This window comes from Heterocephalus glaber, unplaced genomic scaffold, assembly GCF_053883595.1.
Source record: "Heterocephalus glaber isolate CG9 unplaced genomic scaffold, H.glaber_assembly_v1.0 deba00001428, whole genome shotgun sequence".
Classification (NCBI taxonomy): Eukaryota; Metazoa; Chordata; class Mammalia; order Rodentia; family Bathyergidae; genus Heterocephalus; species Heterocephalus glaber.
Window position 1 is genome coordinate 25,531,007 of NW_028258293.1, and position 72,089 is coordinate 25,603,095.

Sequence of the window (72,089 nt, forward strand, 5' to 3'; positions counted from 1 at the left end):
GGACTTGGGAGAAGAGACCTACAGTGGTACTCTGAGCTTTGTCATTGTGTGTGATTGTGTAAAAGTCATGTTCAGCCATTTCATTCCTATCAATTCTCATCTATAAAATTGGAATTGCAATCTCTACCTTTCTTACCTTAAACTGGTATCACAATTTAAATACTAAAGCAGATTTAACAGCGTTTTGAAACACTCAGGAACTATTCTAATATAAAGTTATGGTTGTCCTTGGAAGAAATTGTACAGATCATTTTCAACACAAACATTAGTACCAATAAGCACCTTTGTATGTAATTATGTGAAGAATACAAGTCACAGGGAGTCAGAATGTCAACAGGATCATTTTGTAGTCCACCTCTTAGTCTCTGTCATGGACCCTAGAGCAGTATTCCTTTTTTCTAATAAGTCAGAAATAAACAGAGGATTTAGGGCATATCATATAATCTAGTGGAAGAATTAGCTGATTCTTCTCTGATCCACTGATCTGGAGCTGTGTGACATGAGAAGGAAATGTAGATGAGTTGACTGAAAATTATTCAGTTAATTCCCTATTTCATTTCATCTCTTTTCTCATGCATTTGTTTATAAATATATTCAGCAAATTTTATCAGGTTTCACTCCATGCCAGGGTTCTAAGCTTTAGTGATGCAACTGATTAATCTCTCTGGTGCTGATCATAACTTGCTTTTATATTTTTGATTGTTTTTTTCCTCATACCTTGCACATTTGTCTCTTCATATAACACCCAAGAAATATATTTGGAAAGTGAGATAGTAGCTGTAAGAGAATACTGGATGCAAATTCTCACTCAACAGACAGAATAACCCTTCCCCATCTGAAAATATAGGGGTGATACAGATAACTGCTCACTATTTTTTCTATTTCTCAAAGTCAGTGAAATGACTCAGAGTAAGATGGATGGAAACCCTGAGTACTGGCTGAAAATTTACATAGATACTTAAACTTTGGTTTGCAAGTTCCCTTAATGTATAGGAATTTTCCATATGTTTATTGTTTTTCCTTTTAAAATTCTATTGCCATTCTCTCTCGGTTAATGTTCTCAGCCCAGAACAAACATTCATGGCTTTAACTTCCATGGCAAGCTCTACAAATCCATGATATTCACTTTCTTGTTCTTTGCTCATCTCCTCTCCAAGTATCCAGTTCTCACCCCCATTTCTTCATCTTTCTTTCCTATTCCTTTTGCTATTTGTATTGCTTTCTTGGTTCTCTTTCGGAATGAAGAAACAAGAAGAGTTATATTTTCAAATCAATCGTTATATTATTATTTTCATTCTGAAGTATTAGTACTTAGTACAGACTCCCTCTTCCTCTGTCTTAACCTTTCAATGTCTAACTTAATAAGAACATGGAAATCTTTTTGGAAGAATATCCCCAATTCCTACCTTTTTTCTTTTAAAAATCCTGCTATTGTCCTCCATCAATAGATTTTCTTAGAGTAAAATTATATAAATATATACCTTTAACTTATCACTTCTCATGTACCTATAATTAAGTCCACAAGTTTTCTTCAGTATATTAAATCATTTTCTGAAAAATCAGCAATAACCTCACCATTATAAATACAATATCTTTTTAAAAATATTTACTTTGCTTCATCATTTTTGTAGTCAACAATGGTAATTTGATTTTATTGACATAAATGCCTTGTCATCTTGTTTTTCTTATTCACCATTTTCTGTCTCTTTTCTAATTCTAATAATTTGCATTATTTTAATTCAAACTATTTCCAATGTTGTGATCTAACCCCATGTCTCTCTTTTCCACATTACATCTCTTAATTTTTTCCCCACTCATGGCAGATGTCCTTTAACTCAACCTCTCACTCAAACCAAAGATGAGTACATAAAACCATAATAATATGCTCTAGTCACTCTCCCCAGGAGTTTCTTTTTATTTGCATTCAGCCTGTCCCAACACCTTTCCTTCTTATTGCTATCCATTTTCATTGATTTAATGTTATTCATAGAATAGAAATAGCTGTCCACAGACTTGTCCAAGATAGGAAACTCATTGAGATTTTAAATATATTTTCAATTGGCTAACTCTTAAGACAGCTAATTGGCTATGCAATAGAAATAAAAAACATGGTGGAAAAACAATAATTTAGACTCTACCATCAAGGTTAAAATTTCATTCTCACCCCTTACTAGCTCTGGAACCATGCCCAGGTCACTTTTCCTTTTTATACCACAATTTCCTCACCTGTGCTATGATCCTGGGAATAGAGCCTATCTGATAGCATTGGTGTGAGTTGAACGACATAATACATATTAGACATTTAGAAAAATAACAGGCAGATAATATATTTAGCAAATTAACCTTTTTATCCATGTGATAACACAGTAGTGACACCACACTTGTACACATAGAACACAATAGAGCATTTTGCAATTGAAAGTCTTAAAGTGAGAGCAAAGCACAACCCAGTTCAGGAACCCACACCTGGATCTCATAGCAATCCAAGTCCCAGAGGCACAGCTCACACTGATTTCCTTCAGGCTTAGTTTCCTGATTCCAAGTTAAAGATCAGAGGGTTTTCCCAGTTGTTTCTTATTTCTCTTCTTCTTGTGCTTCAGACTTGACGCATGCCTCTTCAGCATTCCCACCATTACATGGAGGTCTGGCTTATCTTCTCTGATACTGGAGACCCACATCTCTCCTGGTGTTTCCCTGGACTCAGCTTGAAAGCCCACTTTCCTCTGATCATGTGTTTTCTGGAGGCTGGGTTTCTTCTGGTACTCAATTCCAGGCTTCAGATTTCTATACCACCATTTGCCTCCTCACTCACCAAAAGCTGTTATGTAAATTAAGGAAATGCATGATGCTGGTTACAACCTCCATGTTTGAGGGGTTTAGCTAAACATTTTCTGTGATCTTTCCTACACCATAAAAAAAAGTACATAGGCAAAGAAAGATTAAAAGAAAGTACATAGGCAAATTATAAATGCATTTGAAGACACTGCCTATATGCCTGATTCTAGTAGGCAATAATGCAAAGCCATGTGCAGTATCAATTTCTCACATATATAATATATATTCTGAGTGCTTTAGTTATTACTTGGATACTTTTTTAGGGGGAAATAAATGAAAAAAGTGGCCATGTAAAGTGACCTCATTAATCCTCTGAGAAGTCAACACAGGTGGACATACCACCCTAAAGCTAAATCTCATGGCATTCATGGGCTATAATAATTCACTATGAAAGACCCCTCCAAGACCTTCTGGCGGAGCTAATCAATCAGGTCCCTCTATCTTCTCCCATGCTATCTGCAGATCCAGGACTCATTAGTCCTAGCTAAGTTATAGAGAATTCAGCCCTGTCACTCTTCTGGAATCTCATTCCATATCACAGGTTGGTGAGTCCAAGATTGTAAAGCCATGGCCATCCCTTATAACAGCAGCCTCCAGAAAGCTACTTTCTTTCTGACTGGCTTTCAAGGTCTAGAAAATCTCCATGGCTGGATCTCTATTCCTTTCTGCTGCATCTACTTGACAGTTATTTTCGGGAACCTTACCATCGTCCATGTCATCCATACTGATGCCACTCTCCATGAACCCATGTACTATTTCTTGGCCATGCTCGCCCTCACAGACCTGGGCCTTTGCCTTTCCACACTGCCCACTGTGCTGGGCATCTTCTGGTTCAATGCCAGAGAGATTGGCATCCCTGCTTGCTTCACTCAGCTCTTCTTCATCCATACCTTGTCTCTAGTGGAGTCTTCAGTTCTGCTGTCCATGTCCATCGACCGCTATGTGGCCATTTGCAACCCACTGCGTTACTCCACCATCCTGACACCTGCACGCATTGTAAAGATGGGGCTAAGCTCCCTGCTCAGAAGTGCCCTCCTCATCCTCCCCTTACCATTCCTCCTTAAGCGCTTCCAGTACTGCCGCTCCCATGTGCTGGCCCATGCCTACTGTCTGCACCTAGAGATCATGAAGCTGGCCTGCTCTAGCATCATTGTCAATCATGTCTATGGGCTCTTTGTTGTGGCCTGCACTGTGGGTGTGGACTCCCTGCTCATCTTCCTCTCCTATGCCCTTATCCTGCGTACGGTGCTCAGCATTGCCTCCCGCCAGGAGCGTTTCAGGGCCCTCAACACCTGTGTCTCCCACATCTGTGCGGTGCTGCTCTTCTATATCCCCATGATTGGCTTGTCACTTGTGCACCGCTTTGGTGAGCATCTGCCACATATTGTACACCTTCTGATGTCTTATGTGTACCTGCTGGTACCACCGCTTATGAACCCCATCGTCTACAGCATCAAGACCAAGCAAATCCGCCAAAGGATAGCCAAGAAATTTGAGTTTGTAAAGTCACTTAGTTATTTTCAGCAGGACTAGGTTGGTATAAAAGGAGGAAAGTTAAGACATGAAATCCACACTTTTTGTTTGTTTGTAGCTATGCTTTGGAAAAATAGCATAGTCTCAATTATCAACAAAAAGTAATCAGCTGTAGAACATTCAGGCTGTGTGGCCTTGGGAAAGTAGTTACCTGACTGTCCTTTAGTTTCCTCAAATGAAGAATGAGTGTGAAAGAAATTATGACACCTTCCTTTCTCATAGAGATGTTGTAAAGATTAAATAAATAATCATGTAAATCCCTCATAATTCTCAGGAATATGACGAATATGAGGAATATGCAATTCTCAATACATATTAAAGATTATTATTTGAGAAAATCCTAATGTGTACACAGATTTCATCTTTCACTTCCCTGGACAGTAATTAAATTGATGATTTATATTTTCCTATTTTATATTTTAGTTCATATTGTGTATTATAATCATAATTTTTATTTATGTGTAACACATATTTGCATATATTCATACCCACCTCCCAGGTAGTGCCTTCTCATGAGGCTGCTTGCTAATTATGCAAAATTAAGAAAATTAAGAATGAAAGAGGAGCAAAAGTCCTGGGACTTTGAAAAAAGATATAAAATTGAAACAATATGGACAATATTCACTCATAATCTACAAAAAAGATAACTTAGACTGAGGGTTATCATTCACCAATTCAGTAGATAATCAAAGGATTTGGTTTCTTCCATATATATATATTTATGTGCATATATATATATATATGTGTGTGTGTGTGTGTGTGTGTGTGTGTGCGTGTGTGTGTGTATGTTCGTGCCATGGGTGGAAAAGCAGAAAAAATGCTTTATTTTGTTTATTTAGCAAGATGTTTTGTTCATCTCTCTGTTTAGTCATATAATGTTACAGAAATCTCGGAAAGAAATACACAGAGACAAAGAATTCGGATAAAATAATAAAATTTCTTCTCCCAAGCAGGCAGGTATGGCAGAAACCAGTCTGGTCAGTATCCCTGCGCCCTTTGTTCAGCGTTTCCCTTTTTATATCCTTTTGGCCATTATCTCCTCCCTAGTGGTCTTTGATGTGTAAATACAATTCCAGTTCCTATTTACAAGTCACAGACACAAGATAGGCACATAGACATTGTAAATTCACCCTGGCACGGTAACTTTGTTAGGTTAATGAAGTTACTGGTTAGAGTCAGATAATCGTCACCTTAAACAAGGAGTTAGGGGAAAAGCAAATCTTAAAAGAACACATTACTTATTTTCTTCTATAACTACCTTAATATTCAATCTATTAAGTTATCTAAAATTTTTCCATATCAATAACACAATTGTTGCACACACACGCGCACACACACACACACAGAGTACTATTGTTCTTCCTTGTTTATTTAATGTTCCCATGTGTCTATGTTTGATATGCCAAACTTGCTTGTGTCAGTACGCACGTCCCATTTGGCTAGTGTGGTGGGTTTACTAATGGTCAACTTGGAATGGCCAGTTGAACTGAATCAGCATGGTCTGGGTGTGAAAGACCCACCTGAGGATTGTTTCCAATGTCATAAAAAGAGAACTGAAGCGGAAGATCATTGGGTGTTGATTTTCTTGGAGAAGCTTGCCATGGGTGATTTTCCTGATGCAAACTTAGCTGTTCTCATCAGAGGAGGCTGGGTCCTCTCTGTCACTGGCAATGGCTGCTTTTCTCGTCAGGGGAGCTCTAATCTTTACCATGAGCATTGTGAGGGCTGAGTGACTCCATTTTAAAATTTGGTCCCATCTTAGAGCGAGGTGGCCTGGACATAAACTCTAGTTCCAAGAAAAACCAGAAGATGTACTTTGGCCACCTGCCTGTGATAATGTTCAGCAGTCCCCTAGCAACTCGCCTAGCAACAGCTAATCAGTAGCTACCCCAATGTCCCAGATGCTCTTCTCGATGGCTTGCAACAGCTAATCAGTAGTTACCCCAATACCCCAGTATCCCAGATGTTCTTTTCAATGACTTGAGCAACCGTTTGCAGTCCAGCACGCAAGGCACAGCCAATCAGGTTTAAACTTTCAAAACTTGCTAAATGCTAGCCAATTGTGTGATTTGCGTGTGATTTGAAACCCCGCGCCTTTTTGAAAACCCTGAGCCTTGCTGTAACCTCTATAAAAACCCCTGGTGTTTTAGAGTCTGGGCTCTCGATCTTGACCTGCTGCGTCGGTGTCTGATGAGAGTCCCTGCTCGAGCTTGAACAAACGACCCTCGTGTGTTTGCATCAGAATCGGCTCCTTGGTGGTCTTTGGGGACCTCGCAATCTGGGCACAACAAGCATCACTTTCCGGTTCCAGTGCAGATCCCTCAGCCTGGTGGCACAAATCCTTCACCCCACCAACGCAGCCTTTCTAGCTTCCACCACTGGCCTCTGGGCTTTCCTGATGCAAATCCTCCATATGGACAAGCATGAGACATTGCCATGGGCTCTAGGCCACTGGCTGGACTCACAGAGGACATTACCTTGGACTGTAGGCCTTCAGCTGGACTTGTGGGAGACATTGCTGTAGGTTCCAGGCCCTTGGATGGATTCCTCAGGTTTCTAGTGTGTGGCTAGATCTCTTGCATTCCTCTGCATTTGACTTCTTGGGTGAATAGTATAAAATAATCTTATAAATTAGATGTCCTGTATTAAATCTATTCCCTTGAAAATCCTGACCACAACAGCTAGTTTGTGTAAATTCATTTCTGTTCTTTATCACGTATGTGTAGACACATAAGGAGTGACGTCTAACACTCTATATATTCATGTAGACAAATATGTCATCTAGGACTTTCCCTGAAATCATGAGAAGGAGAAAGTTTTGGTTCTGTAATTTCTTCCCTTTCTAATTTACCTTGGCCTAACTCCAGACACCAGAAAGGAGCCATTGTAAGAGAAACACTAAGATGTAAAATTTCAACATGAAGAAGAAACAACTAGAACTAGAAAAGCTACAAGAATATTGACTACAACGAAACATCATCAGTTTCTGATATCTGACTTTCCCAGTAAGGAAGGCAACAATAAAGAAAAGTTCAAGATTACTTTTGCATAATTTTACATAGGCACCTATGGATATAAATACATACAAATGTATCCATATATTTACATACCAACTCACATATTTCAAATATGTAAATTAATATAAGGACAAATTCTAATGGAATTCTACCCTTCCTAGCACTCTGGCTGAGTTCTGCTTTAATCTTCATAGGATTGTTCCAGATGCCCGCTTCACTCATCTCTTCTTTATCCACATTCCTCCTTCTTAGCATCTCCAGTTCTTCTCATTATGCCCATCTTTCTACCACTGTGAAGTCACTGACCACCCTTTAAGATATTCTTTACTCTTCACTGTTTCCAGAGTCTCACTGGCAGGACTATATTTGTCCAGAAGCCTGACACTTATCCTGTCCCTCCCTGTTCTTCAAAGATAATTCCTTTATTCCAGGCAGAGCACTCTGACTTATCCCTCTGTCTACACAAAGAAAACATGAATGTGGTCTGCTCTGGGATAGCTGTCAACTACATTCACTGTCCAGTAGCACTTTCTGCATGTTCACGAATGGAAAGAACCCTCATCCTTACCTTCCACACTCTGTATACAGTGGCTGGCCTGACAGTATATGAGCGCTGGCCGTACATCAATTCTCACCTGTGCTCTGCTTTTGCAGTACAGAAGGATTTTCACTGAAGAATCTCTTCTCATTCTTCGAATTATTTGATTTATTATTACCTTCACTATGGCACATGCTAATTTGCTTTATTTTCACCTTTAAATATTATTTTATTTATATCCATACATTAAAACATGGCTATGCTATCACATTTATACATATGCTGATATTGGAAACAGAATTCAATCATGAGTTTCTGTTTAAACTTTATAAAGAGCACATAGATATTAAAATTCATTGGTTACAGAATTCAAAGTATGGAGAAAAAAATGAGGTTTTTATTAAAAAGCAGCACCCTCTGATTTGTAATATTAATGTAATATTAATGTAATGTAATAAATTTATAATATTCATCTATACCACACAATAATATCATACAGAAAAATTAGTAATTTCACTGATTTTATTACTTTTACTAAACCAATTTATCAGCCTTACATTCAATCCAAAGACATAAAACAATCTGAGGAAAAACATATTCTCACTATTATTCACAGTAAGAGTCTACTGCATTTCTGCAGGCCTAGGAGTGCTATACAAGAGGGAGCACTTAATGGCTCAGGTGAATTAAAATAACGTGTTTATTCTGCCCACTGAATTCATATCTGGTGACTGGACTGACTCCCTGGGAGCTATGAAATATCCATTTTTGTGGCTTCCTCAGATCTCACTAAATAAGAAAAGACCTTACCTTGTAAAGACACTCACGAAAGAGGACTTCCAGAGCTGCTTCAGAAAGTGACAAGAACAATGGAGTAAGTGTTTTTTGAAGTGTGGAAAAGTATTTTGAGAGAGATTCATGGCAATATATCTTTCACTAATAAAAGTAATAAAGTTTTCTTAAATTTAAACATTCACCTTCTATATTGATCATATTGCATAGCATCTGTGAGCCAACAAGGGAGACCTCAGGAGAAATAAAATCTGTCGGCACTTTAATCTTGAATTTTACTGGCCTCCAAAAATGTGGAAAACATAGTTTCCCATTATAAAGCTACCCTGTCTATGATATTTTATAAGCCCTATTAAATTAATATAACAGTTAATTGTGTTTGGGAATAATTCCAGTCTAAAAGTGAAGATGTACATCTAATTATGAGGCCAACAGAAAATTCTGCAATCATAAAGATGAGGATACATGAAAATTCCTAAACTCTGTGGTTGTCAAAAATGTCAAAATTTGTGATTCCATCTGGGAAGGATTAAGTCCAGAAATCTGGATTTTAATAAGCATCATAAAAGATTCTGATACAGATCCCCGAGGACTGTGATTTGTCAAACTTATTTGTATGAAGAGTGCTGAACCAAAGACTACTGAAATGCGGCCCCAAGTAGAAGGCTGCTGAATTCCAAGGGGATCCACCAGGTCAATGACTGGAATAAACCTGTGATTGCTTTAGAGACACTAGTACATTCCTTAATATATATGAGCTATGACAAAAATATTCCATGAATATTTAAAAAATTATCCCACTGAATGACACATTGCTATTAATCCTCCTCAAAACACAGTACTCCCCTTGGCTTTTTTTTTTTTTTTGGTACTGTACTGGGGATTAAACTCAGGACCTTGCGTTTGCAGAGCAAGCATGGTGCCACTGAGCTAAATCCCTGGCCCTCCCCTTCACTTTTAATACATTTACTTATGTTCTTCCCATTTTCAAGAGTGGTTTGGAAAGCCCTCTTTCACGAGTGTCTTTACAAAATTTGATAAAAAATATATGGCATGGGCCAGGGATTTAGCTCTGTGGTTCCAGCGCCTGCCTTGCAAGCGCAAGGTCCCAAGTTTGATCCCCAGTACCAAAAAAAAAAATGACAAATACTGCTGCCAAGTGTCAATCAATAGAAAAGCCGGCTCATAAAAACATTATGGTGTGTCCTCACCCAACTTATTCATAAAATCAGGCAGCATGTGAAATCTGTTCTTCCCATAAGTCAAAATGACCATGGAAGTTAAATGTTTTGAATCAATTCAGGACAATGAGGGAGCCAGGACAGTGCAATTTTAGACCAAAACAAGACTTCCAAAACTTTTTCAGAAAGTAGCAAGAAAGATGGGTTAAGTTTCTTTGAAGCAAGGGTGAGTATTTTGAGGGGGACTAATGGCAATGTGACTTTTACTGTAATAAATTTGTTTTAAATTTAAATTTTTAGTGTATGTTTCAATCACATGTCCTATGCCTTTATACTTCTGAGAGAGAACCAATAAGATGGGTACTAATTATCTAAGCAATGAAAACATTAAAATGGTCTTCCTCTCCTTTCTCTAAAGGGTCTTCTCCATCAGTTTTCATCGAGTTAAAAAACGGATGATTCATATCCCTGTATCAACATATAAAACTCCTTTTGGGGTTTTCACAGGGTGGGGAGGAGTGTTTGGGGATTGAATCCAGGGCCTTGAGCATGCTAGGTAGTATAGCACCGAACTGCACTTGCAATCCTTCTTTTTCAGTTTTCGGTTAGTAACTTTACTGTGCAGTAGAACCCCAGAACTTATTTCCCCCATCTAATTATAACTCAGCAGCCATTAAACAAACTTTCTTCATCCATCCCTGTTTTCTACTGTCACTTTCTACAACATCAACTTTTTTGGCTTCCACATATCAGTGAGACCATGCAGTATTTGCCTCTCTGTGACCACCTGTATTGGTTACTTTTCTTCTTATTGGGACAATATACCTGACGCTCACAACTCAAAAGAGAAAAGCTTTATTTTGGCTCATGTTTCAGTCCCTAGTCAGCTGGCCCCATTGCAGAATGGCATTGCACAGGACATGGTAAAGGACAGCTAAACATGGCAATGTGGACAGAAAGCCAAGAGAGAGAGAAAGAGAGAGAGGGAGCGAGAGAGCACCAGAGAGGGAGGTAAAGCCTTCTAGGCCATGCCTACAGTGGCACATTTCCTCTGACCAGACCCTGAGTCTCAACAACAAGACAGCTATTCCCCTGTAATCCAATTACCTTCCAAATACATAAAGTTTGAGGGGCAATTTTAGATCTAAACTGTAACAGTGCTTCTTTAAAAAGCACTTTATAAATATCACATCTGATTAACTATGTCTAACACACCATCACAGTCAATGTACAAAAATCATCGTTAACCTACTTCACACATAAAACATAACAAACAGTTCTTTCTCTGCTGTCCAGAAGGTGTGCAATTTCTTCAAAAGCGTCTCCACCTCTTTCATCAGTAGTTATAGTACATGTTAGTCTGGGCTTCCCATCCAGGTATCCCACAAGACCTCTCTCCTCTTCTCTTTATCCCTTATCCCTACAGTCTGAGGTGATGAGGCCCAGGGGTCCAGTCCTATCAGGGAATGGATTAAAGATCTAAGAATGAATCTCAAAGGTGCTACAGGCAACTGTATAAAAGTCAGGGCTTTAAACATCCATCCTTTATACTTCCCATGGCCTCTAGTCTCAGGCTTCCTTCTTCCTGTTGTAAGCTAGAGCTTCTGCACATAGTCTTGGTTTGGGTGTGGAGAGAGAAGAGCCTTTAATCACTAAAAGGTTGCAGAGGATGCCTGCTGAAGGTGAAAGTGGCTGGAGTCAGATATTGCTGACTTCATGGAACCTCAGGTCAGCAGTAGCTCAGCTTTCTCACATCCATTCACTTCCTCCACTACCTGCCCAAAGAGTGGCCTCCTCTATGGTTGATGAGACCCAGGGAAACAAACCAGCTGGATGGGAAAAAACAAGGTACAGAAATGAGATGAACTCATTTATTAAGGGCTCAACCTCTACCCTTTACCCTCCAGCAAGAGGTAAATAGAATCAGCAGTTACTCTGAAGAAGTAAAGTGATAATAAGGTAGGAAGCAATCTGACCTTCTGGAAGAAAACCTTTCTATAACATAAAATAATATTTCCCTGAGTGACCACAGAATATTAATAATGGAATTAGAAGTCATTAAATTTGCAAAAATCCTTTCAGAAAAAAATCTCTGAGAAAAGCAACTGGGCAAGACTAAATGCACTAAATGCACTAAATCTACCTTACCATCTCCCCCTCCAGCCTAGGTAATTATATTAGTAGTGGTCAGGAACAGAGAAATATTCTCTTAAACTTTTAATACATTCTCTGAAGATCTTTAATAAGCAGCAGCTAGGAAAATTACCTTACTAATATCTCTCCAGCTGATAGGCTAAAAGTGGCATTTCTCCAGAGATTTCTCCTGGCTTCATTATTCTGCATTTCCTTTAATTCCAGATCTCCTGCTCCAACTTTTCCTTATCATTCCCTCTCTGATTCCTCTTCTGCCTTTCTCCCTTACAACCAGAAGCTCAATTTCCAAATGGAAGAGGGTGTCTCTTCAGCTTATCACAAACAGAAGGTGGGAACAAAAGACTCTACATATCTCTAACCTTTGTCATTTAATCCCCACCCACTTCAAGCTGTCTGAAACAGGTGCCTAGATTTGTCAATTTTTTTCCTATTTTCCTTATGATCTTTGGATCTCCAGAAAGTTAAGTTTGAATCCTCTCTCAGCCACTGATTTGCTGTATGGCTTTAGGCACATTATCGAGTTCTCTAAACTTCTCTTTCCATGCCTGCAAATTGAGGAAATAACAATAAGTTGCAAGGTTTTTCTAAGATCTTTCGTGGTTACTTTTTGCAATGGTTCTGTTATAGCACCTTGTAAATAGTAGATATTCATCAGAAATTCTTTCCTCTTTATCACCATACATTATTTTAAAACATTTTCTGCTTTGGTTTGATGAGCTCTATTATTAATGGCTCTCCCTAACAGGTAATTTTATCAAGCTCTTCTGAATTCATTATGATGAAGAATGTGATAATCATGGGTCATGGCAAAAGCAGAAGCTGATGGACACAGCCCTTAGGCCAACTGAACTTCAAATGAACAGTGAGTGAATAACTCTAGCTATTAATGTCACTGGCATTTGGAATGAGAGAAGACTATTTGGATATAGATAGATAGATAGATAGATAGATAGATAGATAGATAGATAGATAGATTGATTATATATGGATTGTCTATGGATATATATATATATATGGATATATATTCTTATAAGTTTTGCTCTTGTTGTTATTTTCGTTGGATGATTTGTTTTTTGTGATGCTATGGGCTGAATTCAGTATCTCCCTCATGCACAGCAAGCACTGTACCACTGACCCACATTACCAGCCCCAGTTTCTTACAACTTTAGCCAAGATCAGAATTTTTACTTATAGGCTTATTAAGTATTTGATTTTATTTAACTATTGTGATTTGACCCAGAATCATCAATGTAACAACCATTTAGAGCCTGAACTCTGAAAAAAAATTATTATTTAAAATCTCATTGTGTATATTTGCTTCACATACTTCAGAAATGTTAATAATTGTATCTACAATCTCCTAATTTATAACATGGCATTATCAACAGAATATTGTCCACGGGGTTTTGTCAGGAGATAAACTGTGTGTCAAGTTAATAATAGTCAAGTAAAAAGATTTAAATCATTCATGTAAGAAAAAAAGTGCTGAGCACATTCTAAGCACTGGCTTTATAGAGGTAAACAAAGCAAAGCCCCTGCTCTCAGTCTATAGAGTTTGTCACTGGGGAGGAGGGAGATCACTGCTCTGGAAATCAGGAGCCTCTAAGAAGTACATTGCCTTTGTCCACCAACCAGACTTCTGAGCCTTTATCTCTTCAATCACAGAAGAGGCCCCACAGCATCACTGCCTTTTGTTTTATCGATTTACATGGGCTCAGTCTAGAGACTGAAGATGCGGTTATGCTAGTGGTGCCTCGGTCTCTCCCTCCACTAGATCCACAAAAGATGGATTCCTAGGCTTCTGGAGAATGTCAGTTATTGCCTGAGTGGTAAACCAGGGCTTTGATTCTTATTCTAGCAGTTAGGAAATAGCTTCACAGACAGCCATCTCATAATCTCTAGTTCTCTCTGGAGTTAGAGTGTGAAGACCAGCATTTATGAGCTACCTGGAGTAGGCCAGGCTTCTATGTCAGAATAACAGAGAAGGAGGCAAGGGAAGCATTGACCGGTATTAAAGGTTGTATATAGCTGGTGAAGTTAACAAATCAGAAAATAAAAATAAAGAAAATAGATCAAAGAGAAAAAAAAAGAAGGTAAGATAAAGAAAAGAAAGACAAGATGACAGAAAAGCTGAAACATTAAAGGAGCCTGGCAGAAAAGAGGAATGGAGAAGTATTCAATGAAGGTCTTTTCCTAAGGGTAGGCAAAGTTAATATGACCAACTTGAGAAGTGAAGAAGTTTTCTCTTCTTAACCCAATGGAGAAAATACAGCAATTACTGAAACCCAAGAGGTTAAGTTGCTGTGGAAGAAAGATAGCTAACAATCGTGATGGCCTTCAAAGATGGAATGCACTGCTGACCCACAGTGCCAAGATGAAAACTGAACTTGCCTTCCTCCCATGATCCTCTCTTCTAGGTGATTCCCACTGAATTTAATCAAAGTCCAAACCTAGGTACGGTAGCAGACTCCTCTAGTCCCAGCTACACAGGAGGCCGGGGTAAAAGGATATCTTGAGACTAAGAGCTCAAGACCAACTTGGGTAAAATACTGAGACACAGACTCAAAACATATCCAGAGAGCAGAGAGAAAGGGGTGTTGGTTGATGCAGAAGCCATAGCAGACCCAAAAATATAGCCCTTATGTAAAATACTCAGCTCAAAAATGTGGCTCTTACAAGTTGCACAATCTTAGAAAATCACTTTAAAATTCCATGTCTTTGTTTCTTATTGAAATTCTGAGACTATATATATCAAAAATATGTTGAGAGGAAGCCAGGACAAGAGTTAAACAGCCTCTTGGAGGAGCACTACAGTACAGGTCTATTTGTTTTTAACTTGTTTTCTTTCAATTGCTAGGTGTGATCAACAGCCTTTCCACAATTCATCTCAAGATTTTGGAGGGAATCCAACTGATCCCTTCTCTCTACATACAATGACACTTGGATCCCTGGGTAACAGCAGCGGCATGTCCTCTACATTTCTACTGAGTGGTGTTCCTGGGCAGGAGCACATGCACATCTGGATCTCCATCCCATTGTGCTTCATGTACCTGGTTTCCATCCTGGGAAACTGCATAATTCTTTTCATCATTAAAACAGAGCCCTCGCTCCATGAGCCTATGTACCTCTTCCTGTCAATGCTAGCTCTGACTGACCTGGGTCTATCCCTCTGTACCCTCCCTACAGTGCTGAGCATTTTTTGGGTTGGGGCACGAGATATTGGCCATGATGCCTGTTTTGCCCAGCTCTTTTTCATTCATTGTTTGTCCTTCCTGGAGTCCTCTGTGCTACTGTCTATGGCCTTTGACCGTTTTGTGGCCATTTGTCACCCCTTGCACTATGCTTCCATTCTCACCAATACAGTCATTGGCAGAATTGGTCTAGCTTCTCTGGGCCGAAGTGTAGCACTCATTTTCCCACTGCCTTTTATGCTGAGAAGATTTCCCTACTGTGGCTCCCCAGTGCTGTCACATTCCTACTGTCTCCACCAAGAAGTGATGAAATTGGCCTGTGCAGACATCAAGGCCAATAGCATCTATGGCATGTTTGTCATTGTTTCCACAGTGGGTGTGGACTCACTGCTCATCCTCCTCTCCTATGCCTTGATCCTGCACACTGTTCTATCCATCACCTCCAGGTCTGACAGATTTAAAGCTCTTAACACTTGTGTTTCCCACATCTGTGCTGTCCTTCTCTTCTACACTCCCATGATTGGCTTGTCTGTCATTCATCGCTTTGGGAAGGAGGCACCTCATTTAGTCCAGGTGGTCATGGGCTTCGTGTATCTTCTAGTTCCTCCTGTGATGAACCCCATTGTCTACAGTGTAAAGACCAAACACATCCGAGATCGGGTAACCCATGCCTTTTGTCACTAAAGAGGTCAAGTCTTGGAGATACTACCTCTTTAAATGTACTCTTTGTTACCTACCTTTATATCATGCATGTGTAAAATAGAGGAGACTGTTTTTTACTCAATAAACAATCCAAAATCTTGTCACTCCCCATCAAGAAAGAGAGTCTATTTCTTCTTCCACTATAACTAAAACTTGTAACTGCCTCAATGAATTGAAGGTTGTGGAAATGACCCTGTTTTTCTTTTGAGTAAGGCTCTCTCTCTCTCTTTCTTCTCCAATATATTCCATCTCTGTTTCTATCTCACTCATTGCTGCTTTGGAACCCAGCTACCATACTGATAGGAAGCCTAGACCACCTGGGAAAACCCAGCTAAGGGTTGAGCATTAACTGAGACATTACCAACCACTAGCAAGGGAACAAACCTTCACAGTACTCCATCCCCTATCTTTATAGCCTTTCAAATGGTCACTCAGTGAAGCAGTCAATCCTACTCTGAACCCCATCCAAATGCAGATTTGTAAGCCATGCCCAGAGGGAGATGTGACTACAGAAGAGTGGCCACGGAGCTGTAATATAATATTGCTGGCTTTAAAGAAGAAGGAAGGGATCCATTGGCCAAGAAATGCTGGTGATTTCTGCAAGCTGGGAAAACCCAGGAAATGGATTCAGTTGTTTTTTTCCTCCAAAAAGAAACACAGGCATACCAGCCCATGTTGTGATTATGTCCCAGTGAGACCTGTGTAAGAATTTTAATCTATAGAACTGTAAAATAATAAATCTGTAATGTTTTAAGCTACTAAATTTATGATCATTTATAATTCATTGTTTCAAAACTAATACAACACTGTTGACAGAAAACACATCATAAGCAACAGTTTAGGTGTAAGGTGATAGGTCCCCCACTACCTCAGCAGCTATTATGTATAGTAGCTGCCCTCTTCCTATGGTGCCTTGCCCCCTCCCCTGTGTGACATCATGCCAAGATGGTTGCTCCCACCAAAGAATAAACCCTTCTTCCCAGCATGCCCCTGTTCCCACCTAGAAAGTAACCTAATACCCACTCACCTCCTACCACCTAGTGACATCACCGGCTCCTCCATTCCCTAGTCAGTATCTCACTCAACCCCACCTCAACCCCTACAAACCCCACCCCAGTCTCTATAAAAGACTCTCCCTGCCCCAGCCATATTGCTTTTGTCTCTCCTTTGTTCAGAGACAGCCCAGCAGATCTATTTCCCTAATAAAGGCTTCTTGTGGCCTGGTCTGGTCTTGGTTTTCGGCCCTTTTACCTGACACTGAGAGGAACAAAATCTTTATCTGCATAGTTCCTCATTGTTCTAGGATTTTTTGCTGCTGCTGCCCTCTGAGTCAAATGTTACATTTGTTTCTCCCGATGTACTGAATTCTCTGTCCTGAGTCATCTGTTATATTTGTTTCTCCCAATGTACTGAATAAAGGTTTGGCAAGCCCTGGGGCTTTTGTCTTTGCAACCCAGAGCGTCATTGATCAGCTCAGCTTCTTCTCTAAGTCTCATTTTTTCTATCTTTTTTTTTTTAAGTTCTTTTATTGGTACATTTTAGGTATTCAATTCATTTACATCTATCATTGGGTGTTTGTACCTGTACATGATATATCTTCATTCTTATCTTTTTGTCTAGTAAATTGATTTGCCTTGTGCTGTCATGGCTTGCAGGAGGCTAGGACTTACTGCATAGGTTCTAGTAAGGTCCCCTTTCCTTGTTACCTTACATTTGAGGTTTAGACAAAGTCAATACCATGAACCAGGGGGCTCATCTGCAGAGAGGTGATAGTAGATGCTGCTATAGTTGGGTGTCTTTTGAGTGGAGATTGCTGAAAGAAAAGAAGAGAATCAAAGCCTGGGGGTAGCACTCCCATGGGGTGGCACTGAAGACAGAGGAGGGGAGAATTTGAGGTTAACAGAAGTAGATATTGTACTGTGAGTTTAAAAGAATTAAAAAGGTACTACAATATGTTATGGTTTATATGTAGATGTCCCTCCCCCTCAAGAACCTCATGTGCTCATAGGCAGGGCTTTTTGAAGGTGATTAGGTTATGGAGACTTATAGCTGTCTTGCTGTTAGGAGGTGGGCTCTTGTCAAAAGAGGTGGCTCACTGGGGATGTTGCTTGCAAGGTTTCATCTCCCTTCCCTGCTCCTCTCTTGATCTCTCTGCTTCCTGTACACTATTTTATGAGCAATTCTCCTCTGCCATGACCCTGTGCCATTGCCATCCTGCCTTGAAGTTAGCCAACCATGCACTTAAATGAACCTCTCCTCCTTTAAATTTCCAATATCAGGTATTGTTCCTCAGTGACAAGAAAGTGACTAAGACAAATGAAAGAACAACAACAGAAGAGAGAGCCTGGAACTATACTCTGACATTAGATGTCTTAAGTTTACCCTGTGTAAGTCACAAAGTGAACCTGAGGCAATCACACAGGAGGGAAACATTATTGACACAAACTCACAGAATTGTCAAAAAGCCTTGGTCTTATGGTCTACATCCCTGGGACACATTCATGAAGGATATTTTATTCAGAAGAATTCATGGACAGGACAGGGAAGGTAGCCACACAGATTACCCTCATGTATATACACAGATCCCAAGGTAGTTTTATAAAGCACTTGGAGAGTATAAAATCATCTTGTAATACTACTGAATGACTGCCATGGGAGTGTTCTTAGACAGCCTTGCTGGAAGAAATACAGAGATAATTTCCCTAAAGAAAGCTGCATAGTGACTCCCCACAGGAAGACACCATGAGAAATAGGCCAGTGTGTTCCAGTTCTGTTGATTTCTGTTCTTTCGGTTTATTGAAAATTAAGGCATGAAAATCTTATATCTCATCAGATAGAGAAGTTGAAACTACTGTTATTTTCAATTTAACTTGTACCCAAAAGAGCACACATTGGCCTAGAAACCTCCCTTCAGCAATCACTCTTCTTCCTGCCTCAACTCAGGCAGATTAAACATCCTGGCTTCTCCTTCTGTATCTTGGATGGGCCATGCAGAGATGGTTTGTGTATATTTCTACAAAGGGTCAGTAAGGTGAGGCACCCATTTTGTGCTAGACTTAGAGCTTTGTGGATCACCACTAGAGAAAGTAATCCTGAAGTGGAGACATGTTTCTGATTACATTATTTGAACATGTTTATCAAGCCTGCACTTCATGAAGCATAAAGTAGCCAGTATTTTTCAATTAAATGAGTCAATAATTTTATTTTTGCTAAGATCAACTTTGTCATTCCTGTTATTTGTAACTGAGACCTAAATAATATGATTTTTACTTTTTCTTCCTGATTCAAATTTTCTAGTCTATCTTTCATTGCAAGTTTGCCAATGATGTCTTTCTAAACCATAAATGCAATAACATTAGTATCTCACTTAAATACTTCTCCATATTTTTTAGTAATTACTAAATTAAGTCCACATTTTCTTAAGTGTTATTTTTGTTTTTTCAGTTCATGGGGTTGAACTCAGGACCTTGTGCTTGTGAGGAAGGTGCAGTGCCACCGAGCTAAATCCCTGGGCCCCTTAGATCATATATGAAGTCTCATGTCACTGTCAGAGCACTCGTCTGGTACTTCCCTCCCCTTCTCTTAAACTCTAGTTTTATGTGCTCTTTCATTTTAAAGAGTTGCATTTGTTTTTTTCTCTAAATTCATCCTTTTATCATGCTATTTTAATCTTTCATTTTAATGGTTTGTTTTAACCTCCAGTTGGTAATTTTGTATTGTGAACTCATCTTCAACAGAGGTGTTTTTCCCTATGGAAGCTTTACATGTAAGGTTATAGACACTTCTTTTGATGGTTGTATTTTAACTATTGTGAGTGTTTGGGGGATAGAACTATCATTTATATTGGCTTCTTTGCTTGGAGTTCTTTCACAGTGGGAATAATCGTAAGTTTTGACTATACCTAGTCATGAAACATAGAGTGCTTCTTGATAATGACTATTTTCTACCCATGCACTGTCTTAATGGCAGAAAATTTCCTCTTGCTTTTCTAGGAGGTTCATATTATGGAAGCCATTTGAAGCTCTGGTATTACGAAAGGCTTTCTGTTCCAAATACCTCTTTCCTTGGTTGGCCAAAGACCATGTTCTCTGTTCTCTGCAGGCATTAAAATCCTACACTTTGGGCTCTAGGGTTAACAATGCTTGTCTGATACCCCAAGGGCTACAGCAATATCAGAGCCTCCTAACTCTCTAGCTCTGAGCTCCTTCTTTATTTCTGCCATGTGACATTCTCTGTTCTTCTTTTTCTTCTTGTTCTTGTTCAATAAGTAATGCTTAGTGACCAGATCACATTTCTCTACTTTAAAAAAAAAATTTTCCAAAAGAAATGTGAAAGGCTTTCTCAAGTGGTTCAGTTAAATCAAAAACATTACATATGTGTTGAACCCTAATCTACTGGAATCTTTTCAATAAGGCAAAAAGAACAATTTTGTGATGTTTATTCTTGATAATTGATGTTGATTTAATGAAATCATCAATTTTTTCCCTAAAGGCTTGTATACCACGTAATTTAAAGTCTATAATTAGATCAAAATTGATGTCATATTTAATAATTGATAGTTTCTGGAATTTATTCTCTTTTTTTGAATTCAGAAACAAAATGCTTCCATGTTTCACTGCTGCTTAATACCACTGATGTGACAGAAATGACAGTGCTCTGGCAGTGAGGAGATAGATCATGGTTTTGCCCCAGATTTGCCCCTAGCTCATTGAGTAACCTCAAGAAAGTTGCTTGACTCATTTGTAAAAATTTGGAGTTTGGACTATGACCTTTAAAAGTGCTTCCTACTTATTTTCTTTAATATATTTACTCTTTTGATAATACAATACATATATTCTTTTGATTTAATATAGTCTTATGATGAATTGCTTCCTTTATTAATAATATGTGTACCACAATGAAAACCAGTTCAATATCCAGGTTATTTCATTTCCTCTCCTTCTTCCTTAAAAATATCTTTACTGAACTATAATTTGCATACCATAAAATTCATTCAGGGTAGCACTGAGTGGCTTCGGGCATTTTAACAGAGTTGTTCAACAATGACCACAATCTAAGTTTAGAACACTTTCAACCCTTGTTCTTAAATGGACTCAAGCAGCTTACTCAGGGGTCTGTACATGCTGGAAGGATAAAGATTCCCTTCTTTTTTTTTTTTCAAGGAACAAATTTGAAGTTTAAAGTTTCCTAGAATCAAATTATAATGGAACTACAATATACCAAAACCTATGGGGCACAACAAAAACGCTTCTAAGAGCAAAGTTTAAACTGTGAATGCCCACATTAGAAAAAGAGCAGTGCATAATAAATAACATAAAGATGCATCTGAAAGTCCTAAAAACTGAACAGTAATCCAAATCCAAAATTGGAGAAGGAAATATATGATAAAGATCAGAGCAGGAATTAATGCAATTGAGACATACAAAAGGAAAAACCATAAAAAGGACCAATGAATCACAGCTGATTCTTTGAAATGGCAAACCCAATTGGTAAATACTTAGCCTAACTTACCAAAAGTGGAAAGAAAATATTTACATCAATGGAATTAAAAATGAAAAAGATAAAATTACCATAATCATTGCAGAAATCCAGAGGATTATAAGAAACTTTTTGAAATCAAATATTCCAATATATTGGAGAATCTAGAAGAATTGAATAAATTAATGCACACATAAGAATTACAAAAAATTAACCAAGAAGGTAGAAAAACCCTGAACAAACAGTTAAAAGGTGACAAAATCGAGGCAGTAATAAAATCCATCCCAATTAACAAAAACCCAGCGTTTTATCTTGACTTCCAGGAAGATCTACTGCCAACATTCAAACTCTTCCATGAGATTGAAAGGAAGAGAACATTGCAATATCATTTCTTAAATCTAACATTTCTATGACACCAAAACAGACAAAATTACAGGCTAATATCATTAATGAGTGTAGTTGTGAAAATCATCACAAAGATGCTTGTAGCTACATTGTGTTTTTTTGGTACCAGGGATCGAACTCAGGACCTTGCACTTGGGAGGCAGCCACAGTGCCACTGAGCTAAATCCTCAGCCTCACAAAGATGCTTGTAAACAAAATACAACAAATCATTGAAAAGATCACTCAACATATGTAAATCAACAAATGTAAAATACCACGTAAACAGACGGGCAAAAGTCACACAATCACTTCAATAGGTGCAGAAAAGGCCTCTGACAAAATCCAAACATCCCTTTGTGATAAAAAAAAAAAAACCTTGATGAAAATATCTATACAAAGATCTTTACCTCGAACTGATAGAAGCCATTTAGGACAAACCTACTGTCAATATTTTAGCATTTTAGTTTTCAGAGCTCTGAATTTTTCATATTTATTTCTTTACGTTGCCTTATCATCCCTGTCTTGGAATTCTTGCTTACTGACTGTAACTGCCAAAGTTTTATTTATCTTTTGTCTTCTTGGTTTTTTGAGACAGGGTCACATTTTGTAGTTCAGGCTGTCAATGTACTGACCGTTGTCCAGGCTGGTCTCAAACTCTCAACCATTGTCCTGCCTCGGCCTCCTGAGTCTTGGGGTTACAGGCATGAACCACCATGCCCAGCTGTTGTCAAGGTTTTATAGCATAAATAGTCTTGTGTAATTGTTCTGTCCCTTGGTTAATGTTTAATTTCAAAGTGAAGTTTTTATTTCATTCTACTTTGTTTAATTCAATGTTTCATAGTAGCTGTGACATTTTTCCTTTTTTATTCACCTTTTGCTTTCTATTCTTATACTACTGTATTTTACTATAGAATCTGTGATTCTCTCCGACTTTATCTTGGTAGGCTAGGCCAGAAATGCGCCCTTTCTTTCCTTCACTCCACAAAATGTCAGTCTCCTACTTGCAGAAACATATGGATATGCTACTTTGTATATTAATCAAAGAACGTGTGAAAGTGAAAGATTATCCTGGGCTCTCTGGGTGACAGACTGGAGATGTGACAGTATAAGCACAGGTTAGAGTGATGCTCCTTGAAGAAAGGGAAGAATAGATGAGGATTGCATGCAGCTTCTGAAACCTAGAAACCTCTGCCCCTGGAAAATGATAACCACAGAGAGAAGTGATAGGGTAAAGGAGGCTGAAGGAGGATAAGCCACTGCCTGGGAGTCATGGTAATTAATTACTAGAGAAGAAACAGTTTGACCTTAAAAGATGCGGTATGTTCTACACACAATGGAAGGTAAAATAACGCTGTCTCAGAGTTCAAACTCTACAGGACACAGAAGTTCCAAAAGACAGACTGGGGGCTGGCACAAAATCATGAAGCATGAGACTGTCAGCCACAAGAACAGAATTCCTAGTCCCGGGCGCAGCGCGAGCAGCCTGGCGGCGCGGACCCAGGCGCGGACGTGGAGACGCAGCGGCCGGGGCCGGGCATGGGGCGGCCGGAGGGCGCCTTGGGCGGGCGGCCTGACGGCGGCAGGATGCGCTCCGAGGGCGCGGCCCCCGGGCCGACAGCGCCGCTGTGCGGGGCTCTGAGCCTGGTGCTGGGCGCGCTGCTGGGCAGAGGTGAGCGGGGCGCGGGTGCGGAGGGAAGGGGACCCAAAAGCGGGCGCGGAGAGAGCCCCACAGCCGATGCGGTGGGAACCGCGTCGGGCCGTGTCCACCCAGCGCGCCTCTGCGGAAGGCAGGACGGGTGGGCCCGGGGCTGGGAAAGTTAGCCAGGTCCGGACCCCCCAGCCCACCCAGAGCACCCCGTCCTGAGGGCTGCTGCGGGCGAGGAGGGGGCGTGGCTGGGCACTGGGCGCTGTCCGGGCCCCGGGCGCCCGCCGGCCCGCACCGTCACGACTGGAGCTGTGTGTTGTAGTCCTGCGCCCCTCTCCTCCGCGCTGTGCGCGCCGCATCAGCTCAGGCGAAGCGGCTTGGGGTGCGGGACGCAGACCCGGCCCTCGGCGTTCCCTTTCGGCAACCACCGGGTCCCAGGACCCACGCTGCTTCGTCGCGCCCCTCGCCGGGACCCCAGGGGCTCTCCGCAGGGGCCCCAAATGTGGGCCCCTGTGTTTGGGGGCGCGCGAGGGGAGGCCAGTGCTGGTCTTGCTCCCGAAGGGCCTCCCCCAGCTGAGTCCCTGGAGAGCTTCCCCTGGGTCGCCTCGCCCGAGCCGCAAGGATGACGACTCTGCCTGGGGTTTGAGGCATGCATGCGCGGGACCTGAATTGGGGCGCCCAGAGGCCCTCCACAGGTCCTGTTGTCCTCACCACCGCCACTCCGAGGCTACGCCTGGGGGCGGGGCGGGAGGTGCGGTCCCTGCGGAGCCTAGGAGCAGCTGCCCGGGCCGGGCGCGGTCGGGCAGTGCGGGGAGCGGTGTCCCCTCGCTGACGCCGCGCTGGCTGGGGTCTCGGTCGGGTGAAGGCCGAATGCGCGCGTGTGTCCTGAGCCTCCGTGCAGCAGGGCGGGCTGCGCACAGCCGGGGACTCTGAGTGAGCAGAGAAACCTCAAATCCATCCGACGCAAACCGCGATCTCCCTCCGGACTGGAGCTCCGGGCTGGGCTGGAAATGCATAGGGAGAGACAAGTTGCCAATTGGTGTTAAAAAGTAGGGCTTGCTTTTCAGAAGTCTTTATGCACCGTCTGAGATTGCAGAGAAATCTGCCTCCCTGGAGGGGCCGCCTCCCACCCCCCGCCCCGGGCAAGTTTGTGTTGTGGACTCGTAAGGTGGCTTCTCCGCGTGTGGGCTGCTGTTTTATTTAAAAGCAAAAACGTCCAGGAGCCGCTGCCTGGAATCTGCTGTTGGCCCTTGGAGGGTTTTCAGGGCTCAGCTTCCTGGTAGTAAAGTGTCCATTTGAAATCCCTTCCCAGTGTAGCTCCCCCTGATGCTAAACTGACTCAGTGACTGGGAAACACTGGTCGGGGGGCAGCCCTCCTGCTGGTCCTCAGTCCTCCAGAGGAAGTAATCCCGGGAGGGAGGAAGCTGAATGAATGTGCCTCTCCAAAAAAAAAAAAAAAAAAAAAAAGAACAGAATTCCTGATGAAGACCAGGTTTGGTGTAGTCAAAACTGAGTCTCTCTCCCAGCTATCATGGAAGTGAAGGAGAAGAGTGGCAAAGGAGACAGGTTGGATTGGGAAGATACATGAGAATGTACACAGTAGCAGGAGAAATTTAATAAGTGCTGGAATTGTTTGGATTTATGAGGTACTCTCAAATATGCACCTCTATTATAATATGTATCTGACGTGTATTTCCAAATAACTTCAATAGTAATACTATGATGTAATATTTACTAATTTCCATGATAGAAGCATGGTTCTAAGCCTAATCCTCTCTGGTCCTGCCATATCCTTGGGGTTGGGAAGATTCAGAAGTACAGTATCCCTAGACACATCAAAGGATTTCCTTTGTTTAATCAATATCATCTGTTACACTTTGGGTATGAAAGTTCAAGTCAGTGACAGATGAACGTAGGCAATAGATTAAGCAATCCTGGAGTGCTGTGAATACTGGTGGGGTCCTGGAACACCGTGGATGTCATCAATAGGTCGTAGAACCCTGCTGAGGCCTTAGTGGTAACTGGTATCATACCAACCAGGGTATCATACTGAGTGAGCGTTACAAAGGACAGTGATCTAGTGAACAGATAGTGTCTTATTTGCTTTTGGCGGGGGGGGGGGTAATACATTTAATTTCTTATCTTTACTAATAATTCTCTGAGAACAGTCTCAGACTCTTACTTGATATCAGCAATTCTGCGAAGAGTTGAACCATGAAACATAAAGAGAAGAAAAAACACCAGCAGAAGAAACCCTTAAAACAACCTGTGAAAAAGTCAAGGGGTACAAGAGGTATGTATTAGCATATTCTCGAGGAATAGGGAACCAGGAACTGACTTCTAAAAACAGGGAAAAGAGTGGACTTCTAGTTTGTGGTGGAGGACCCGAGGAGAGAAAGATGAAGAAAAGAAGTGACCGAAACAGGGAAGGAGAGAGATATGTATGCCTTCACAAAGGCTCATGTAGTCTGGGAGTAAAGGGAAGGTTCAGATGATCCAGGTCTTGTCACTGTGCCTTAGGCTTGGGGCTGCCAATTCAGTCACTCTGGGTCACTCTCATCCTTTGTCCAGACTATTTTTTTTCTTTAAAAAATGTGTTTTCTGCCATTTGACTTTTTCCTAAGGGCACCGGGAAAGTAAATGAAATTTAAGTTTTCATAGTACTTTTTCCCTTTTGATGAAGAAACTGGTTCATAGAACTGAAGAAAACATTTTTTAAAATAAGTTGAAATGGTGTACAAAAATGACTGTGAAGTCACAAATAATTATTTACTCAGGAGTAAAAAGCTAGTTTTGTTTCAGACTATGAAGATATGTCTCCAGAACTTTAAAATTCATTTTATTGGTACAGTGTAGGTATACATAATGATCATATTCATCACAGGCAATTTGTACCTGTACATAATATATCTTGATTTTTTTCCCATTCCCCTCCCCTGCCTTCAACCCTTCTTCCTCTCCTTACTTACAAAGGTTTATTACCATTTTATCTTTCTTTTCTCATATTTTTTCTTTTCCCTTTCTTCCTTTCCTCCTTCCACCTCACTAGCTCCTCTTTTGTACAATTTCTTCCTATTTCACGATATTTATAATACATTTTGGTCCTTATTTACACTTTCAGTTTCTCGCACTAGAGAGACAATGTGATATTTATACCTTTGTGTCCATTTCACTTAAGAGTATGCTCTCAAGGTGCATCCATTTACCTAGAAATGCTTTTAGTTTAACCTGCTTTATGGCTGAGTAGTATCTCATTATATAAAAATGCCACATCTTTTTTATTCAGTCATCAGTTGATGGGCAATTTGGTTGTTTCCAAAATTTAGGTATTACAAACTATAGCACCACAGACATAGGTGCACATATATATGGCTGCAGTATGATGCTTTTAGTTCTTTTGCAAAGATACCCAGAAAGGGAATAGCTGGGTCAAATGAGACCTCTAATCCTAGTTTTGTTTTGTTTTGTTTTTCTAATCCTAGTTTTTTGAGGAATCTCCACACCGATTTCCACAGTGGTTACATGCCCACTAACAGAGGAAAAGGGTTCCTTTTTCCCCACAGCCCTACCAACATTTGTTGTTGGTTCATTCCTTAATAATAGCCATTCTTTCCAGGACTTCTTTGTGAAATGTAAGAAATACACATGCACACACATAAACATGCATGTACCATTTAACCATGAATTATGAAATAAGAGATAGTATTTGGCTATTTATGGAAAAATTAGAAACTAGCAGTTGTGTTACCTTGGAGATTAACAGTAAACAAATAGCTATTATGAGGGAGGACCTCCATTCAGTCGTGGGCGGGGACAGATTGGAGCCACACCCAACATTCCAAAGAGTAGCTCACATTTTTGAGAACAGTCTGATACTTCAATAGATTTTCAGATTTCTTTTTTTTCTGTTGGTCCTTTGTACAGAGGCCCAGAGGAGTGTTCTTGTCTTTATTTCACTTTCAGTTACATCAGTATATATTCAAACATGTCAAGTGTAAGCCATGAAATATGAAAAGCACATACCCATACTTACTCATACACACAAAAAATACAAAAATAAACCAAAGCAGGATAAATACTATCATCTAACATAATTGTCCACTTACTGTATACCAAGTCTGATTATTTGCCTCTCAAAAACACCTTACAACCTGACTTCACTAGAAGATTCCAAGCTCTAATAACTACTACACATAGAATCAACTGCTAGCATGTTGATGAGCAGGTCAACAGGACAGTTGCCCTCAGTGAACTAATTCATGGGCTGAGAAAAATACTGTCATCATTAACACATCTTTCGCAGAGACCCAGGGCTAGTCAACTTTTTCCAGTCGACTGATTTCCTAGTCGACTGGAAAAGCAGACTACATGGAGAGAGACAGAGGCTTCTATGGCCACAGAAGTGGCATTTGTCACTTTTCATTTTCTTTGGTAGGAAATACAATCAAGCTCAATAACTAGAATACAGTGTTCTGTCCAATTTGAAAGGTGGAAGCAAGCAGTTTCTGCACCAATGAAACTTTGTGCAAATGTAATGATCTGTAACAAGTACTGACAAAATAAATACTGCTCTACATTTAAAATTTTACTAATAGGAGCCGTATTGTTTACCCTTGAGGATGGAGGCAAAGTGTATTCAGTGAACATGTAAATAGTAGACTCATTATATGTTTTATAATAGATACACATAAACACCAAAATAGAACTGTATCTTTTTTATTTCATTTCTCAGGAAAGTTGGATTTACAAGATGTTGTGCAGGGTAGAGCCAAGGTGCTGGCCCATACTCAAGGCCACAAAGTGGCGGACAGTTCTTCCTCACCCTCAGAGGACTTCTCTTATAAAGACAAATTCTTGGATGCAGGTATGGAAGGGGAGTACAGAAGGGGAGCTGGGGTCTAGGAATATCTCAGAATTGAGTTGAATAGTTCTGAATATCAGTTGATACAAGGGTACTCAGCCAGAAAGAAACTGAAAATAATCAGCAGTGGAAGCAATAAATGTCAAAGGGAAAACACAAGAGAGGACTTCAGGAAGCCCAGGATCATTGGAGGACTGGGCCCTGCTCAGGAAATAGTAGGAGAGTGCCCGGGAGGATAAGAGTATGATCAGATTCACATAGGAACAGTATGTCAGTAGGAACTAGAGAAAAGCATGGTAGACTGTCAGGAAAGAAGAAGCCCAGAATAATAGGGTCCTCAAAAGATCTTACTTAAAACACATTAAAAAGATAGCCAGTCCGAGAACACAGCACATCCACTTATTGTCCTAGCCAATATTCACACATGTGTTCCTACACAAACCCATCAGCATTGCTTATTTTTCTCATTTTCTTATAATCTTTCACATGCACATGAATTCAATAGTTTCACTTTTTTGACCCTACCATGCAAATAGTAATAATTACTCTGACTTCTAGATGACCTTAGAAGCCAGGAGCCAGTCAGGAGATAAATTTGTGTAAATAGAAGTGCAAAATATATACTTTTTGTCTGGATCATTTTTGCTCATCCTTATATTTATGAATGTTATCCATGTGGCATATGATTACAGTGTATATTGTCATTACTCCCTATATTCCATTACATGGAGAAAAAATTTATTCATTGATTATACTTTGCTGGGCATTATGAACAGGAACAGGACCATAAGAAGATCATGAATATTTAATTTCTTCAAACACAAAAATTTACCAAATCTTTTGTTTGAGATTGAGAATCTCTAGGAAGTAAGATGTAGACAAAGTATGAAATATGTAGAAGGCGGCAAGCGATATGAAACAGTACCAAGTTTGAGGGGCATAAGGCACCTTGAGGGCAGGATCCCTGTAGAAACACAGAGGACTGAAGTGCAGCAGTTCCTGCCCAAGTAAGACAACACTGTTCAAGACGCAGTAAGTATTCCTGGGAGAGGACACTGGACAAGATGGCTTTGGAGAATAGCAGAGGGTGAGCAGAATGGAATCAGCTATTTCAGGTATAATCTCTTGATTACTCTGCTCCCATTTTACAGACAAGTTCATTCTCAAAGGTCTGAGGTAGAACAGAGGTGGAGCAGACCCTGTTTGTTCAACAACTGAATAAATGACCACTTTTCTCCAAAACTGCCCAGGTTCTGTTTCCAAAACTCACCATGTTCATTTTCCTAACTCCCAAAAGTTTATTTGAAAAATGAAGGGTGAAGGGGTGAGGGAAAAACTACCCAACCCCATTCACTTCCTTTACATACATGAAAGGTCTTCAGGGAAGAGGGATGAACACTGACTCCTCTGGGGAGGGGCAGATAGGAAATCTGCCTTCTAGAGGAGGACAGAGTTCCTCAGCACACATTTTCATGTGAACACTGGGGCCACTGTGGGTGAGGCAGTGGCCTATGTGATGTGCAGGAGGTGGGATCAGAGTCTTCCCCCTCAGATCAGTGTATAAACTCAGCTCACACTCACATGTCACACTCCTTTGTACTAAGTACAGACCATTTCTCCTCCTTTTTATCTTTCTCATAAATATCTCCTCTCTCCCTATTTTCCCAGTATCAGCGTTACATAGGTACAGCCTTATGCCCACATTCCAGAAGTCATTCTCAGACTCACCCACCATTTTACACCTTAATCCTGTAAATAACTTCATATCACCTGACACAGATAAACTATTACCTCACATAGATAACCTGTTTTAATTTCATAATGCTACTAGTAGACAAAATACTAGAAAACTCTTGTGCCCTTCTAATATGTATATGTTCTCACACAAAAGTCACTTCTTCCACCACGCCTTCAGCCCTTCACAGAGCTGCATGTGCTGAGGTCATAAACACTTCCTCCAACATGTAAGGCTATTTATTGTCACACCATCTACCAATATCCACAATGAAATCACATGTGCTATCTCATACAGTATCAGACACACACACGCACACAGACACAGCACTATCTGCTTTTGCCAGTACCAGACAGTCACCAAAGGTATACCAGAATATATGTCTGTATACATACATATACAGACTCTGCCCCAAAAATGTATACACACTTCAGGAAAAGAAAAACTTGTATAAATATTTTAATACTGCATTTATTGAGATACAATGAGATTAATGCAAGTTATCTTTGGGCACTACAATTACAAGAGGTGCTCAAAGTTGAGCCCATTAGCAGAGAACTGCTGCTTGGGTGACCTTGGTCATTGAGATTGCTACATACTTGTTTTCAATTTCTTCCCTAAGAGCTGACAATGTAGTGGATTTCCTGCAATCTACAGCATCCTCTATGGTGCCCCATATTTGGGTAATTGAAAAACATACTATTTTTCTTTTGGCAGACTCTGTATATGTATGTATACACACACACATGTACATGTCTATATACGTGTGTGTATGTACGTATATAATTTATAGTAGTTGCCTTACACAACTCATTTTCCACATAGGATTACAAAGCATGTACATTACATGACACAAACCACACACAAAATATGACCCCACCCCAGGACATTTTCATGGCCATCTTATCTCATTATTTTTGAAGCTTTCTTTTCCAAATACCAACATACTACCTCAATATGTTCCAGGTCCTGGATCCTGCAAGAGGCTTTTAAATCAAGATTTGATGGAGAAGGAGAATTTCTCCTCCATGGCACATTCTCATTTACCTTCCTCCTTGGCCAATAACCCCCTAGAGTCTGCAACATCTACTGAAAAGAAAAGAGTCCTGAATGTCTACTATCAGCCTGTCCCAATGAAAAGGGGTACGGCTTCCTTGGGGGATACAGAAGATGATTTGGAGCCCCCCACAAAGATGACAAGAATAGCAAGAATGACCTTTCCTGAGAAGATCCCTTCAAAAGCCAGCCTCTCTTCTGTGTGCCTAAGAGATGTCCTAACTGACAGTGAAAATGGCCTGCCCGGGGAAGGGCAAGAGGAAAGGGAAGAGGCTGAGAATCTGGCCCGGGATTCGGTGCTGGAGGACCTGTACAGTGGCTTCAGGTGCATGGGCTGCGACCAGGTCTTCCCCAATATGCGGATGCTTAAGAAACACCTGGAGGATGGGGTTGAGGGTGGTGCTTCATGCCTTAGTCTTGCATTTGCCAAACTAAGGAACAAAATGAAGCAAAGCAAGAGAATCACAGAGGGGGAGGATGGGAATATGACAACATCTGGAGGTGATATGGAGACACTTGTGATGTTCTTGTTACTTGTGGCTTTTTGTTTTTTCTTTTACTATTACAATAAATAGAAATTAAATCATATGTTTCCGGAAGTAATAAATTAGAGACAATAACACAAGAGGACACCAGAAAACTTTTCCATCCACAAAATAGCAGAAAAAATAAGCATCTTCACAAGCTAAGCCTTTGGTTAGTTTTTTTCTTTCCGTCTCTGTTCTCTCACCCACATCAGCCTGCTGTTTCCAGAATGGGTCTCAAGGTTTGTATTTACCTTTGGTTTATTATTTATTTTCATTAGTACATGTTGGTAGTGCATAAAGTTTACAGACCTGGGGAGCAATTGGTACAGGTACGTAACACATCTTACACTTCCTTTTTATCATCCCCTTTCCCTCTCCTCCCACCCCCACCCTCTCCGTCTTTTGATCTTTTCCCTGTTTAGAAAGATTTATCCCTCTTCTTCCTATCACCTATCTTTATTTTGCTCTTTATTTATACTTTGGGTTTCTCGTACAAAAAACAAATCCATGTGATATGTAAGCTTATGTGTCTGATTTATCTCACTGAACATTATGGTCTCAAGATGCTTTAATTTTTTTTTCACAAATGACTCAAGTTTATCATTCCTTATGGTAGAGTAGTACTCAATTGTGTTTAAAAACCACATTTAATTTATCTATTCTTCTGTTGATGGACATATGGGCTACTTCCAATGTTTAGCTATTATGAATTGTGTTGCTGTATACATGGGTCTGCATGGGTCACTGTAATGTCTTTGACTCTTTGCGAAGACATCTAGAAGGGGAATAGCTGGATCAAGTAGAATTTCTAGTTTCAGTTTTGTGAGGAATCTCCATACTAGTTTTCAGCCCACTTGTCTCTGCCGGATATAGGCCACAGGCCAGGGGTTCATGTGGGCTGTTAGATTCAATGTCGTTTGTCATAGAAAAAGATTCCCTTCTTTCAACTGTTTTTTCCATTACTAGGATGTGTTGTCCATTCAGAAGCACAGCTAGTACTTAGAGTAGCACTAGTTTGCTTAGGATGAATACAAGCTTTTGTAAATGCCTACCGTCCTTTGCATGTATTCACCCAATACTATTTCTCAGTATTCTCCCAGGTTGGCAGAAATTACATGACTTTTGCAGTAGCCTAAAAAATGGAATCTTGTTACTAAGTTACTTTTCTTCATTCTTCAATAAAAACACACTTATATTTCTGAATTTGTGGATTAATATTTCTTAAACCTACTATATACCAGACTCTGGGGGCTCAAGGATGAATAAAATGGGCAGAGTTCAATTGTTGGGGCACTTACAGTTTAGTCTGGGGAGCAGACAAGCAGGAAACCATGATTTAACAATATAATTTCAGCTAGAGATAAGCACTGTGAAGAAAGTTAAATAGGGTCATGTGCTATTGTGACCAAGCGGTTTATAATTATATAATTCAGAAACATATTCATATCTATTATCTCAGACAGCTGTTTGCAACCTCTCTGTGACATACAAAAGGCACATGTTATTATAATTACCATTTGATTTGACACGTGAGAAATGAAGGTACAGAGAGGTTGAATGACTTAAAAAAAGTCACCCAGCCAGTGATTGAGAAAGCTAGTAAGATTTGGTTTTGGTGCGTGAATGCAAACAAAGATGCTTTCAACCATGTTGGGTGGAAAAGAGAATTAGTCGCTCAAAGTATGGTGTGTCTATCTCATGGAATAGCATGTTATCATTGTAAAATATAATTATGGATACTGATGTTTATAACATTAAGGGAAAAATGTGAAATTACATGTATGCCATGTAAAAATAAAAGTGACTATGTGGGTGAAGATAGGAAAGTGACATGCAGAAAAGAGTGCTTACACGAGGGATATTTGTTTTTGTTTTTGCTTTCCTAGATTTTAATTAAAATAATAGTTTTTACCTAAAATAAAGATAGTAGTTAAATTATTTTGACACTTTGGCTATACCATTACTAGTAAACTATAGAGTTTCTATAAAAATAAATGACATGCCAGACACACATAGATTATCTATTAATCTATCGACATATATAGGTTTGTGATATATCTATAGATCAGATAGATATCTTTGTGTGTATCTATAATGTCATTTTAACATTTGTAGGAGGAACAAAAACTTCTGTTGAATATGAAGGCCATAGAGGGCAAAGGGTCAGTTACTTGATTCTTGAAAGATGAGAGCTTATGGAAGGCTAACCTCATAATAGAGAAATCACCTGGCTCAGAAAACACTGGAAGGCTCCATATTTTCTCACAGACAAAGAAATATGAATGGGAAATTCTGTCTGAATAGGATATGCCTGCTTCTTGAAGAACCCTGGAGGTTATTCAATCAATCTAGGTCCATGGAACACAAGTCTTTTCGTCTGAAGTTTCTTAGTTGGCCTCATTGGCAAAACTGTGAGTGTGATGAGAGTTGGAGTTCTGAGAGGACACAAGCCAATGGCACACACACTGAGTAATTTGAGAAATTTTGGATACAAGAATAACTTTCAAAGTTGGGGTAGAGTTTAGGGAACCCATCAGAGAAGAGTGTCTAGGACAGTGGTGTGGGACCAGTCACAAAGGATCAGGAGCCCCTGAGGAGAGGACTACCCCTTAGACATGGGATGATTACCCTACCCAGAAAGAGGGGAGTTGGGAATTAAATAACATCCCTTCAAGCCCCTATCAGCCAATAGAAAGAAAGTAAGGAAATCCCTTGGTGTAAGCCTTGCAAGGTATGGAACAGGTTCGAGGAGAGGGGATGTTGAAGGGCAGAGGGAAGACAGTGAAGGAGTGCAGGAGGTTTTATCCTGGCTTCTTCTGCCTTCCTCACACTTTCCCACTATTACTGGGGACCTGGTGGTGCAGAAGGAAAAACAAGGACTACAAAGATCTAGAGCCCAATACTCAAAAATTCAAAATTTTTGAGACCTTTATGATATAAAGGACTTAATTTCTCTGAATCTCTGGCATTTGTGTCTAGTAGAGAGTACAGAGTCTGGACCCAGGCTGAATTTAAATCTTGACTTTGTAACCTACTGTTATCTTGTGCCTCAAGTTTTGGGTTTTTTTCTTTAATTCCATATAAAAACAAAGCACTTAAGAGTATCTAATAAGTATTAACAATCTGGCCTATAAATGGGGTTATAGTATGTATTTCTTAGCTTTGTTATGAGAATTAAATAAAACACATGAGAAGGCATTTGTTGTAGTCAGGGTTTGCAAGGGAAATAAATTTAATACAGGACACATAATTTATAGGATTATTTTCTGATATTCACCCAAAAAGTCAAATGCAAAGGAATTCAAGAGATCTAGCCACTCACTAGAGACTCAAAGAATCCAGCCAAGGGCCTGCATCCCACAGCAGTGTCCTGCACGAGTCCAGCTGAAGGCCTAGAGTCCAAGGCAAAGTCCTCCATGAATCCAGCCAGAGGCCTAGAGCCCACGGCAATGTCTCCTGCTTGTCTGTATCAAGGATCTGCATGGAGAAGGCCCAAAGGCCAGTGGTGGTAGCTAGAAAGCCTGCCATCAGGATGAAGGATTTGTGCCACCAGGCTGAGGGATCTACACTGGAGCCAGGAAGTGATGCTCACAGCAAAGACTTCCCAGTGACAGCAAGGACTGAGCTCCTCCTATGATGAGAGGACAACCAAGTTTGGATCAAGAAAACCACCCTTGGCAAACTTCTCCAAGAAAATCAACAGCCCACAATCTTCCCCTCCAGGTCTCTTTTCATGTAGTTGGCAATAATCCTCAGGTGGGTCTTCCGTGCCCAGACCACACTGACTCAGTTAAGCTGGGTGTTCCAAGTTGACCATTAGTTAATCCACTAAGCATCAAAGACTATAGAACACCATACAAAGGCACCAGCACCATAGGCTCCTACTTTCCCTTTTTCTATTGTTCTCCCCTCCTTCCTTCTTTTATCCATTAAGTAAATAAAATCATTCTAGAGCCGGGGACTGTCCTTAGCACTGAAGAGGCAGTAGGGAACAAGTAGATAAGGTCCCTGCATTTCTGGAATTCACATGTAATGGGGACCTGTGGATAATGAGTAAACAACCAAATCAATGCAGAAGGTAATGTTCAGCGGTGGAGAAAACCAGCATGAAGAAAACTAGGTTACAGAACAACAGTGGACATTTGGGTATAGGAAAGACTTAGTGTCATCAGAGCAGATGTGCCAGGAGAAAAAACTTGAGTTGACACATGAATGGCAAGAAAGATTTGGGCATGGGAAGATTGATGGTGAGGGCGTGTGGGGCAAGGAGAGTCCAGGCCAAGGAAACAGAAGTACAGAAGTGCAAAGACTCTATCTAACACAAGGAGCAAACAGTATGCTCAAGAACAGGGAGAAGAAGAGTGTGCCTGCAGCTTGGTAGGGGATGAGATTGGAGTTGCAAATGTAAGGTGCCAAGCAATGGTGTAGCATGGTCCGAATCTTTCTTATATACTATAAGATGGCTACGAAGATTGAGATGGTACAAGGATGGCATCTCATACCGCATTGCTCTATCCATTCTAAGAAAAGAGCCATTGCCGAGGGCTGAGATAATAGGGGAAATGTTGTCCAAGAAGAAAACTCTGGAGCCAGGAAGAAGGAAAATTTGGGGAGGTCTAATTATTTTGGGTTCATTTATTCTAGATAGTAGTCTTCTGTCCAAGGTGTAGCTAACAAAACATTTTTCACGTTCTGTAGGTTGTCTCTTCACTCTGTTGGTTATTTCCTTTGCTGTGCAAGGGAATAATAATTAACTAATTAATTTTCTATGATCCCATTTGTTGTCTATTTATGTTAATTTTTGCACAATTGGGGCCCTGTTCAGAAAGTCCCTGCCTTTGCCTATAACTTCAAGGTTTTACCTATTTATCTGGTAGTAAGTTAAGTGTTTTTGTTTTAATATTTAGATCTTTGATCCATTTTAATTTTAGTACATGGTGAGAGACATAGGTCTAGATTCAGTCTTCTGCATGTACATATAGCCAATTTTCCCAGCACCATGTGCTAAAGAGGCTGTCTTTCCTCCAGCATATATTTTTGACCCCTTTGTCAAAGATCATGTGCTGTGCCTGGAGTTGTCTCTGCATTCTCTATTCCGTTCCATTGAGTCATGTGTCTGTTGTTGTAATAGTATCATGCTGTTTTTATCACTGTGCTTTGTAATATAACTTGAATCCTGGGATTGTGAGGCCTCCTGCTTTGTTCTTGTTACTCAGGGTTGCTTTTGCTATTTTGGGTCTCTTCTGGCTCCATATAAATTTTAGACATTTTTTTTTAGTTCTTCAAGAAATGCTGTGGGTATTTTGATTGAGATTGCATTAAAACTGTATGTCAGTTTTAGAAATACAGCCATTTTTACAATATTCTGCCTGCTCTGGAACATGGGATATAGAACCTGCAGAATGAAAGACCCAGTCAAAAAATAGGTGACTGAAATGAATAGACACTTCTTTGAAGAAGAAATACAAATGGGCCATAAATACATGAAAAATGTTCAACATCACTGGCCACTAGAAAGTGCAAATTAAAACAACATTGAGATTTCCTCAGTAAGAATGACAATAATCAAGAAATCAAATATTAACAAATGCTGGCAAGGCTGTGGTGAAAGAGGAACACTTCTACATTGTTTGTGGGAATGCAAACTAGTACAATCACTATGGAAATCAGTATGGAGATTCCTAAAAAAACCTAAAACTTGAAATTCCATTTGACCCAGCTACATTCCCCTACTAGGAATTTTCAAAACAGAGTTAATGACATCATATTACAGTGATATACGCATACTGATGTTTATAGCAACACAATTCATGACAGCTAAATCTTGGAAGCAGCCAATGCCTATAACAGATGAATAAAGGAAAGGTGGTAGTTATACAAAATGGAGTATTACTCTGCCATAAAGAAGGGTAAGTTTGAGTCATTTGTAGGAAGATGGATGCACCTTGAAACTATAGCATTCAATGAAGTAAATCAGATACAAATACCATATGGTTTCCCTTATATGAGAAATATGAATAAGAGCAAACTAGAAGATAAAAGGAAACAAGGATATAGATCTACTGTAAATGGGAAGGGGACTAATAACTGGAGGAAGGAGGAAAGGTAGGAGGTGAAGGGGACATAAAAAAGAATTAAGATGTGTAATGTATATGTGTCAAATACAATAAAAGTAGTCATGTATCACAAATATGTACTAATAAATAATTTTTTTAAAAAAGAGGAAAATGACATAGGCAGAAATCTGGAAGCAGGAAATCACAGTATGAGGTGAACAGCATTTGGATGCAGAGGTGGGAGTGCATAGAAAATTTTCAAAACAGAGAGAAATAATCAGGTCACCAGTATTGAGGATAGGTACTTGGATCTGGTTCTCGGATCCAGGAAGCAGATTTTCATGGCTGGCCCTTACCTAATCTCCTTGTGCACATGCCATGGATACAGTAGTGACTAGGATAGCTACTGGGATATTAGGCTGTGGGACAGAGTTCAGCCTTATATCCATCGGTTCTCTTGACTTCTCTTGCACCCTCAGTTGATCCCATTATGCACCAGTCGCCATTCAAAAAAAGACCTTTAATAAAGACAATGAAGATATTATTGAATAGTAAAAAGAGCTTTGGAATTTAAACCTGGTTCTGTGTTGTATTTAGCATTTCAAGTTTTTGCAAACCACTTATTTTCTCTAAACCACATTGTTCCTATTTGTAAAATGAAGCCCAAATCATCTATTCCCCACAACCAGGGGAAGAACTCAATGACATAATATAGAAAGAACTATATTAAACCTAGCCAGCAAAATAAGCAGCTCAGTTTGCCATCTTCCCTGCTATCTTTCCTGTCAAATGTCCAAAAGCATGTGCTTGTTCTCCGAGCAATGGGAGATGCTTATTTTCCACTGAAGGGACAGGGTCAAACAGTTTAAATGAGAAAACAAAGTCATAAAGCTCACTTTAGCCAGTGAATACTGACCCCTCACAAACACTTTTTAATTCCCAGGTATAGAACAAGCTCTTTAAAAAAAAAAAAAAAAAAAAAAAAAGAGCTCTGCTTTGAATGCCATTTGTGGTCTCTGGGTAGTCAGGCTGAGTACCCCCAGGAACTTACAGAATGACTGAATCTATAAACTTCATAAAACAAATATTTTATGCATTCCAATTGAGTATTTTTACCCTGCTAGCATCTATTTGAAAATTTCAGTAGATTCTCACTGCACAAAATGTTTCATTGCAACTCCAGCTTAGTGGGTTGCTAGAGTGAAAGTGTTCATGATTAATTCTATTCATAAACACACAGGAAAAATAGGGAAAATGCCCTGGTGTACATCGGCATTTTAAATACTGTGACTTTGATTCAATTTAATTATTTTCTCCCCATGGATTTAAAGAGCTTCAAAATCAGGAGTTGCTTCTCATAAGCTTAGTTACTTTCTTCTGTTAGACAAGAATGAGTTCACAAAGAAAAGCTCCAATGTGGAGGTGATGTGAGGAGAGGGAGAGCAAAGAGCACTAAGCTGAGCGTCTTGAGCCCCGGGTTCTAGGCCTTTCCTCGTAACTATGATCTGCTAAGCTCTTCCTCAATGCCCTTGTCTCTCCATTTTTAAAGGTAAGACAGATGATTTCTGCAAACTTTTCCAGTCCTAAAAGATTACACTATATGTTAATGACAACAATAATCAGAGAGTGTAGCTTTCACCCAGTACCATAAATCTTTTCACAATCTGGAAAACTAGAATAGCAATTGCATGTACAGCTTAGTGACCATGACCATGGGGAACAGGTTAACCTCCCTTTGCATTCCTCACTGTTCCAATAAAAATGATTATGTTGTCCCCCAAATGGCTCTCAGAACTGTGGTGAGGATCAAGATCAAAGTAAGAAGAGTATATATATATTGCATAATACATATATATTGCATAATATATATATTGCCTAATATATATTGCATATATATATAGCATATGTATTTTGCATACATATCTGCAAAATAGCTAAGAAGCACTTTAAAGAGGTTGGGATGTTGAGACTCTGGATAGGGAGATAAGGGTCGATCCGGGTGGAGGTAAGTAGTGAGTTTCCAAGGATATGAGGTAAAATGGCAAATGCTATTCTCTCTGTTGACAGCTGTAAGAGCACAGTGGAAGCAGCAGAGGCCTCCATAGGACTGAACTATTGTTTCCAGAATCACCGTCTGTGGGCCTCTGGATTGGGCCTAGAGTAGAGCAGGCTACATTGTTGTGCACAGTGAAGGTAGCCTGGGAAAGGCTGCATTGCTCACTAGTCCTTGCCACACACCTGGCCACATAAAAAAAAGATTCAAAGTAACTTGCACAGAATTAATATTGTTCAAATGTCCATACTGTGTGATCCAACCTGTAGATTCAATGCAATTACTACTAAAATTCTAGTCATTCTTCACAGAAATAGAAAAAAATTTCCTAAAATTTAGATGGAATCACAGAAGGACCCAAATACCCAAAGCAATCCTGACCCAAAAGAACAAAGCTGGAGACATCACGTGACCAGCTTTCAAAATGTTACAAAGCTATAGTAATCAAAATAACATGGTACTGGCATAGCAACCAACACATCCACCAAGGATTAGGACAGAGAGTCCAGAAATAAACCTACCAACCTATAGTCAACTGATTTTTGACAAAGGTGCCATGAATACCCAATGGGAATAAATAAACAGTATTGGGAAACTAAATATCCACATGCAGGAGAGTGAAAATAGAACGCTGTTGCACCCCTTATACAATAATAGACCAAAAATGAATCAAAAACTTAAACCTAGGACCTGAAACTATAAACTACTAGAAGAAAACAAAGCAGGAAAGCACCATGAGATTGGTCTGGATAGTGATTTCTTGGCTATGATCTCAAAAGCATAGGTAGTGAAAATAAAAATGGACAAATGGGATTTTATTACACTAAACTAAAACACTATACAGCCAAGGAAACAATCAACAGAGTGAAGAGACAACCTACAAAAGGGAGTAAATATTTATAAACTAGGCATTGTATAAGGACTTAGGTTAATATCCAAATATACAAGAAACTCATATCATTCAATAGCAAGGAAACAATAATCCTATTAAAATTGGCAAAGAAACTTAACAAAGCTAGAATGGGGCAGGGCCAAAGGGATAACATCTGTGAGCCACACTGCAGATTGAGAATTCCACAGGCGGGACCCCGAACTGCTACTGAAGGTCAATTACCAGAATCAGACAGGCAGTTATCCAGGTGAGGCCACTTGAGCTCCATTTGCTCCTGTCCTTGCTGCCCAAATCTGCTGCACTTAAAAGGGATGGTTGGTGTTTGGTGCTCAGAATCATAAGGGAACAACTTCTCTACCTGAACCTTAAAAGCTGCCCTTAAATTTGTCCTTGTCATGAGGCTGCCTTTCTCATTGCAATAATTGCCTCACAGGCACCACTACCATGATTTGGAAATTCTTGTGGTCAGCCTCTGAAGGTCAGATTAATATAATTCAAAACAAGTGTGGTGAACCACTTTCTCTCAAAGGGCTCCTATTCTGCATAGTTCTTTTTATTCCTGATGGGCTGGATAAAAGGGCAAGTCTCCATCTCATCAAAGCTAAAATCTGAACTGTTTCATAGAAAACATATCCTGGAGCTGCTCAATGGGAAACCCCTCCAAAAAAAAAAATCCCATTTATTAAGTGCTTATTATGTGCTAGGTCACATGAGATAAGCTTCATTTACATTATCCAATTTCATTGTTCATAGCAAATTGTGTAGTGGGTGCGTCAGGTAAGGTTTAGTTGTAAGTAACATAGACCACTCTATTTTTAGTAAGAAGAGGTTTAATACAGGAAATAAGGTACTTACAAAATCATAGAGAGTGTTAGAGAAACAGGCTCTAGACCAGAGCCTCTCTGGAAAATACCACAGTACACACCATCTGGCCAAGAACTGCTAATTTTACCAAAATCAAGAAGCTGATCTGAGAACTGTGGAATTCTAGATCCTTCTCTTAGCTGTCATGAGAAATTAGTAAATATGAGTAAAAATTAAATTTGGCTTAAGACAGAATAAAATGGAAGTACTGGTTTCTTCTGTAAATGACCTTGAGAAAATTCTAATTTATATGCAAATTGCTGGAGGACATTCACTGATTCATTTGCTTCTTCACTTGCATATGCATTGAGCCTATTTACTGGGTGCTTACTATGTGCCAAGAATGCACTAGTATGGTAATATGAAGTCTCTACCATCATGTGCTGACAGGCTAGAGGTGGAGACCAACGTCAAGTCGCTTTGGGATGTGAGTAAATATAGGAGGAGGATAAATGCTATGGGAGTATAGCAGAGGAGTGAGCACATTCTCCCCTAAAGAAGTTTTGTCTAAGCTGGTACCTAAAGGATGTGCCAGGCAAAGACAGAAGAGACTATGTCTGCCAGTCAGACTATGTCTGCCATACTGGGATTCTGGGAAGGAGAGGGGCAGGGTACATTTGAGATGGTGAATGAAGAGCTACAAGCTTGGGCCACAGAGGCAAGGAGGAGAATGGACCATGTGAGCTGCGAGGATGGGGATGGGGAGGTCATGTGAGTCCTCCTAGATTGATTCAACAGAGTGAGAGCTCTCCATTCTGTTCAATATGCTCATTTGGTATTGCTGTTGACTAAGCCAGATTGAAGCACATGTTGAAACAGTGAGCAGTGGTTAGCAGGCTAACAGATTTATCTTAATAAAAAGAAGCAGATGATATTGAAATTTATACTCAATCTAAAGATCTTTTCCTTTTGAGTATATATGCTGTGCTTCAGCAACATAAACACAAGCTTCTGTAAAGATGCACTCTTTGCACAGGTGTACTTCTTCTTTTTTTTGGTACCAGGGATCGAACTTGGGACCTTGTGCTTGCGAGGCAGGTGGCAGAACCGCTGAGCTAAACCCCGGCCCTCCACAGGTGTATTTCTAATGTTAAATTAATATTCAGAGAAACAACATAGAAGATTACTATCTTATAAAATGAGCTTATATTTTTCAGTGTTCTAAAAATCAGGCTTCTAGTTTTCAATAGTAAAGGATGGAGATTTCCATTTTAAAATAATAACATTTTCCAAAAAAATAACATTTTCATGTTTCATGTTTATTCAAAGAATCCTATATTATTTATGAAAGGTGGACTATTTCATAGCACTTACTATTCAAAGATGAATACTGCAATGGTAATATTTAGTATTACTTTTAAAGTGAAAACAAATCTATGTTCCTCTTCCCCCCAAGTTTTTTTTTTTTTTGGTACTGGGGATCACACTTGAGACCTTGTGCTTGCAAGGCAGATGGCAGGACCACTGAGCTAAATCCCCAGCCGGCCCACTTTGCCCAAAGTTTTAAGAACTGCCTTCTTAAAGACAGTTCAATGGTGGAGAACATGGTGACTGGGGATGCATTGGAGGTTGTTCCCATCATTATGCATGAAGATAACTGGAAGGAAAATATACAGGCAGGTGGCATAAAGCACAGATGCTTCTTGTCTTAACATGGAGTTGAAAATATCCTAAGCCAAAGCATGCTGGATACACCCAAGCATCATAGCTTAGCCATACTGTACACTGAGAATATCAGTTGTTTGCCTTCATGATTGTGGGGCTGGTTGGAATCTTCTCATTGCTGCTTCTCAGCATCTTGAGATAGTAACATACCACACATCATTACCCAGCAAAAGATCAAAATTCAAAATTAGAAGCATCATTTTTACTCAATACCTATAGCTTTTTTTTTTGTACCAGGGATCTAACTCGGGTCCTTGCGCTTGTGCAGCAGGCAGTGAAACCACTGAGCTAAATCCCCAGCCCAATCCCTATAGCTTTTGCAACTTCAAAAGTCAGACTATCCCGAGTTTGGAGATTATTGAGGCAGCCCACACCCAGCCTCTGGGCAGCCATCAACATGCATAAAGTCTGTAATCTCTGGGCCACAGGTGGAGCTAAAATATAAAATGGATGAAACCCTAAGGTTAAGTCTTAGATTGTCCATCCCTAAACAATGTGAAGATGACACAGAGCAGGTTAGGAGACTTTATGAGAAAATCATTTCCACATATGTAAGATAAAATGAATAGCAATTGAGTGGCAGGCAGGGCCCACACACCACAAAGCCATGCTAATGGAAAGTGTGATTTTGCTGTCCCTTTATTCTTTCCACAGACTCTGTGAATGTTAGCTGTTCTTTCTTCTGTCCCACTTTGCTCCTTCCTTCAACAAATATCTAGGTGTCAGGTGCCATGGTATGTACTGGGTCATCAACCATTGATTAAATCATTTGAAAATTACTTATTCAACACCTATGATGTGTGGGGCAGTGTTCTAACCACTGGTAAATGAGACAGAAGAGAATTCTATGTTCATGGAGTTTACATTCTAAAGAGGAATAAAGAAAATAAGTACAATGGGTATTGGAGGGTAATGTATAAAAATGCTAAACAAAATTTAAAATCAGGCACTATAATAATCACCTGACAGGTACTTTAGTTACGGTGGCAAGGAAGGGTTCCTGGAAGAAGTAATCTCTGTGCTGAATGCCGAATGTCAAAATGAGGAAGTCCTATGAAGGTCAGTGACAGGAGGATTCCCTACAGAGGAATAGCTAGGATGAAGTCTCTATGACAGAAAAGCCTTTTTTTATGTTTGAGTAAAGTTAGAGCCCTTGTGGCTGGCGCATAATGAGGGGGAGAATAGAAAAGGTTAGAGTAGTAGAGGCACATTTGTAGCCTCACAGGTGAGAGTAACATGCTTAATTTCATTCTAACTACATTGCAAAGCAATTGAGGTTTTTAAAAAAGTATCTATTTTATATTTCTATCTCCCTTTCTCTTTCTCTCTCCCTTTCCATTCCTCTCTTATATCTGTCTCCCACATGATAATCTGAAATGTATTATTTGTTTGCTATTACATAGATGGTATGCTAGTCTCGATGTCATTCTGCACCTTACTGTTTTCACTCAATATGCCTTAAAAACCTAAGTCCCTGGGAATTTTTAACAGGGAAATGACATGACCTTATTTGCACTTTTAAAAAATGTTACTCTGGCTGCTATGGGCGAAATGCCTGAGTCAATGGAGCATGGAGCATAGAGAGTGAGTGAAGAGGAACCCTGGCTCCCTTCTCTTTTCCCCTCTCGGCACATTCATTCTTGGTGTAAAACTGCCCATGTATCTGTCATCTAATCAGGGAGATCCCTGGGGTTCAAGCCAGTGTCTGTCTTCATCTCTGTCTCAAACATGTAACAAGGTGCCTGACACTATAAGGTGCCCAATAAACATTTGTTGGAAAGTTTAGGTATGTATTTGTATTAATAAATCATTTTACACTGAGCATGTTTTCCTTCCCATGATGAGTTAGTACTTGTGATGAAAGATCCAGTGTAAGATGTCTCAGAGAGATATCTTCATGTGACAATGCAACGACAACCAATGATTTTTGCATTACCTATTTGGGATGATAGATAGCAATCTGGGTGGTGAAGAGCCCAGAAATCAATTCCAATATAATAGTCAAGAATACTAGAGATGTTGGTGCTGGTAAAGATTTGGGAGAACATGACAGCTATCTTCATATACACGAGGCACCATCGTATAGAAGAGACATGCTGGTTTTTGTCTTTCTCCAGGGGAAGAGGCAGGAATGAGAGATCCATTTCAAATAAAGAAAATTAATTTCCTGTAGCCATCCAGTAATAGAATAGGGTCCTTTGTGAGGTAATGAATACATTGTCCCATGGGTACTCAAACAGAAATTAGATAATGATTTGTCATGGATGATGCAGAAGTGACTACTGAATTTTATGTAGTGATAATAATGGCTACCACAATTTAACACATACAGAGTCTCTCTGTTTCTTCTCTATCTGATGCTGAGTGGAGAGAACTCTGGGGCTTTTCTTCAGAGAAGCTCCAGTTATTTCTCTATCTTTTTGGCTTCATTGGCTTTGCCCAGTCTTATCTCATTCTTGCTTCTACAAGGCCGATTCTCAAGTTGGCATACTGGTCCTGCCTGAGGGTGCCAAGGCTAGATCTATGTCCCTCAGGAATCTTACTGGAAGATGGTTGTTCAACAAAGGAAAGACTTGGATACTCTGAAGCCCCCAGCCCAAAGTCATCCTGACCTTAACCCAACAGTCTGAACATACTCTGCCCCCTCTGATAGCTAAATTTCTTCTAACTCTAAGAGTTTGCTATTCTAACACTCCTTTAATGAAAGATAATTTCTGAGAAGAATTCAGAAAAGAGGAGTGACAGGAAGGGTTATTATTGATTTTGTTTTATTTTCATTTTATTGTGTTTGCTTTTGTGGAATCATTGAATGGAGAAAATTTTGGTTTTGTTTGGGTGGGGGGTTGCTTATTGGCTCCTATGGAGAAAATGCAATGCTTATGATCTCCACAAAGCCAGGGAGATCTTGTATTTCTGAAATTGAAATTTATGATTCTGAAAAGCCTTACTACTATTCATGCATAAATAATAACTTGGTGACATAATCAGCACTATACCTGTTCTATTTCCTATGCTGTCCAGAGCCCCACCTGGGCAGTGCTATTCCACAGGCCATAGTGCTAAAAGTCTCAACAGAAAAGTGCTTTATTCGTGGGTGCTAGAAAGAGTGATCCCTCTAGGCTGTGAAAACCAACATCAATTTTCCTCCATCTAGAGGGTAAGTAGGCCAGAGAATAACAGTAAAAATGCCATTTGGTTAGGTATCAGATTTTGTTTAGTATATTTTGGTTAGTATATCAGATTTTCTTAAGATCAAAGTATTTTTACAAAGAAAAAATAGTACTTGAAAAGCAAGAGACACAGGGATTGTTCTGTGAAAGGGATCAGGGAAACAAGAATGCAAAGGACATATGTTGAGTGGCTGTTCTATATCAGACATTTTCCATGTTCACACAATGTAATTTCCCTGCAACAGCCTGTGTGAATATGTATTCTTTTTTCTTTTTTTTTTTTTTTTGTACCGGGGATTGAACTCAGGACCTTCTGCTTGCAAGGCAGGCAGCGAAACCACTGTGCTAAATCCCTGACCTTATGTATTCTTACTTTATTCATCAGGTGGTTACTGAGCACCAACTATACCTTAAACTTCCACTGAGGATATACCTGTAAACCAAGTCCTGCTCTTCAAAATCTTACCTTCTTGAAAAATTTATAATAATCTTAATGCTTGTTGAATAACCATGTTCCAAGTTCTATACTCTGTACTTTATATGTGTTATTCCAAAATCTCATCAGAAAGAGACTATTACCAATCTCTAGTTCACATCTGAGGAGATTAAGACCCAGATATGAAAATGAACTTGTCTCAGACACACAGCTAATAAAATGGCAGAACTAGTTATCTAGTTCAACTGGAGGATTTGGCATTAGAGCTCATGCTGGTTATTTTGTACTTTACTGTCCCTTCAACACAAATATAATCTGGATGGAAAGCACAGGCTCACATGGTCAGTGACTGGCCATAGTGGAACTTGAGCCCAGGTTTGTCTAACTTTAAGACATATATTCTCTGATCAGGCTACTAACAGCAGTAGAAATACTGAATCACTGGAGCCAGATCAGACAGGGTTGGAATTAGTTTCTACTTCTATCATTTGAGCTATTTTTAAAAGTTAACAAAGAAAAATACATAATTTAAAGAAGACCCGTTGTGTAGTAAATATTTTGAACCTGCTTATCATAATAATAGGTCCTTACTCTTCCTTTTCTTCCTCCTCCTTTCCTTCCTTTATTTCTCTTTCCTTCCTACAAATACAGATTGACTGTTTTCCAACTGTCACAGACAGTTCTGGGTGCTACATTTCTAAAAGCAGATTAAAAGTTACCTTAAATACTTTGTTTTTGGTTATCAAGGGTTGAGTAAGCAGAAGATAAAATGTTTTCCACTATTCAGTGATTTGGTCAATATATATTAAGTTGGTAATATTTTCTAGAACATTCAGCAAAGTTGATTCTGTTTACACCAATGGCAGTTATCTTTAAATTGGCAAATGTGATTTTCCCTTTCCTTTTTCTCTTTTCAGTGTTTTAGAATGTGCACAAGTCAGTAAAACTAAAGCTGGTTTCCCTTTTATTTTCAGAGGTCTTATCCTAGGGGAAGGGCAGGGACTCATATCTGGGGCTGGAATTTCTGAGTTAGTGTATGTTTCTTCAGCTGTTCTGACACTGAAGAGATTGGAGCGGCAGCGTACTCAGACAGAATCAAGTGTCCAATCTGAGACCTTAATGTATGTCCCATGCCCAAATAGACTAATAAATGAAGTCTTTTAATCAGTATGGTGGGTGAACTGGACTGGGAAAACAAGAACAATGAAGACAGAAAGATTCTTCTACTCTCTGTGAACCTATATTTATTGAGAGCTGAATGCAAGATACTAGGAGACTTTTCCTCCTAGATAAAGAAATTGATGTAGTTTGGAGTCAACATTCCTGTAAAGGAGACAAGCCATGAACACAAAACGGCATGAGAGAACACTAGGAGGCCTCAGTGAGCATACCCTCCCTAGAACATCTACAGATCAGGCCCCATAATATAAATCAGCCACGTGTTAGGACTGTGAAAAAATTGAGGTTCATTTTATAACCACAAGTACTTTCTTTGACTCTAAGTCCTGAGGTATGCCTAGAGCAAATAATTTATTTTATGCTGTTTGTATATCTTCAACCCAATTATCAAGCTTAATTAGGATACTGTTACCTCTATCACTATTTATGTTCCCAAGACCATTTCATCCTTCTCAGTCACTGTTCAGGTCAAAACTCTCTTTTCTTGAGCTTTCCCTCATTCACCCAATTCTGCACTGCATAGAAACCAATCTACAGCTGTGCCCTAGGGGCGATCAGGACTTGGTGGCTGCTGAATGTGGAACTGGCAGGATGGCATGAGAAGTGGAACTCAGATTTGGATTCCTATGGCTTGGGGAATAGTGTTTCCATACACAACCACAATTTTTAGTTGGGGCTATTGAAGAAGTTTCTCCAACCAAAGCACCTTTGCCTTTACAATGGAAATCAAATGACCCCATTAAGGTTGATAAATGGCCCCTAACACAGGACAAACTCACCATTTTAGAGCAATTTATACTAGAACAACTTAACAAAGGGCATTTAGAACCATCCTGAGCCCTTGGAACACACCCATATTTGTTATTCCTAAAAGGTCAAGCAAAGAGCATTTGCTTCAGGACTTACAGGCAATTAGGGCACTGCAACCTCGTTTACCAAACCCAGTAGCAATTCCCCAGAAGTGGCCACTTATAGTTATAAATTTAAAAGAGTGCTTCTTCAACATTCCTTTGTGGGTGACTGACAGACCTCAATTTGCCTTTTACTGGATTAGGCCTAAAGTAGGGATAGCAACTTTTCAATTATAGAATTTGTATAAAATATTACAGGGAGATTCTGATCTTATTTCCCCTCAAAAATTAATTTCAAGTGCAAGGACCCGAGTTCGATTCCCAGTACCAAAGAAAAAAATTAATTTCAGAGGCACAAAACGAGTTCCAATAAATAGAACAAAGCATACATAACTATCAAGTTTTTCATGTAAACTCTAACCATCCAGATCATTTGTTTGTGCTTAACAGTCCCATTCACCTATAGGTTTAATAGGACAGTGATATGAGAAACAGGTCTTTCCCATGGAATGGTTGTTTTTATCCAACCGGTTAGTGAAATCTCAATAATTATATCTAGAGCAAATTGCAAAAGTAGTTTCCTTGGGATGTAATTCGTACCTGACGATTATTTATTCCTGATCCTTATTTCACCTTTATCCTAGTTGATAAGGCTCAAATGCAGATGCTGCTACAAACTGCTTTATATTGGCAAGTAGCCTTTGCAGATTTCATAGGACAAATAGATAATCATTATCCTAGTGATCCTCTGCTTCAGTTTTTTGCACAACATGAATTTATTCTCCCCAAGGTTACTCAATTTCATTCATTGCAGGGTGCCTCAACTTACTTCACTGATGGCTCCTCTAAAGGCCAACCAGCAATTTGGAGTTCTTCCTTTAGCTGTTTATTGCCTACACCTGGTCCTCTGCTCAGAGGTCCGAGTTGCTAGTCAGTTTATTTGTGATTAAAAGCTTTCCTTCCCAACGTCTTAATATTTTGAGTGATTGCTCTTATGCAGTTTATTTGACTCAAAGACTGGAAGGAACTATGGTCCACTCTACCTTAGAACCTAAATTATTAAACTTGTTTTTAAGATTACAAAAGGCCATACATCAGAGAACTGTTACCTTTTATACTGGACATATTCAATCACATAACAGTCTTCCCAGACCACTTTAATATGGCAATGCGCAAGCAGATTGGCTTATAGGATTTCTTACTGCTTTTGATCAGGCTAAGGAATCACATAGCTATTTCCATCAGAACTCCAAGGCACTACATGATTTTCAACTATCTCAAGCTCAGACACAACAGATAGTTATGGTCTGTCCTAGTTGCCAGCAGATTCCATGGCCAATTCCCCCAGAGGGAACCCTCAAGGCCTAGCCAGTAACATGATTTGGCAGATGGATGTGATGCATGGCCCCTCTTTTGGAAAGTCTCAATTTGTATGCTTCTACAGATACATTTTCACATATGATACATGCCACATATCACTCTGGTAAGAAAGGGCACCATGTTCAACAACACTGCTTGTCTGCCTTTGCTGCTATGGAAGTACCCAAAAATATTAAAATAGACAATGGCCCATCGTATGTTAATAAATGTATCCAAAAATTCTTTCTTATTTGGCATGTTAAGCATAGTACCGGTATCCCATATAATCCACAAGGACAAGCCATAGTAGAAAGAGACTATGCCACTCTCAAACATCAATTGCTTAAACAATCAAAAGGGGAAAATCAGCTGCTTCTACAAGCTTGTTTAGATCTGTTTGTGTACTAAATTTTTAAAATCCTGCAGCACGTTTCACACACTGCCTCCTATGCTCCATTGGCCTACAGATGCCATAGCTAAGACCCAGAAATCACAAGTCCTTTGGAAAGATGTCCAAACAGGTAAATGGGAAGGCCCCACTGCCTTAATACCTTGGGGGAGATATTTTGCTTGTGTGCTGACAGATAATAATGAAAGCTGTGAGTGCCCTCCCGGAACATGCAACCATGGGTCAGGCTGGTAGAACCTTCTTCCCCAAGGTTGCTAGCTGTTCAAAGTGACATCAAGATTTTTCAAAAATAATGTGTATTGACACTTACTTGCAATAAATCAAACAATTTTTACTGGATACAAATAACATAATAATTGTCACAATTTGGTTTTTCCAAGTTATAAAAATAAACAAATTTGTCTGTCAAAGTAAATAAATAGAGACCCTTAGGTTTGGGGAGATTGCTGAATGGGACTCCCCCTGGTGAATAAAGGAGCCACTCCCCAGGGAATAATTATTCTGGTCTTTATTCACTAATGTGACTCCAAATAATTTTCATAACCTTATGAGAGACACACCCCAACAACCACTGTCTCAATATTATAAATTGGTTACATTGGTTGTCATCAAAGGGTTAATCTCTAAATATATTGTATAAAATGTTTACATTGGTTAAGTTCTAAATATGTTATTGTGATATGTTTGCATTGGTCATTTTAAGATTAATTTCTGTGGGATAAACAAAAAGGTGATATTAGAAAATGCTTTTGGTATAAAACTATTGAAGAACATAATTGTGATACTTATTACTGCTACTTGTCTGGTGTACAAAATGTATTTGTGCCCTCTAATTGTATGGGTCCTCCAACGTATTGTTTATGGTAATAACCTCCTTTTGATTAAGATATTTGCCTTTCTCTTACACTCCAGCCACTTATGATAACAGGTACATTTGTAGGCCAATATATTTTCCTTAGATGGCATCTTGTCAAAAGATAGCTACTTAGGTAAGAGCCTTAAAAAATGTGAGTTTTTATGGGGGGGGAGGGGGGAGTGAGAGCATTTAACAATGTCTATTTTATACTAAGATACACATTTAAGTGTTTTACAAAAATAATATCATCATGATTGTCATGCTAAAATATTATGTGTAGTCCTTGATTTAAAACCTTTTTCTGTCAACATTCTATAGAGATTCAACCAGTAGAACAACCATGCTTGGCAATAATTAGTCTCCTAACTATATTTTTGTTCCAAAATGCTTAATATCCAAGTAAAATTTTAATAGTTAAGTTTACTACTCCTATTAGAATGCTAATGCTATTGATCTTCTCTTCTGGGTGTTCAACAACTAAAGTTTGGAAACCAGAACTACAAAGGTAACTGGGCCAAGAAGACAGTCAATATTTTGGCCCTGGTCCTCCAAGGTCAAAAACAGCAAGAAGATCCAGGACATGAGGGAACCTGCCCCACAAGATCCTACGTCTTTGGTAAATCACCCAACCTCCTGAGCAAGAAGATTGCTTGACACCAAAACAGTAAGATTAAACAAAAAAGTGTGCCAAAGGAATGCTACCTGGAGGAAGAAAATCTTCCATGCTTTCACAGAAAGTAACATGGTCAAGCAAGGCCATAACATATCCTGATGGCTGACACTGACAGAGGAGCTAAGAGGCTCTATTCATGGTTCCAAGATAATGGCTGAGGAGATAATTAACCTTGTTAGATAACAAGAGGTTAATTTTATTTAATATAGGTCTCACTGTAACTTGGTCATAAACACCCAGTAGAAAAATATCAAGATAAAATTTATATGAGTTCAACAAGAGTTTTTAAGGTTTTTAGCTAAAATTGTTTATTATTTAATTTTTAATCTTTTTACACTCAAAATTAAGAAAAATTATGAAAAAACTCTGACATAGATAATCTCCATTTAGTAGAGGGTCTATGAGTCAACAAGTTACCTTCACTATTTTAGTCCCTTAAAAACAATTTCAAACTTCTTTCCCCAAATTACCCTTTTTATTTTTAGGGTTTACACCTTGACTCTGCATGCTGTAATCTCTTAAAAAAATTTTTTTTTGCTTGTTCTTGCCTATAGACTGCCAAACTCCAAGTGATCATACAGATAGTATCAACAACAAATGTGCTAAACATTTCTTTACCAATATCCACCAGATATACCTTATAAAAAGGGTTTTTATTGCTAATTTCCAACATGGTTTTCATATAAGACCCATTAAATTAGCTCCCTAGAAGGGACCCCTGGCTATGGTCTTCCCTGCATCCACCCTTCTCAGCTCAAAGCAGTTGGGTGAAACCTGTACCTCTTCTCCTCTAACCAAAGATGGGTATAGCTCTTTGAAAAAGAGCTTATTATGGACAACCAAGACAGTTAAACACACTATAGGTCCTCAATACATAGGGACAAGCCATTGTTGGGCATGCTCGCTTTTCCCTAAAAGCGCACTTACATAAAAGAAAAATAAAAGGAGATACGTTGGGGGCAAGTCTACATAATTTTGGGCAAAAATCGTTTCACAATTAAATTATGATTAGGCCTGATTCTCCTGCCTACAGGCTAACTATGGCATGTGAGACATAGTTCCATTTTCACCTCTGGTCACAGCTAAAACCTCAATGGTCTGATGATGTTGTGACTGATGCTTTAGGGCAAGATTACACCAGTTGAAGACATCCTGAGTGATAGGTCTCCCACTACCTCAGCAGCTATTATGTATAGTGGCTGCCCTCTTCCTAGGGTGCCTTGCCCCCTCCCCTGTGTGACATTATGCCAAGATGGTTGCTCCCACCAAAGAATAAACCCTTCTTCCCAGCATGCCCCTATTCCCACCTAGAAAGTAACCTAATACTCGCTCACCTCCTACCACCTAGTGACATCACCGGCTCCTCCATTCCCTAGTCACTACCTCACTCAACCCCACCTCAACCCCTACAAACCCCACCCCAGTCTCTATAAAAGACTCTCCCTGCCCCAGCCATATTGCTTTTGTCTCTCCTTTGTCCAGAGACAGCCCAGCAGATCTATTCCCCTAATAAAGGCTTCTTGTGACCTGGTCTGGTCTTGGTCTTCGGCCTCTTACCTGACATAAGGTAACAGCAAATTGGATTCATATTGCTCAGTTAAAGTGTTAGACAGAGAATGTTGACAGGAGAAGCAGGAGAGAAAAGCAAATGTTAAATGATGAAAAGCTTTTGTGCATGTCCAGAGCCTCGCAGTTATAATTTGCTATCAAATAGAGTTGTTAAAGGATTTTAAGTGTGTTGAATTTGCAATTTAGAAAACTCAAATTGTTTGTCTCAATGTGCAGGATGATTGAGAACCGTGGAGAAGTTCTAAATATAAACAAGACAGCAGTGATGAAAACCAATAGGTGAAAATCACATTAGAAATATATTTTAGTAAGTTTGGATTTTCATTGTTTAATGGCCAGATCTTGTTTAAAAGACATATTTACTTCCACATCTACATCCAAGCATGTGCCACCACACCCAGATATGCCATGTACAGAAACCTAATAACCTCAATGAATGTAAATAGTATATGTCATGAACATGAGCTAAGATTATTAATATCAATAAAAATGAAAATAGGAAAAAGAGACTTAGACAAGGGGGGAGGGAAGGGGAAGGGGATTAAAAGAAAAAAAGAAATGAACTGTATTATGTACATGTACCTATTCCTCAATATGAATGTAAACTTAATTTACTGCAAACATGTACTAATAAAAAATAATCTAATTTTAAAAAAACACATTAGAGGAGCTGCATTTTGTTTTAAAGGCACAGGGAAACACTATATAGAAAATATGAAGCAGTAAAATCAGAGTTTAAAATCATTTCTTAGTGGGGCCGGGGATTTAGCTCCGTGGTTCTGGCTCTTTCTTTGCAAGCACAAGGTCCTGAGTTCAATCCCTGGAAACAAAAAAAAAAAAAATCATTTCTTAATCATCTAATGGAACTCGTGTATTTCCTATAAATTACATATTTATTTTATATCAACAAAGACTAAATGTTTTTGTTCTCTTTCTCCCCATCCTCAAAGTCAAAGCTTCACAGCATGATTATTTCACTGTCCCCTGTTGACAGTTTCCTCATTTCTCCCAAGTTCAATCCATCTTGCTTGTGGCCCTTAAAATTTGATTTATCATATTAGGTGTCTGATTACAGAATCAATTGATTTCTGATACTTCCTGATACTCCAATACCTGGTTCATTCATTTTATTCAAAGCTGTCACTCAATATTTGACAAATTATATGTTCTATTCCTACCAGACCAACACCTTACATAGCTGCCATGTGCTCACTATTTTGCCTTTGCTTGATAGTATAGAGATTAAACATTGCAGAGAAAAACTTAGTAAATGCTAATAGAATAATGTTATCTGTATTCTCATATTTTCCCCATTCTTTCGGGATGACTCTGATCTAACTATTTCATCATGTATGAGATTTATTTCATCTCTTCTTAAAAAGTCTTTTAAGTGTCTATAAATTATAACATTTTTCTATTTCTTATATCCTATTTAAGTTTTATTTCCAGTTCTATTATAAATTCTCTACTGCCATAGCATCTACTCATGCTCCAGCCATTCACTAGATAATGAGCACCATGGCCCTGAACACATAGCAGATACCATAAAATACTTATTGTTTGACAATTTATAGCTTATACAGTACATTAAAGTTTCTATCTCACACATATGTTAAACACCTTCCCCAAGACCTTCTCACGGATTTTCTAGTCTTTACACAGTACATGATGGGGTTCATCAGGTATGGAACCAATAAAAACATATGTGCTATAAGGACTGTTACAAGGGGGCTTTTGTGCTTAGCAAAGCGTTGTACAGCAGCCAAGGTGAGGATAAGAACATAGAAGACGAGCACAGCACAGATGTGGGAGACGCAGGTATTTAGGGCCTTCAGCCTCTCTGTCAGAGATGCAATGTTGATTTCAGTCTTCAAAATCAGCACATACGACACAACAATCAGTGCCAAATCCAGCAAAGTACAGAGAGCAACAAAGAAGCCATAGATAAAATTGATCTTGTTGTCAGAACAGGCCAGCTTCATGATATCCTGATGAAGACAGAATGAGTGAGAAAAGAGATTCTTTTGGCAATATATTAATCTCCTTAGAGTAAAAGGGAAGGGAAGTACTAAAATGATGCTCCTAATGGCTAAGATTACTCCCATTTTAGTAACTCTCTTGTTAGTGAGGATAGAGCTATATCTTAGGGGATATGGATGGTAAGAAAGCGATCCAAAGACATAATTAGAAGTACAGAGGATTCCATGACAGTGAATCCATGGATGAAAAATTCTTGAGCAAAGCAGGCATTGAGTGAAATTTCCATGGCCTTAAACAAAAAGATCCTCAGCATGGTGGGAAGAGAGGAGAGGGACAAAGCCATATCAGAGACTGCCAACATGGCAAGGAAATAATACATGGGCTCAGGAAGTGAGGACTCTGTCTTTATGATGAAGAGGTTGATGCACTTGACCATGAGAGCGATGAGGTACCTGAGGCAGATGGGGATGGAAATCCAAACACGGGCATAGTCCAGTCCTGGAATTCGAATCAGAAGAAAAAGCTTCACACTGATTTGCTAAGAATAGGCATGAAGAGTGGGAATATGAGCTCGTTTGCCAGATCTGAAATGACATAGACAAAAAGCAGTTATACTTTTGGATAAAACTAAGTTTTATAATAGGGAATTCTTTCATGTGTTATGTGCATGAAATTATTTGACATATTAATTCACTGTGATCTTCCGAATTTACCATATGTTGTTAAACATGTTCATATTCTCCCGCATAATAAGCTTACTTCTCAAAATTTATCCTAAATTGATGGTTTTTCACAATTTTTGATCAAATATACAAAAAGTGTCAAAGTAAAGCTGCCTTCATTGAATCAGTAGAGATACCCAGAGGTTTTTTCACTGTTTCTTCTAGGCAATCATTTTTGCAGCAACATTCCTGAATTTTATAGATGAAACTTTCAAATAATAGTTTAATATACTTCTCACTGAAAATACTTGATAAACATTAAGTGCTAGAAAGTAAATGCATGGACTAATTTCTCCTAAATTTAAGAGGAGGTGTGCGGTTATTATGCACACATCATTGAAAAGTAAATACATGTATTCTATCAAGAATTGTATAAAAATGAACAGAACATTTTGTGTATATATTTGCCATTTCTTTGATTGGTTTCAAGTTATTTAATTTATCTGAATATCATTTTAATATGAAAATTAATACAATCTCAGTAGAACTTAATGTTTATGTATATTTATAGTGTCAAATAGATCTAAGTATACCAAATTACAAACAAATATCTATAAATATTAATGTTGACTGCACAATAGTTTCTAGCAGAATATATGTGAGAAATAAAGCAGTGAATACACTCTTCTGAGTTAGGTATCTTTATTTCTTTATGTATCTACTCCTGCATTAAATGTGATATTTCCTTGTTTAAGCACTTATGAGTCACACTTTAGATTATCATATTATTTCAAGGTGCAATTTGAAGCTGTGTAGTAGTATGATGTGCATGTTCATCTTATCCATCCTGATTGGATTATTTTATCTCTTATCACTATTACCAACTTGTTAAAGAAATTGTGAACTTAAAAATCCAAACTACTCAATTTGCTTTTGAAATGTAAACATTAAAAATCCCCCTACATAATAAATTAAACATGATTTTACATTTAGGATTTGTATTTTTAAAAGTTCACTATTTTTATTTTCAGAGGCAAGATATGCAATCTTGGAATTTCTTGCTATGTTTTTAGGTTTCAGTATGACCCAATGTTGAATAAACAGAGTAAATTATCAGGAATACAAATATCAATATAACCAACACAAATTCTCCCCATATTTAGTGTGCCTTTGAATAAATTCATAAATAAATAGGAATTGTAAAATTAATAATTTCAATTTTTTAATAGCAAAAATATAAAAGATGAAGGAAGATCCATGAAAGACTAGAGCTACCACGACAAGGTAACCTCATCCTAGAAATTTTAAACTTCAAATTGTACCAGAAAAAAAACTCATATCATCCAAAGCACACATAGGACATACTTGAAATTACTTTTGTTCCTCTCAATTGACATTTAAGTGTGAGTTAATACATTTCATAACTCTTTGGAGGATAACTGTGAGAAACATTATAAGTGGCAAGCATCCCTGAACTAATAGCTTACTTTGTCTATATAATACTTACTGAAAAAAATATTTGGACAGCCTGTAAATGGAGCTGCTAAATCGAAAAAAAATCATTGAGCAGTCCGACCATGTCTTATTCATTTCCTACCACATAATTCCAAACTCAGGGCAAGTGTACTATGAAGATAACTGTTCTTTCTATTTAACCTACAGACCATACCATCTATCCCATGCACATGCGTGAGCACACACACACACACACTCATACCACAGTCACATCCTTTTCTACATTATAGTCATTTATTGACATAGGTTGTATAACAAAACTTTAAGTTTAGGTTTCAAAAGGGATTTTTAGCTCCTTGCACTTACCTGAATCAGATGCTCAGGTCCCTCAAAGAAAAGACCTTCACTTGATCTAAATCTATTTACTTCTGTTTTCCTTACAAGTGCAGACCTCTGAGAATTAAAAAATAAAATAAAAAAGCCTCCTCTGGGAGCTTCCAATAAGTTTATACAGAAAAGATTGGGCCTAGGACATTAATGTTTTCACACCCAGATTCCTCTATGAGTTAAGCAACACATTGTGAGGCAAATGAATGGTAAGCAATATAATTTATGAGAATGTTTGATATGATGTTCATACAAGTTGAGAAATAAAGTTAAAACAGACTAAATGTAATCAAAACATTTTAGACCCAATTGCAAGCCATAGCATTTGGCTTTTCTTTACCTCAGTTTAATCATTTGAAAAATGGAGACAGTAATATGCAAGTATCAGATGTTCATGAAAGCACTGTACAAACCATAAAATTGTTTATGAGTGATTCCATGTATTTTATGATCTACTTTAAGCAGATGTTATTAGATGAACATTGAAATAAACATTATTATTTATTTTGATGAGATGGAGTAACATCTATAAAAACTGAAATTAGTTTCCAATCTTTTATACTTCTCAAAACAAAAACATACACTTAGTAAACTAGAAATAAAAAAGAACTTCCTCACATTGACAAAACTATCTACTAAAAAATCTATAGCTAACATTATATTTGATGATGAGAAATGCAGAATTTTCACTAGTACCAGTTACAAGGCAAGGTTGTGCTCATTGGTGGAGAAGAAAAAATAAAATTGATGTTGTTTGGAGATGTCATAATTGTCTATGTAGAAAACAAAGAAGAAAAAACAAATTCCTCTTGTCTAACTAAAAATGGGTTATAGCAAGGTTTTATCTTATAAAGTTACATGGTTAATATACAAAGGCCAATTGTTTTCCTGTATCAAGAATGAGCAAGTAAAATATAAGATTTAAAACACTACATCATTTTCATTGTTCCCTCAAGACTTATATAATTTACATGTAAATCTAACAAAATATGCACAAGATTTACATGAAGAAAACCATTAAACTCTGATAAAGTAAATAAAAAATTGAGAGATTTTCACATTCTAAGGATTAGAAGATTTAAAATTGCCAAGTTCTTCCCAACTTCATCAATAGATTCAGTGAAATCCAAGTGAAAGTTATTAGCAACTATTTTGAAAATACAAACAAAATGATTGTAATGTTTAAACAGAGAGACCAAAGACTCAGAATAGCCAATATAATCCTGAATAGAGAAGAAAAAATTTAGGAAACTGATCCTCCTCAAATTCAAACTTACTCCAGATCTTCAGTAACCATGACAGGTTGTTATTGGTTAAAGAATAAACAAATGGACCAAAGGAAAGAAATAATCCCACATAAACATAGTATTTTGACCTTTACCAAAGGATCAAAGACAAAACAATGGAGAAAAAAGTAGTCTTCAATAAATGATGCTGTGACAACTACAAACAAAAAAGCAAAATAACACTAGGCACAGACATTATACTTTTTGCAAAAATTAATTGGAATCTCAAAAATAAATGTAAAACATGAGACTAAAAAACACCTAGAAAATAATATATGTGAAAATCTTGATGACTCTAAATTTAGTGATGATGTTTTAGATACAACATCAAAGCACAATCCATGAAAGAAAATTAAGTTGGACTTCGTTAAGATTTGATTTCTCCCCTGTGAAAAATCACTGATACGAGAATCAAAAAGCAAGCCATGCACTGTTTTACAGTTTTTGCTTCCAAGCTGTTGGATTCACTGTTGAAAGTGTGCTATATTGTGTTGAGGGATAGAATACCACCCTCTTAATTTTTTTTTTCTTTGAGACAGCATTTCACTAGGTTGCCCAGGTCAGCCTTGAAATCCTAGACTCCAGTAAACTTTTGGCTTCAGTCTCCCGAGAAGCTTAGTATTACACATACACACCACAACATCACTTGTTCTTTTTCATATATGCAAATTGGATATGCATGAAGTACAGGCAGAATATCCATGAAGTGCAGGCAGGATATGAATGATCTTGGGAAATCTTAGCAAGACAATGCACCACAGAGGTAGGAGTAGAGATAAACACACAGACACAAAGACACACAGCATCAGTGAAACTTAGGGATCCAATTGTGTAAGAAAAACAGACCATCTCTCCGGTGACGAATTCACACACTTTTAACCTTTTAACATCGAAAGGAAGCAGAACATTTAATGGCCTCTTGGGACTGGAGGTAGTATATTCCAAACTTGAAATACCAACCAACCCAAGAAAGAGTAATATTCTGTCTAAGTCAGGCTGGGGACATCAGGCCTAACTAGAAATTCACAAAAAGATGATGTAGATTCCATAGATATGAATAAACCACTAGCGAATTTGTGCCTTTCCTCAGCTCATACCTGTAGCCACATGAATCAACTCTTAAGACCAAGCAGTGGAGAAGGAAAAAGATCAAGCTATTTTCTGGATAGATAAACTTGGTAAACTGAAAATAAATAGTAGATATGTTACTGGTCGTTTATAACATAAGCGTGAAAGATGACATTTAGAAGAAATTCTCTTAATGGGCAGATTTTTATTAGATGGACCTAGTCATCTCTTTGGTATATAAAAGAAGTGGCCCAATGTATGAATATACACAAAGGAAACTCACTGACAAATCAAGGGCTGATTTACCAGTCTCCTAGAAAGAGGGAAAAAAAGATTAAAATACTAGGGGCAAGGAGAGACAAAATGGCATGCGTATGGATCTACAGAATTAAGAACAAAATTCAAAGATTGTTATATTGCTGATCGATATTCATCAAATTCTGTACACCATGGAAAAGACCTAAACTACCAAGTCAACAGAATGGATCTGACAATTGGTATCAGTTAGTTTCTAACATAAGGAATCTCTATGCTGGCACAATAGACTCCCTAATGAAACAGTCGCAGAGGCAGAGATGGACACTCTTCAAGGACCCAAAGCAAAGATTCTTACTCAACAAAGATGACCACAGTTTTGTTTATACCATATATAAAATTAGCACTATTTGTAATCAATGCCAATCACCCAATGTAATATTACCCCTTAAGCAGAGAATGGCCACTTGACAGAATATTATCCTACCATGGAAGGGGAGCAAATCAACTTAGGGGAGTTGACCCATATGGTGGATATGGCTTTGCTTTTCTTTTGATACTAGTGAGCTTCATATCCTAGTGTTTACAAGGATTTGATCCACCATTATAAGCCCTTATGCTGCATCACTTCATACAGGGGAACATGTAGAACAAACAATTGAACAAGGAACATGTTGCCATCATTCTATCACATACTGCACCAGATATCTGCAAAATATATTCCAAAATAATTCCTTGACTGTAAGAAACAGGGAAATGCAAATCTAAAACAATATACCAATTACTCTGGAGTTAAATCATTTTTTTGTATCTTCAACCACTTTTCCTAATCTCTGAGGTGGGCTAACTTTAATATGTTCACTTCTCCAAAAGTTTTGATCCATTCTAGTCTGACCCTTTCCTGGCCTGTGGGCACCAGTGAGTTAAAACTATGGCATTAAACAAGGCCTGATTCTGGAGTTTTCCAGATCTCTTTTTTTTTTTTTTTGGTACCAGGGATCAAACTTGGGTCCTTGCACTTGCGAGGCAGGTGCCGGAACCACTGAGCTAAATTCCTGGTCCCCAGATTTCTTGATAAAAATTATTTGTTTATCGAAGGAAATGGAGCTTGAGGAATTGGTGTCCCATGAGAGCAAAACTCAATGCCTTCTCAAGGGATTTGTAGTCTCAGATTTAAGTCTTGACCAGCAGATAGCTGAGAGGGTTCTAGCTGAAACACATTTCTGTCTCCCTGTTTGGTTAAATGGTAAGTGAAATGGATCATAGCATAATATTTTCCTTTAATATGCTTTAGCTCCTAAAGTGCACCTGAAATATGAATGCTTTATAACTGGGATTAAGACAGGTCTGTAAATAAGGATGATTATAACAGAAGCTTCACATTTTTGGTGTAGGAGTAGCTTAGATGTGAAAAGGAACAAAAATTTAAAAACAAGCAAACATTGATTTCAACAAGAAATGAAAGGAGGGCTGGGGATTTAGCTCAGTGGTTCTTCTGCCTGCCTTGCAAGCAAGGTCCCAAGTTCCACCCCTGGTACAAAAAAAAAAAAAAGAAGAAATGAAAGATTATCTTGGAGATGTTTGCCTGACAATAAGAGCATTTAATTTAGAGGCTCAGCTATGAAAATTTAAAAGGAACTAAATCTTCTTTTAGCCATTCTTTGTACCACGACTGTCCACCTATCTGTAATCATCTCAGAAATCATCCATCTTTAATGTATATTTAGACAGAATAATAGCAGACTCAGAACTTTACACAGAGAGATTGGGAAATAGAACAACTCATCTGACTGAAGAATACAATTTATCTCCTTAAGCAAATAGAAAAGCAGACTCTCAGGTCCAGAAGCCAGCCCAGGAATAACAAACAGAGTCCCAATCACTAGATAACAATGAGAGGAGAAGCCTATCTTGGAAGAGAAGGCAGGTAAAATGATGTCAAGATTTCAAGCTATGGGAAGAAGAACTTTAGAATAAGGAAAAGAGAAAAACCCAGGTATACCAAATGAGTTATATACATTTGGAAAGAATGTAACACAAGATAAAGTATAAGGTAGTATTTAGCACTCATCAGAGGAATGGGACAAACTAATGTTTTAATTCCAGTTTTTCACTTATTAGTTATTTAAAAAACAAAATTAATAATAGTACCTTCCTCATAAAGATGCTCTGATAATTAAGTAAAACTTTTAATATAAGGAATATAAGGTGCCATCTAAGAGAGAGCATTTCTGAATTTTAATTCTTATTTGAAGTAAAAGTTAAACTTTTCCCTCAAGAAAATCAATTTATTTAATAAATATTTGAATCATGTTTCTATGTAGGGCATAGTACTTGAGAATAAATGCATGGAAGCCATTTGATTATAGCTATTGCTAACAGGAATTTGATTATGTTTCAGACTGATGTAGGGATTTTACAGCTTTATCCCTCATCCTCACAGAAATTCTCCTATTTTACAATCTTCCTTTCATCAGTAAGGCCAAGAGAGTCTTCAGATAAATCTATATTTTTAAGTTCATACAAAAAGTGAATACATTGGTTTTAAAAGCAGGACTATATGAATTTAATCTTTAAAAAAAAACTAGATCCTAGTAAGAGTTCCTCATTTTTTTTTTAGTTCCCATTTAAAAAGATCTCCCTTCTCTTTTTTTCTACCCGGTCACCTTGCCACGATCCAGGCCATCTTCTATCTGCCGCAATACTGATCTGGGTAAGCAGATATTGATAACGTACCTTTGCCTTTACTGGTTTAGAGTTAGCTCCATATATTTGGTTTGTTACTGGCAATCTCTACCGCCCTTTTTCCCTCTCGTTCTGTGCAATTTTTTCAATAACAAGCCTGAAAATGACTTCATTTATTTATGTATTTATTTCATATGGTGTCTATAAAGGTTGAGAATAATATTGAAATCATATTTTATGTGTATCTCATTTATTGCACTCACATTGAATTACTTTAATATCTTCTAAGTAATACTCATTTAAACTAATGCTAACCCTAAGGAAAACACTGATCACCAGCTCAGAGGTAAAAAAAATAATTCCAAAGATAAGTTCACGTAAATGAAAATCAATTCAGTTTCATGTGATTTAAATTAATAATGGTTGAATGTATACTACTTGCATTGTGATGAAAATATCAAGATCATTATGACAAAGGCTGTTTTTAATGATCTCATTGGCTACCATAGAAAACAGACACATAAACAAGAATTACAGAACCAGAGAGGTTCTGTAATACAATTACAGTGCAATAAACTATAGTAAGGGTGCATAGACCCTGCTAGTAGAGATGACAAGGAAAGACTTCTAGGAGAAAGCTATTCATGATCCTCTGACTAAGGTTGTTAAAGACCAACAATTGTCCTAAAGGACCTCTGCACTATAGAGGCAAGAGAGTGGCTAATATTCAGGTTGTGACATTATCTCTGCTTTATCCTTTTTCCAGCCATCAGCTCCCCTAGAAGGGAATTTGTCCTTAAAGGTTCATGAAGTGAAAAGCTTGTGGCCTTCTTCTGAATCATCAAGGCCCTCTAACAAAGCCCAGGCTCTCAAAGAAACTCTGATATTCTTTTGCCAAGGAAGAGAAGAAATTAGAACGCTTTTTATAACTTGAAGATTCATTGTCCCTGATAAATTTAATTCAATAAGGAAAAAACTCTCAAACATGCACGATGAATTGAATTGTCTTGAAAAAGCTCTCCAGCTCCAGGACATCTACTAATGATACTGGGGAGAAAAAGGATCCAGAAAATACCAGCACCCCTCATCCCCAGGATGACATCCATCTAACCCTGATGCTCACCATTGCTGACTGGGCCACATTAAACCACATTAAACCTGTGAGAATATATTTTGGATTACATATATTATTCTATGAGTATAACGTGTTATATGTTACATATATATTCTATAACATGCTATCCTACAACAAAGAAGGATTTTCATTTGTATTAGAGGTTAATAGCCAACAATAATGATATTTTTATTTCCTTACTCTGGACTGCTTCCTTTGGAGATTATTGGAATAAAATCAGTTTTGGAAGCTCAAGACCTTGCCTAAAAAGCATTTGGATCAAAAGTCGAAAAATTCAAGAAAACTCATTGATCTCTTAAAATTTACTTCTTGCAGTTTCCTTTAAAAAAAAATTCAAGACTCACTCTTTCCAGGCAAAAGGAGTTACTCTATAGTTTATTCTGATATTCTGATGACATACAATTTTTCATTGGCTAGAGGTGGGGAAGACCAAAGGTTTATGAAAGAGAATTGATTTACAAATTGTTGTTCTTTATGTGATTTTTTTTTTAAATTGAGAGCACAACAGAAACATAGGACTAGTCAAGACAATACCTATAACACTGGTTCTTCTAGATTCTCCTTGTCAGTAAACATTATGTGACTCTTTACATTCTGTTTAGGAGGAACGTCTCATTCTTTTATTTCTTGATATTAGAGTTTCTCAAAATTGTACTTTATTTCTCTGAAAAAACATGCTAAAAGAAAGGAGATAAACACACTCACAGTGTCATAAATGCTTTGAAACTGACTCATCATGCACACTCTCAATTCTTCTGAAATCGAGATCACCACCTTCTTCCTGATTGTAATCCCAGGTCTGAAGCATATTCACATATGGCTCTCCCTTCCCATCTGCCTCATGGACCTGGTGGCCATCCTGGGTAACTGCACCATCCTCTTTGTGATTGGGACTGAGCCCTCACTCCACGCACCCATGTACTATTTCCTTTCTATGTTGGCTGTTTCTGACCTGAGCCTGTCCTTCTCTTCCCTCCCTACTATGCTGCGGATCTTTGTGTTCAATGCCACAGGAATCTCTCCAAATGGCTGCTTTGCTCAGGAGTTCTTTATCCATGGATTCATAGACATGGAGTCTTCAGTGCTCCTGGTCATGTCTTTTGACCGCTTTTTGGCCATACGCAACCCTTTGAGATATAACTCTATTCTCACTAGTGCCAGAGTAGCCAAAACAGGGCTGGTGTTTCTCATCAAAAGCATACTCTTAGTGCTCCCATTTCCTTTCACTCTGAAAAGATTAACATACTGTAGGAAAAGCCTACTTTCTCACTCCTACTGCTTCCATCAGGATGTCATGAAATTGGCATGCTCTGACAACACAGTCAACTTTTTCGATGGTTTCTTTGTTGCCCTCTGCCTGATGTCAGACAGTTTGTTCATTGCTGTATCCTATGTGTTCATCCTGAAGACTGTGATGGGAATTGGATCCCATAGGGAGTGGCTCAAGGCCCTCAACACCTGTGTCTCCCACATCTGTGCTGTGCTCATCTTCTACATGCCCAACATTGCTTAGCCTCCATGCACCACTTTGGCAAGCACAAGTCTCCAATGGCCATGATCCTCATTGCTAACATATTGTTGCTAGTGCCACCTCTGATGAACCCCATTGTGTATTGTGTGAAGACAAGGCAAATCCGTCAAAAAGTTCTGGGCAAACTGGGTCTAAAGTAAAGTTGTGGGGAAAAAATGTGGGGTAGGGTCAACAAGGGTATCAGGGAAGAAAATAAAACCTGTCTAAGCAAATGCTATCAATGATTAATTATCTTTCTTAATTATCTTTATATTCAGTACAACCTATTGTCCACGTATTATGATTGTGTCTGGAAACCTAGGACAGGCATGGGCATTGATGAGGACAATTAATACAGTATTTGTACACTGTGAAATAAATAACTGATAAAGGCATTTTAGTTACACTGTTTATAGCACAAACATTTAAGCACATGTGAAAATAGAGCCTGTCTCCTTGAAGATAATGAATAACAAAGAAGTGGAAGGTTAGGATATGTTGTGACATTCTAGTTACTGATTTTCTTTCTCTCGGGTATGTTGTATTTTTTCGAGGGACATCAGATAATTTTGTTGGAATTCTTGATTTCCCATGTGGGTGAAAGAAGTCAATTGTCAGTAAGAGTAGCTTAGAAATCTTCTCCTTTTGCTTTTCCCTTAGTAATCAAATAGGGATGATGCGTATTTCTTTCACCTTAGAGCTTTTATACTCTTGACTTTTGAAAATAAACTCATCTATAACATTTTTTAAAACATTATTTTTTTCTTTAAAATATTCAAGGGATCCAAGAAGTAGTACCCACTATATGAAGAAAGAGGGATTGTTGTGTCATTGGTAAGAAGTAGGAAGGACAATAACATGCATATGTTAATTTTTAAGGAAATGCTAATCCTGATTATGTGCTGTAAAATATCTGATATAAATTAATGGTTTTTGTGGTTGTTAGAGTATTGAATATTTTACATTATGATATAGCCAGTTACACTAAACAAGGTACAAATAATTTTAAACTGGTAAAAATATCTATGTATTATATAATATAAAGTCATGTGCATGCATGTATGGCTCCGTATTGTAAAAAGATAAACAGCCAACTAATGATGATTGGGTTCCTCAAAAGATTTTTGTAAAATTCCTCTGTTTCTGGTTCATCTTTCATTTTGTACAATTTATTTTTAGACAAATATATAAGAAGTAGTATTTAAAATAAGCTAATCCTTAAAATTTTGTACAGAAATTGAGAAAAACTATTAATAATAAATTTGAATGTTTTACTTCTTGCGTAAGTAAACAAACAATTAATGTTACGTTTGTTCCAAAGGACAATTTTGAAAAAGTTATTCTCTGTTGGCTAACTAATCTTCTGGTTTGTGTTCCCAGGTGAATTTAAATACATTCTTGTTCGATAGCTTACCCTGAGTAGATAACCACCTACTGGGGAAAGGAAGGAACGCACTTGCTTGCCCCTTCTCAGTTCTTTTTTAATGAACCCAAATGCTCATTAATTAAATATTATAATACTTAGTTCACATGTCTGTTTCTCCTGCTGGTTTTCTTTTTTGTTTTTGTTCTTATTGTTTTCACAAAATTTCTGTAAACTAAATTGATTGGCAAAGTTCCAGTACTTGCACAGTGCTTATAAATAGACATGTGGCTAGGCTAGTAGACTGACCCATTTCCCAACTTATTTGGGAGAAGAAGTGGATCAGAACCAAAAAAAAAAACAAACCTACTTTAACAGCAATAAATTGCAAGAGCAGTGAACATCTGGAATAATAGAAAACCCTACTGTTAAAATCAGTGAGGAGTAACTAGTAATTTTAAGTCAGAGAAACTACCCTCAAAAAATGGTTTAAATTCTATTAAACTATTGAAGAAGTAAACATCAGGATAAAAGAAACAAGAAAGAATGTCTTTGCCCCTTTAATCTTCACCTCAAATTCAGAAATTCAAATCTGTGTCAGATAGGAAAGGCTAAGTCATAATATGACAATAAATATTGTTTCTGTATTAGAAGAGTGAATTGAATAAAAAACTGGTTTTTAAAAATCTCAGTTGTCATATAGATTTCATAATCTCCCATTAAGTTTGGAATAATATTTTTGGATACATGCCAAAATAATTATAGAAATGGAATATAATGAAGATTATGGCATATAAATAAATAAAAACTGAGATTAAAGTTGATATAATCATAACATTTATTAAACATATAAAGTTGTCTAATTTGTTCAATAAACTAATGAACAGAACAAACAAAAAGAAAAAAACACTTCAATGTACAATACAGATGGGAAAACTTAACACATAATTAAGAAATATCAGAACATTGAGCAAAATAAATTCATTAGTCAAATAACACTGGTAGAAATAATACTGGTAGAATAATATTTTAAATATTATATGTTTGCAAGTGATATTGTGTGACACATATAAGTAATTTAAAATAAGAACTGAATACAAAGATAGCTCTAAACTTTACTTAAATGCAATAAATAAATAGTATTTGGATGAGAGCAATTTTCTAAGGAAGTAACATTAGAAAAGTATGTCAAAATGCAATTAGTTATATGAATAATCTTTATATAGTTATAATTTGGAAACCAGTAGGGATAGGATGTATTCCATATTTATAAGCTGCCAAGCATTGAGCTGTTTACTTCTCTTAACAACATTAACTTTCCCAAGAGCATGAGAAAATAGATTTTATTATCTCCTCTTGTTCTGTACATTAGAAAGTAAAGTTTTCCAAAATATTAAACAACTTTCTAAAGATGTAGAGCTCTAAAGTTTTCAGAGATTGAATCTAAATCCAGACTATATGATTCTTAATCCTAAAATTCAGGCACTAATAGATTCAAAATTATTTTGCTGCCTCCAAAATTTAATAATTTATATTTCTAGGAATCTAAGAACATAGTAATTATTTATATGAATATATGTCAAGAGTTACTAAAATGTTAAATAAAAGTAAATAGTAATATAAACTATGATATAAATATTATTCAATATATTTTACCCATGCAGCCCAATATTAACAACAAAATGATATTTACTAGGCAACATATCAGGTGTTAAAGATTAAATAGAATATAAAAAGTAGTTCTGATATCAAGCATCCTACAGAGGTAGAGAGAACAAATAAATTGTTATATTCACTGAGTAAAGTATGGTAAGTTTAAGCACACCTAAAAATAATGATAAATTATATATTTTGAAAAAGAATTAAAGATTTCCTTGAGGAAATGAAGTCTAGTATAAAATATTATGATTTCATAGAAAATATGAATAATCACAAAAAAGGAAAATATACATGTAAGTATACACGGTTATCTCAGTTGAAATATTTGTGTCCATATGTTTACATAGTAAAAAATGATCAAGTGAAAAATTTAAAAAGATCAACTCACACATATATTATAAATAATCCTTACCTTTTTATTTTTTTATTATTTTTTTTTATTTTTTGGTACCGGGGATCGAACTCAGGTCTTTGCACTTTCGTAGCAGGTGGCTAAACTGCTGAGCTAAATCTCCAGCCCAATCCTTACCATTTTAAATAGATTTTTGTATTTCTTTACATATTCACAAATTTTAATTATGTATACTAGATGTGACATAATTAGAAAAAAACTCAAATACATTAAATATATGACTAAAATTACAAGAAAAAACAAATTCATATCATATTTACAATTTCTACCATAGGGATAAAGTACATCAACGAAAACCTTCTTGGTATGGAGTAGGCAGGTTGCATGTTGAGCAAGTTACGAAACGTACATTTGAAGTAATAGAAGATTAACAGAAATAAGGCAGACTGCTTTAAGTACTGACCATCATAAAAATAGAAGAATCATTGCACATTCCCACAAATGATCATCTAAAGCCCTTGAAATTTAGAATTTTTTATGGTTTAAAAAGGCCCTACAGTCTTTGAAGAGTTATTTTGTATTCAAATACAATGTCATGATGTAGAATAAATAATGACCACAAATATATTCACATCAGTTCATTTTAGGGTTATTCAACCAATTCATTTTGACACTAAACTTAGAAAAAATTTAAATAGTGTTTTCTAAGTGCTCTTAAATTTCTGAACTGTTAGTAGGGAATAGTAGAACTATAAAAGAAAACTTTTAAGATCCTCAAATAAAGTAACACAGGGCCAGAGATCTCTGTAAGGACTGATGCAGGCAGCTCAGATGCTTAGAGGAGGCTATGATCTGAGACATCCTGCCCATCGGGGTCAGCATCTCTGCCACAGTGTGACGCTGTCTAAGGAAAAGTGTCTCCACTGCTGCTGCACAGGCCCTCTTCTTTCGTCAAGCACAGAGATGTCTGGATCAAAACCACGAACAGTAAAAAGCAGTGTTTGGAATTTTATACTATTACTGGTGTCCTCACATAATGCCAAGGAACTTCATCCAGCACTTCTAACATGCCCAACTGTGCGCCAGCCTTCCCTGACCCTCCGCGCTCCTCAAATTTTTGCCTAAAATTGTCTCTTATGAATGATCTTAGGGCTGTAGTTTTATTCTGGAATTACTAACAGGGTGTCAGTCTAAATAAGAAATCTTCTTTCCTTAATCCTTTTTCTACAGAAAATGTTTAGAAACTACATGTGTCTTGGGACTGCAGCTTTTGCATAATAGTTGTGTTTTCTCTTTTGAGGGGCGAGGTTCCTTGTAAAGAGGACAAAACCAAAGAGACACTTATTTGGAAGCAATATGAGAAGGGAAATTTGAAATACAAAACGCTAAACTGTGGTATACTGAATTTCAAAGGCTTCTCATAAAGTTCACACAACCAAAAAAGATTTTGGTAGTACTGTTCGATGTGGAGACTGGAACACTGAAATTTATTTCAAACTGGACTACTTTGTAGGTTGGTCACTGTACTGGTTTTTTGCCATTTAAAATAATGATTCCTGCCACATATTTTGGAGTGTTTGTATAACACCAGTGACATGTCTAAAGGAAAAATTTCACAAGTTATTGAATTGTGAATAATAAATGACTTTTGTTGGTAATTTTTCGATAAGAGGCTATTGTGTTTTTAGCAAAGCAGGGTCACAAACCCATCAGTGTTTCATCAGAACAATGCAGATTTCCAGAAAACTGATGTAAATGAAGCAGAGTGTGGGCCTGGTAGCATTTCCTATCTACCAAGGAGTGGGAGATTGGTAAAGAGGAAGGAGGCAAGGGGTTCAAATCAGAATACCTGTTTGGTGTACTGTGGTCAGACAACAATTACCGAGTGTAAAGAACATTTCATAAATATATGTAGAAGAAAAGTTGCAGAATTCTCTCTAACACAGGGTCAATTCTGTAGTCGAGGTTACATCTTCACAAAGTAAATGCTCTTAATAAAGATAGGGTCGAGATTTCTAAACAGCATCAAAGTTATCCTGCAATTCTACAGTGACAAGTACAATGCGGGTAGACGCAGCTAACAGGGAGGTGGAAGCCAGCAGATGCATTTAGACAAAGGCTGCAGTTCCAGGGCCAAGTCAGCACGAAAAACAGGTATGGTATCAGAATCAGAACTATATTAGAATATTTAGCTGATAGAAACTAACAAAAGGTAATGTGTAATTTTATATTGAACCTACTGGAAATATACAAAATAGCAATTAGAACTGTAAAAATATCACTGTTGCTACAAAAAATTAATTAAGGAAGGATAGAATTACCTCTCTCTAGAAGTGACTCTAAGAACCAAAATCAGAGTTGAAGATTTTCTGAGTTTCCAATTACGAATTTCTGCATGTGTGCCTTTGCACACCTATGCAACTTTTCCTTTTACCAGCTCAAGGAAATATCTTCATTGTCTCCTGAGAAAAACAAAATTTGATCTCAGGGGAAAAACAGATCTTACTCAATTGAATTAAAAATAAAATTATGATTTATCTCTAGTCAAAGAATTATTGCTTTAAAGCAGATATATTGTTTCACTGGATTGAAATGATTTTACTGTACTCCATATATGTCCTTTAAAATTTT

At 38.1% G+C, this 72,089-nt stretch overlaps 5 protein-coding genes across 6 annotated transcripts; 4 read left to right on the forward strand and 1 right to left on the reverse strand.

Moving 5' to 3' along the window:
• The first annotated feature begins 3,402 nt into the window (after nucleotides 1–3,402).
• Nucleotides 3,403–4,368, forward strand: Or51g1 (olfactory receptor family 51 subfamily G member 1). The gene has a single exon (XM_004863462.1). The coding sequence runs from the start codon at nucleotides 3,403–3,405 to the stop codon at nucleotides 4,366–4,368; it is 966 nt and encodes a 321-aa protein (XP_004863519.1).
• Nucleotides 4,369–14,983: 10,615 nt separating this feature from the next.
• LOC101714021 (olfactory receptor 51G2) lies at nucleotides 14,984–15,925 on the forward strand. The gene has a single exon (XM_004863346.1). It carries the CDS (start codon nucleotides 14,984–14,986, stop codon nucleotides 15,923–15,925), a length of 942 nt encoding a protein of 313 aa, XP_004863403.1.
• A 7,011-nt stretch (nucleotides 15,926–22,936) lies between these two features.
• LOC147828027 (protein FAM170A-like) lies at nucleotides 22,937–32,782 on the forward strand. 2 transcript variants are annotated; one of them, XM_087211836.1, is made up of 4 exons: nucleotides 22,937–23,474; nucleotides 25,619–25,743; nucleotides 28,183–28,314; nucleotides 31,013–32,782. In XM_087211836.1, exons 2-4 carry the CDS (start codon nucleotides 25,665–25,667, stop codon nucleotides 31,675–31,677), a joined length of 876 nt encoding a protein of 291 aa, XP_087067962.1. In that variant the 5' UTR covers nucleotides 22,937–23,474; nucleotides 25,619–25,664; the 3' UTR covers nucleotides 31,678–32,782. The 2 variants fall into 2 exon arrangements, with proteins under 2 accessions (XP_087067962.1, XP_087067963.1); XM_087211837.1 differs by lacking the exon at nucleotides 22,937–23,474 and adding an exon at nucleotides 23,483–25,096.
• A 22,475-nt stretch (nucleotides 32,783–55,257) lies between these two features.
• Nucleotides 55,258–56,377, reverse strand: LOC101713668 (olfactory receptor 51A7). Its single transcript, XM_013064961.1, is given in 4 exon segments — nucleotides 55,258–55,307; nucleotides 55,310–55,813; nucleotides 55,816–56,171; nucleotides 56,355–56,377. Coding segments are annotated over 4 exon segments (933 nt in total).
• An 8,908-nt stretch (nucleotides 56,378–65,285) lies between these two features.
• On the forward strand, nucleotides 65,286–66,406 carry LOC101713309 (olfactory receptor 51A7-like). The gene is given in 2 exon segments (XM_013064962.2): nucleotides 65,286–66,079; nucleotides 66,082–66,406. Coding segments are annotated over 2 exon segments (933 nt in total). The 5' UTR covers nucleotides 65,286–65,310; the 3' UTR covers nucleotides 66,246–66,406.
• The last annotated feature ends 5,683 nt before the right edge of the window (nucleotides 66,407–72,089 follow it).

Coding starts and splice junctions, on each gene's coding strand:
- Or51g1 (XM_004863462.1), top strand. CDS start 3,403: ATGGCCATCCCTTATAACAGCAGCCTCCAGAAAGCTACTTTCTTTCTG.
- LOC101714021 (XM_004863346.1), top strand. CDS start 14,984: ATGACACTTGGATCCCTGGGTAACAGCAGCGGCATGTCCTCTACATTT.
- LOC147828027 (XM_087211836.1), top strand. CDS start 25,665: ATGAAACATAAAGAGAAGAAAAAACACCAGCAGAAGAAACCCTTAAAA. Junction 25,744..28,182: donor AAAGTCAAGGGGTACAAGAG/GTATGTATTAGC, acceptor TTCATTTCTCAG/GAAAGTTGGATTTACAAGAT. Junction 28,315..31,012: donor AGACAAATTCTTGGATGCAG/GTATGGAAGGGG, acceptor AATATGTTCCAG/GTCCTGGATCCTGCAAGAGG.